Source organism: Rosa rugosa, chromosome 5, assembly GCF_958449725.1.
Source record: "Rosa rugosa chromosome 5, drRosRugo1.1, whole genome shotgun sequence".
In the NCBI taxonomy this organism is placed as follows: domain Eukaryota; kingdom Viridiplantae; phylum Streptophyta; class Magnoliopsida; order Rosales; family Rosaceae; genus Rosa; species Rosa rugosa.
Window position 1 is genome coordinate 45,382,040 of NC_084824.1, and position 59,509 is coordinate 45,441,548.

General features: G+C 40.5%; 5 protein-coding genes and 1 long non-coding RNA gene across 7 annotated transcripts; 1 reads left to right on the forward strand and 5 right to left on the reverse strand.

Annotated features, from left to right (window-relative positions):
* Positions 1–11,022: 11,022 nt before the first annotated feature.
* LOC133712870 (uncharacterized) lies at positions 11,023–12,945 on the reverse strand. Of its 2 annotated transcripts, XM_062138986.1 has the most exons (3): positions 12,838–12,945; positions 12,448–12,765; positions 11,023–12,371 (listed from the first exon to the last, which is right to left on the reverse strand). In XM_062138986.1, the coding sequence occupies exons 2-3, from the start codon at positions 12,661–12,663 to the stop codon at positions 11,568–11,570; spliced, it is 1,020 nt and encodes a 339-aa protein (XP_061994970.1). In that variant the 5' UTR covers positions 12,664–12,765; positions 12,838–12,945; the 3' UTR covers positions 11,023–11,567. The 2 variants fall into 2 exon arrangements, with proteins under 2 accessions (XP_061994970.1, XP_061994969.1); XM_062138985.1 differs by having other exon boundaries at positions 12,448–12,939.
* Positions 12,946–26,528: 13,583 nt separating this feature from the next.
* On the reverse strand, positions 26,529–29,866 carry LOC133707812 (pollen receptor-like kinase 2). Its single transcript, XM_062133294.1, has 3 exons — positions 28,946–29,866; positions 27,791–28,450; positions 26,529–27,467 (listed from the first exon to the last, which is right to left on the reverse strand). Exons 1-3 carry the CDS (start codon positions 29,658–29,660, stop codon positions 26,800–26,802), a joined length of 2,043 nt encoding a protein of 680 aa, XP_061989278.1. The 5' UTR covers positions 29,661–29,866; the 3' UTR covers positions 26,529–26,799.
* Positions 29,867–30,721: 855 nt separating this feature from the next.
* Positions 30,722–35,300, reverse strand: LOC133712530 (uncharacterized). Its single transcript, XM_062138628.1, has 8 exons — positions 35,102–35,300; positions 34,763–35,026; positions 34,409–34,554; positions 34,105–34,196; positions 33,599–33,936; positions 32,477–32,540; positions 31,371–31,433; positions 30,722–31,247 (listed from the first exon to the last, which is right to left on the reverse strand). Exons 1-8 carry the CDS (start codon positions 35,167–35,169, stop codon positions 31,056–31,058), a joined length of 1,227 nt encoding a protein of 408 aa, XP_061994612.1. The 5' UTR covers positions 35,170–35,300; the 3' UTR covers positions 30,722–31,055.
* A 1,266-nt stretch (positions 35,301–36,566) lies between these two features.
* On the forward strand, positions 36,567–43,182 carry LOC133710618 (26S proteasome regulatory subunit RPN13). Its single transcript, XM_062136731.1, has 14 exons — positions 36,567–36,726; positions 36,862–36,942; positions 38,083–38,175; positions 38,325–38,384; positions 38,787–38,825; positions 38,933–39,007; positions 39,096–39,162; positions 39,555–39,636; positions 40,079–40,197; positions 40,304–40,327; positions 41,224–41,318; positions 41,405–41,482; positions 41,603–41,657; positions 42,842–43,182. The coding sequence occupies exons 2-14, from the start codon at positions 36,904–36,906 to the stop codon at positions 42,967–42,969; spliced, it is 954 nt and encodes a 317-aa protein (XP_061992715.1). The 5' UTR covers positions 36,567–36,726; positions 36,862–36,903; the 3' UTR covers positions 42,970–43,182.
* An 869-nt stretch (positions 43,183–44,051) lies between these two features.
* LOC133707974 (uncharacterized) lies at positions 44,052–44,898 on the reverse strand. The gene is made up of 3 exons (XR_009845468.1): positions 44,612–44,898; positions 44,435–44,527; positions 44,052–44,346 (listed from the first exon to the last, which is right to left on the reverse strand). It is a non-coding gene; the product is annotated as an uncharacterized LOC133707974 (long non-coding RNA).
* A 4,108-nt stretch (positions 44,899–49,006) lies between these two features.
* On the reverse strand, positions 49,007–51,409 carry LOC133710332 (uncharacterized). Its single transcript, XM_062136376.1, has 3 exons — positions 50,786–51,409; positions 50,341–50,430; positions 49,007–49,509 (listed from the first exon to the last, which is right to left on the reverse strand). Exons 1-3 carry the CDS (start codon positions 51,269–51,271, stop codon positions 49,417–49,419), a joined length of 669 nt encoding a protein of 222 aa, XP_061992360.1. The 5' UTR covers positions 51,272–51,409; the 3' UTR covers positions 49,007–49,416.
* Positions 51,410–59,509: the final 8,100 nt, after the last annotated feature.

The window sequence follows — 59,509 nt, forward strand, 5'->3', positions numbered from 1 at the left end:
AATTCATTCTAGTAATTATGATTAAAGGGCATTCTTGGAATAGCAATGCTACCCATATATGCCAATTGGTGATGTGGATGGTTTTTTTTTTCCTTTTTTTCCCGGTTGTGAAAAAGTTTCATAAAACTGTTTTTTTTCTTTTCCTTTAAATAGCATTTGATTATTATATATTGACCCTTCCAGCAGTTACACCATGTACCTTACAACCCATAGAGTACCCTCCGTGTGAGGACTGAGCCTCCCAGCTAGTTCGAAATCCAAAGAAGGCCAGAAGCTCACTAAAGTGATATGGGAAAATGCTTTTTATTTGCAACATATATACACGCCATTAAAAGAAGAAAGTTAACTGCATATACCTAGATAAGCTATAGAGTCCAACAATGGTTACGCTCACATTCGAAGCCACTAGATAATAAGTTCGCAACTTATAGATAGGAGAATTAATGAAATATACTTTCAGTTTACCCTTTCTAAAGACTATTAAAATGCAACTGCTCCATTTCAATTTCATATATATATATATATATATATATATATATATATATATATATATATATATATATATATATATATATATATATATATTTTTTTTTTTTTTTGAAAATTGCTCATAGGCAATTATTCAATAATATGATGATGAGGAAGATTACGTAAGTCTTCAAAGAGAACATCATGGATAATCGTAGGAGTCTCCCCAATTCACAACTCATCTAAGCTATAACAACTTGCAAGATGGACTAAGCGATCAGCCACACCGTTTGCTTTACGTGCTACATGCCCTACTCGAATATCACTTATCGCACCCAAGTAAGACTTGCAGCTAGTCATCAAGTATCCGTCCTACATTTGATAGGTTCTCACATTCACTTGACAAAGCAGCAACCACCAAAGCATTGTCACTTTCCAAGTCAATAGAGGACAAACCTTCATGAATTGCAATAAGCAGACATGCACGACAAGCTTCTGCCTCAGCCAGTATAGCAAACGCCGCCGAAGGTAGATGTCGTGCAAGCTTCTGCCTCAATTTCATATATTTTTTTGATTGAATAAGAATTTCATTCATAAGCAAAGTTACAATAAAAAATAGGGGAAAAAAGTGATCTCATTAAAAGCCTTGCACAGGAGCAGCAAGTAAAGAGAGTACCACACCCTTGCATCAACTAGACATATCTTCCATTACAACTTTTTCCAACCGTGGAGGGCCAGCTTCTTTCAAAAATCTAGTATTTCTATCCTTCAGTGCTTCTTGAGCAAACACGTGAGCAGCTCGATTACTAGTACGAGGGATTTTCCTCCAACTGACAGCTTCAAAACTCGCCCTCAAACCTTTGATTTCATCAAAGATAGGGCCTTCCATGCTAAGATCAGTTTCATGGCTATTGAGAGCTAGAATAATATTACTAGCATCACTCTCCACTTCAACCCTTCTAAATCCTCCTTCATCAAAAAAACCCTTCTAATTATTCAAAAAAAAAAAAAAAAAAAAAAATCCTTCTAAACTGTTTGAGCCCAAAAGTAATTTTGGCAAGATCCTTTAGTGGATTCAGCACAGCGGGCCGATACCTGCGGCCCAAAAATAAGCCTATTCGGGTTTGAGTTACAGCTTCACCCATTCCGTGATCCATAAGGAAAACGAAACCTTATTGGAATCGGGTAGCGAGGATTGAATAGGAAACTTCAACCAATAATCCTTCTGTGGCAAGGAGCAGTCGAAACCCTAGGTATATATACCAGGTTTCAAGGACGAAACAAGGACCGCTCTCAAATCAATCAATCCTAGCGATTACAAAGCCTCCCCGGAGCAAACCTTCAACCTCGTTGAAACCCGGTGACCGCGCGCCAGTCCTAGTCTCTCCAAGAGCCGACTGTCAGCATCACCAGATCAACCCGGCGACCGTACTTTCAGTCCTAGTCTCTTCAAGAGCCGACTGCTAGCACAACCGCCACCGTTACTACCAGCGAAGCAAGGGTAACGCCCTCGCAAACCAGCGAAACTAAAGTCACGCTTTAGCACAAGCCCGTGCTTTCTCCCAAACTTCCCAGTGATTGCTCTGCTTAGTCTACAACACTAAGTATCGATTCGGTGACGCGAACAGATCACACCCAAAGTCCTTATCCGTAAGGCAAGAAGTCCTTTCTCGGAAGGCTAGAGAAGAACCTTGTGGCGAGGTTGGTGCTCTCCTCGTCCACAGACGCTTGAAAGAAGAAGTCAGGTCAAGGGACTACCCCGACGACTGCACCCCACGGTGCTGGCACGCCTGCGCACACGCTCAAAAGAGACAGTTTGCAAGCCAACTGGTTTTTGCTGCCAAACATTTTGGCACGCCCAGTGGGACCAACTAGTGTCTCTTCGTGAACGTTAGCCATTGGGAAGTCAAGCGAAAACCCTTACCAAAAGGGCTACGCTCACTGCTCAAAGCATAAGACCTCCAGTTACACACCGCATCCTCGTGCGGAGTGTCGTGGTCTTTCTGAAGAACAAGTTATTCAAAGATTCTCTCTCCATTCCAAATCCTCTGATATGTCAACTGAACAAGGAGAGAGTCACCAGACCGCTGCTGAGGGTCAAACTGTCACTGCTACTCAGGCCAATGAGCCTGTCACTACCACTATCTCCAACACAGTGGAGAGTGGAGGAACAGAGGCTTTCGTGGAGAAGCCTGTTCCAGAGGGAGCGACCACTGAGGTCGCGCTCGCGATCATCCTGGAGAACATTGAAAATCATAGCAGGTGGATAGCCGCTGATTTTGAAAGGGAGAAAGCGAGGACAGACAAGATCATACGTGAGATAAACGAGCGTCTTTCCCAACAGGCAGAGAAGACTGCGGAACGAGTCTCACAGACAGAGAATGCATTGAGGGCTCATGCTACAAGTATTGCAGAGGACCAGAATCGGCGCCATAAAGGATTAACAGAGCTTATTGCGAACCATACGAAGCAGGCGGCGTCTGATATGGCAGGTCTTCGTAAAGATGGAGAGATTCTCGCAACTTAGGTGGCCATGCAAAGAGCCGAGTTGAACCAAACTAGAGAAGTGTTGAATAAAACGTTAGGACACCCTAACGTTATCCTCGGTTCCCTTGGTCAACCGTCTGGTTCAGGCAAGTACGTGCCGCCGAATCAGCGAGAGAAGGTTAGCAGCAACACCGCTACACCTTCCACACCAGCTGCTGCTAGGCCACAGAAAAATAAAGAACAAGCACTGGTTATTGGCGGTAGCAAAGAAAAGGCTACTTCGTCAGGCGGGCAGACCGCCAGACAGAAGCAGCAGACATCAAAAGGTGGCGAAGCTTCGTCCGACCCCACCGTGTTCGTTCAATACGACAGCGACGGAGCGGAAAACATATATCAAGAGCTGCCAGGAAGTTATTACGGGATTGACCAAGCTGGTAATCCTGTCAAGATAACAGCTTTGGCGAAAGAGATGCCTATGCCAGCAGTGACTCTTCAACAGCCCGCTACAACTCGCGTTGTCCAGATAGGAGAAGGGGCAGCAACTATAAACCAGGCAATACCCGTACAGGCTGCTCGCCACACTATGGCAATACCTCTACCTCCTCCAGGCCCGGAATATGTAAGACGAGAGGAGGTAGAGGAGATGATCAGGCTGGCCAACCCTAGAGCCCAAATGGATGGGGTCTATGAGGGACCTTTCCCGCCACATATAATGCTCGCGCCATTTCCCAGGGGATATAAAAACATCATATTTTCTACTTTTTCAGGGGAAGACACCGAAAATGCAGTCACTCATCTGGCCAGGTTCAGAGTGCAATGCGGCCAGTACCAGAATGATGACATCCTCAAGTGCAGGATCTTTGGCACTTCTTTTTCGGGAGCGGCTTTCAGGTGGTTTTCCAAACTCCGACCAGGAACAATGGCGGATTGGCCCGCAATGGAAAAGCTCTTTCGAAAAACTTTTGGAGCCATTGAGCCTAAGGTTGATTTGGCTTCTCTCACCCAAATGGCTCAGCAGCTTACTGAATCCGCTGTTGCATACCTTCAACGCTTCCAGATTCAGAAGGCCAAACTGAACGTGATCCTGCCAGAGAAAGAGTTGATCAAGTTGGCGATCAAGGGTTTAGAGCCTCGACAGCGAAAGAAGCAGCATGGCAGCATGATCCAGTCAATGGGAGAACTCATCACAGAGGTGGGCAGCTTCGAGCATCTCCTCAGAGAAACCGATGCAAGGAAGAATGCCTCCAAGGGGACATATGTACCAGGAAAACATCGCACCGTAGCGGCCCTGAGCTACCAACCGGCTACTTATGACCCCTACTATCACCATCACAGTGAAGAGTTGAGTCAGGACGAGGATGAAGAGGAGGATAATGACATCGCTGCCTATGAACTGACAGGGAGAAAGAATCCAGCCTTGAAACAGTTGAAAATTTCCAAGGAACCTGTCAAGCTCAAATCAATGGCCTTCACCAAACCGGAATTCGCGGCATATACATATGATGCCAATAAGGCACATGAAATCCTAGATGAGATGATCACCGCGAAGATGGTAAAGACCGACTTTGGACCTTTTCCTCGTCCAGGCCAGCTAAAAGGGAAGAAGTACTGCAAATTTCACAACTTGTGGAATCATAATACAGCAGACTGTGTGAAACTCAAAGACCAGATTCAGGTATGGCTTAATAATGGTAGTTTGCAGGTAGAGGCTCCAGTGACAGCGGCAGCGCTGGTTGACCTGAACCCTTTTCCTGACACTGGGGTCAACATGGTCGACGTGAATTGGACTAAGCAGAGCCGGAGGAAACCAACCCTGGATTTGAATGAAAAGGGGAAAGGAGACCAACCTGACAAGGATGAGCCTCCTGCAAAGAGGAAGCTTGAGCCAGTAAGTCAAACCTCATCTGTGGTCTTGTGCTCGCGATGCAAGGCAGAGTGTGGTATTCAAGTGTCACACGAAGAAGTCGAGCAGACATTTCGTTTTGGTTCTCTCCCACCCGTCAAATGGGCATCGCCATCGCGAAACTATCAACCTTCCAGCCCAAGAGAAAAAGAGAAACTGGAATCACCACCATCCCCAAAGGATTCCAATCTCTTCCAGAAGTTGAAAGCGGCCGCGGTTGCTCAGAAATCAGAAGAGAAGGCTATGATCAAGCGCAAAGACATCCTGACCAAGCCCTACATACCTCCTGCTTCTGCCGCCACTATCAAAGAAGGTAAGTGGTACACAAGAGAAAAGGGGAAGGCTGTGGAAATAAGTTCTTCCAAGAAGAGAAAACTGCAGTGCAGATTTGGAGAAGCCAAACGCGCACTAGAGGCTCTGGACCAGGGCCTGATCAAACCTTCGCAGTTGGTCAAATCACCTGAGCAGTACCAGAAAGAGATGGAGATATTAGCTGCTAAGCCGTTAATAACTCCCCGCAGCTTCCAGAAGCAAGCGAGCTCAGCAAAAGGGGCATCTAAGCCCAGTGTTTTTTGCAGGATCACTGACGAGAGGAGACCTCCGCTAGCTCGAAAGGAGAGTTCACCGACTAGGCGACCACATTTCAGGCGCAAGTTGTTTCGCGACGACTCAGAGGCCAAATCCTCAGTTTTTGAGAGACTGGGGGGCAAGGACAAGATTACCGATACGCTACAGTGGAAACCTAAAAAGGTCCAGAGTGTCGTTGTTGCCCCTGAGGTGACTGCAACAAGCGACCCAATGTCCAACTCGCCTGAGCGAGCCACCGGGATACTGGGGCATGCGCAATGTGAGGTAAAAGGCCTTACAGAGGAATCATTGGTAGAGCGGCTGGCTAAGCAATTCAATACTGACATCCCTGTCAAAGAACCCAAGCTGAACCCGCAAGAGGACATGGATGAAACAGTTGTAACCGATACATCTTGCAACATGGTTTACGTACTCCCCGCGAGGTATGCACTACCAGTCGCCGCGCAGGACTGTGTCGAAACTGAGGAAAATAGTGCCCAACCTTTGCAGATTACATCAGCAATTACAGCACCTGTGGAGGAGGCTGTATTTCTTGAAACAGAAGATGCTGACAGCAAAGAATTCTTCATGAGCTTCACCAGGCCAACACCCGCTATGGTTCAACGCATGCGACCTTTGTACATCACAGCAGAGGTTAGCGGCACCAAAGTGAACAAGATCATGGTAGATACCGGAGCTGCGGTGAACGTCATTACTACCAGGACCATGCACTTGCTCGGGATAAAGAAAGAGAAGATCCAGTCTACGTCCCTTACGCTCAAGAACTTCGCAGGGACTGTGACGAAGACCTTGGGATTACTTTTCTTGCGCATCAAGGTTGGTCCTGCAGAGGGAGTTTATGCTTTCTTTGTAACTGACTGTTATGCAGCCTATAGCGCTATTCTGGGCAGGGATTGGATCCACCGGAGTTACTGTGTTCCATCAACTCTCCATCAGGAACTCATTATGTGGAACAGGGAGACAGATAAGGCTGAGGTGATCAAAGCTGACCCTCGTCCATTTCCAGTTTCCGCGAATTATGTAGATGACAGGTACTACTTGGAGCCTATTACTCCTTTGCAAGTCAATGGCATCGATAACAAGGGCCGCCCCACAGGGGTGACGGCCTCTGATTTGGCACAGTGGGGGCTCACGCTCGTAAAGGAAGGCTTGGACAGGCCTGGCCACGCTGTGCCCAAACCATTAAACGATTAATGGATTACGACCTTCCAGAGGAAGGGATAGAGGCCCTCCACTCGCTGTATGAAAGGTTATCTTCGTACTTAGTGGAGAAAGAGGCCTATGATCGAGTCGCAACTTTAGAAACCGTCAATGAAGAGTTCTCTGATCAGGAACAGGAAGAGGAGGTAGAGATTCAGCTCGTTCCGGCAGCGCTGGACGACACGCCCCCTAAGGTCAGAGACCCTACTGAAAAGGTCAATCTTGGAACAACAGAAGAGCCTATGGAAGTGGCTATCAGTGCTTACTTAGAGCCTAGCGAAAAACAGAGGCTTATTGAGTTGTTCCTGGAGTTCAAAGACTGCTTTGCAGAGAAATATGAAGATATGCCCGGCCTGTCACCGGATTTGGTTTTCCATCAGCTACCAACACTCCCTGACAAGAGGCCTGTGAAACAAGAACCGCGAAGAATGAATGCAGAAACCCAAGTCCTTGTCAAAGAGGAAGTTGAAAAAATGCATAAATCAGGCATTATCAGGGTGGCCAAATACAATCAGTGGCTTTCCAATATAGTGCCAGTTCGCAAGAAGAATGGCAAGATGAGGGTCTGCGTGGACTACAGAGACCTCAATCTTGCTACACCTAAAGATGTTTACCCCATGCCGGTAGCGGATATGTTGGTAGACGCCGTAGCTGGACATGAAATATTGTCCTTCATGGATGGCACCGCAGGATATCACCAAATTCCGGTCGCGGAGGAGGACAGACATAAAACCGCGTTCCGATGTCCTGGGTTCGCGGGCGTTTTCGAGTATGTGGTTATGCCTTTTGGGCTGAAGAATGCTGGAGCCACTTATCAGAGAGCTATGAACTTGATCTTCCACGATATCCTGGGAAAGATTTTAGAGGTTTACATCGACGACGTAGTGGTCAAATCGAAGAAGAAAGGGAACCACATCATAGATCTCAGGAAAGTTTTCGAACGCATGCGCCAACATAAGCTGAAGATGAATCCCGCCAAGTGCGTGTTCGGCATTCAAGCGGGAGATTTCCTGGGCTTCATTGTACATCAGAGGGGAATTGAGATCCCTGAGGATAAAGCGAGCGCAGTCATTAACGCGTCCCCTCCACGAACGAAGAAGGAGCTACAACGCCTGCTGGGTAAAATCAACTTCCTGCGACGTTTTATTTCTAACTCTGCAGGTAAGATCCAGCCCTTTTCTCCATTGCTGAAGTTGCAAGGACAGAATGAGTTTGTATGGGAATCTCAGCATCAAGAGGCTTTCGACAAAATCAAGGCCTATTTAGCGAGTCCACCAGTGCTGGTTCCCCCGCGAGCTGGATTTCCATTAAAGCTATATATTTCAGCGGCTGAAGCCTCTATCGGTAGCTTACTTGCCCAAGACGATGAAAAAGGTGTCGAGCATGCCATTTTTTACCTCAGTAGGACACTTACAGATTGCGAGACAAGGTACACTCCTATGGAAAAATTGTGTCTCACATTGTACTTCTCCGCTTGCAAGTTGCGACATTACATGTTATCCTTTACTACAAGCATCATCGCTCAAACCGACCTGGTTAAGTACATGTTGTCGCGCCCTATTCTAAGGGGCCGCATTGGCAAATGGGTATTAGCTCTATCCGAATTTTTGCTACAATATGTTCCACAGAAAGCGATGAAGGGACAAGCTATTGCAGATTTTTTGGCACATCACCCTATGTTGGATATTCCCCCAGTCAAGGAATTAGAGATAGCGATCACCACCGCAACTCGACCAGATTTGGCGCACATCCCAGAGTATGCAATATGGTATCAAGCCACTGTCTCACTGCAACCCTGGGTATTATTCTTCGATGGATCAAGAACGGAAACATTGGCAGGAGTAGGAATTGTTCTGGAAAACCCAGCGGGCGATCGTTTCTCCTATTCTTTCCAATTGGAGTTTAAATGCACTAATAACCAGGCAGAGTATGAGGCCCTTATTATTGGCCTGGAAGTCTTACTGGAATTGGGGGTAAGGGACGTTCAGATACGCGGTGACTCTCTGCTCGTGATAAATCAGCTCCAGGAGAAATACAGGTGTGTAAGCTGCTTGCTCGTGCCATATCTCACTCGCGCCATTGAGCTTCTGGATCAGTTTGATGACGCTGATTTGGAATACATACCCCGCGAGCGCAATTTCGCGGCCAATGAGCTTGCTCAATTGGCTACTGGCATTACATTGAAATATGGGGTTCGCGAGCGCATACTGAAAGTTGAGCGCCGCACGCTGCCTTCGTGGCTCGCGCGGCCTGACCCGCCCGACGATCCGGTCATCGCTGTCCTAGAACCTATTGACGTCGATTGGCGAATTCCGTTGATCGCCTATCTCAAGCATCCAGATCCTACAGCAGACAGGAAGGTTCGTTTTCTTGCCTTAAACTACTTCCTCAGGGGTGACGAGCTGCGACGACGAGGGGAAGACGGCATGGACTTCAGATGTGTCTATGGCAGCGAGGCAAAACGGCTAATGCGTGAGGCCCATACTGGAGTATGTGGCGCCCATCAAGCGGGTCCTAAGATGCGTTGGCTTATCAGGAGACATGGCTACTATTGGCCTGGCATTTTGAAGGACTGTATCACGTTCGCAAAGGGATGCCAAGATTGCCAGGCACATGGTCCAGTACAGCACATCCCCAACATTCCCATGCAGCCTATTATCAAGCCTTGGCCTGCGCGCGGTTGGGCATTGGACTTGATTGGGATGATTCACCCCCATTCCTCCCTCCAACACAAGTTCATCATCGTGGCCACGGATTTCTTCACTAAATGGGTCGAAGCTGAACCTTTGAAAGAGGCTTCTGGTGCCACCATTCGCCAATTCATTTTCCAACACATCGTCTGCAGGTTTGGTATCCCTGAAGTGCTTGTTTCCGACAGGGGGGCAGCGTTCATGGGCGGTGAGGTAGAGAAACTTGTCAATGAATTGGGCATCCAGTTCATCCACAGCACTCCATATTACGCTCAGTCCAACGGTCAAGCGGAAGCCAGTAACAAGATTATTATCACCCTTCTCAAGAAGATGCTTGTTGAGAACCCTCGCCAGTGGCACAGCACGCTGTATGAGACATTATGGGCTTATCGCACTTCCAAGAGGAATCCCACTGCTACAACACCCTACGCACTCATGTTTGGTCATGACGCAGTTTTACCCTTGGAACTCAACGTTCAATCCTTGCGAGTCCAAGATCAGCATCACTTGATAGGCGAAGACTATGTCCAAGCGATGTGGCAAGAGCATGAGGACCTCAGCGAGCAGCGCTTAACAGCTTTGGATAATTTGGTAATGGAAAAACAGCGTGTTGCTCGCGCCTATGACAAGAGGACGCGTGGCTGTAGTTACAAAGAAGGTGACCTTGTTTGGAAGGCTGTTCTTCCCTTTGGTGAGAAGTTGACAGGTCGCGGTAAATGGACCCCGCGATGGGAAGGACCCTTTGTTGTTCACCGCATTCTGGAGCGCGGGGCCTTTCACCTCAAAGATTTGGACGGTGACATCCATCGCAACCCCATCAACGGACGATTCCTGAAGAAATATTACCCTAGTGTTTGGGAGTTCGAATACCCTCCAGATTCCCCTTCTCAGACAGGGGGGCAAACATAGTCTTCGTCAGTTCCCAACATTCATTCCTACTCAGGCCTTTCTTGTGGCCTTCGCATACTGTCTTCCCTTCACCTACGAACACTAGGGGGGCAACATCCTATTCAGGCCTTCACAGAGGCTTTATATTGTAGCAATTTTATTGTAGCAATTTTATTTTATTGTAGCAATTTTATTTTCAAATTTCTTGACAAGATGTGTTAAGAATATATACATATGTAATGGCCTATGCATGAGGCCTTATTTTATAACAGTTTCTTTTGCAATAATACTTAGAAACTTTCATTCATAAAGTGGCTTTGAGACCAGAAGCAGTACAAATCGAAACTATTACATTCGCAGGTTACAAGGCCAAAAGTGGCCCACAAATCATAAGAGTTGCTGAAGTCTTGAATCTTGCGGCGACAAGGGGGCGGTGCTATGATCAAGAGTACTCTTCCTTTGCCTCTCTTCACCCACATGTCTTATCTGATCTGAGTCGCAGCTGCTCTCATTTGTACCGAAGGGAAGGAAATAATTCATTACCCTCCGGGATGGAGATGGTCTGCAGGAGAGCGCGACTCACAACCACATCTACCTCTAGGGGAAAAATATAAGTCAGACAGTCTGTCCCTAGAGGTAGGCTGCGAAAGAAGAACGCTCGGCCTCGAGTGGCCGCCCGCTCTTCTCCCGCCTGCTCCACGCGAGAAATCTGAGGAGAGGGGTCACTCAGAATCTGGTTCCGCCGCTTAGGAGCGCCGCGTTTTCTTCAGCCTAACTGAAACCGGAGATTCCTATCCGGATTTCCAGAGACCAAAGACATGCGGATGGACCTGAGATTAGGCCATAAGACCCACTCAGGTTTTGAGATTAAGCCATAAGACCTAAGGATTGGGGTTTGAGGCTGAGATCGTGAAGAGAAGATTTCAGGAACAGAAGGAAGAGAAGTAGGGTTAGCGAAACTATTATTAGGAAAGCCATATTCGCTTGAGTTTTTCTCTTCTCACAAGCACAGATATTTATAGAACCAGTTTCAGTGGTCTCAACCCTACGAGGGGCAGTTGAAGTACGTTCAACGCCATCAATAAGAGTATCGATGGAATTGAATGCAGAGATCTCGGAAATGAAGATGATTGAAAACGCGTGGGAAGCGGAGCGAGTTTCAAGGAGATAACCGCTTTGTTTCGAGAATATCTTTTCAAACAGTTTCAACAGCAATAAAGGTGGATTAAACGCTAAACTGCCAGAAAACCTGAACATGTATTTGGGCCAAGCAAGGTGGGCTAAATATTTTAGATATTAATAATAATATTGTTCATACAAATATGGGCCCAGTAATGGAATAACTAGGGGCCCAAAAGTCTCCGGCCTGCTCGGGTCAAGCGGAGAAAGAGCTCATCCAGTCGAAAGTTAGCATCCGCAGCAGCTTGAGCAGCTTGTTGGGCTGCCACACGGGCTTGGGCCAGTTCTTGGGACAGCGTCTCGAAGGCAGCGAGGGGTTGTTCCAATTGAGGCTCCGCGTGGGCAAGCATAGCAGTGACCTCGATCAAGCGGGCTTGAAAAGAAAGAATCTGGGATCTCAGGTGGTTTCTCTCAAGTGTCAGATCCCTGATAAGATCAGCCTGATCACCCAAGAAACCGCGGGCATTGTCAGTTTGATGAGTAAGAGCTTGGTAGTGTGTTTTAGTCTGTCTAGCCTGCGCGTTAGCAACTGCCCTCTCGTTAAGCCCTTGTGGGAGATCTTGCAGCAGTCCATCAACCTCTTGGAATTGTTCTTCAGTGACAGCGCCCTCACGAAGAAGCACCCTCAGATACTCCAAAACTCTCGCGGGTGCGCCAGGAATCAGTATATCGGGACCCAAGAGGCGACGGAGACTTTCTCTGGCTTCATCTACAACTCCAGGTGGGGTCACTTCGAGCACGCGAGCTAATCGTTCTAAAGTGGACGGAGTAGGTGGCTCAGCGGCAGGGGCCTCAGGGGGCTCCGCGACAGGGGTAGCTTCAGGCACTGGTTCATGAAGTTCTTCAGGTTCCCCAGCTTCAATGACTTGGGGGGCATGGGGAGCAGTTTCCTGGCCAACCACATTAGGAGCAGGTTCAGCAGGATCCTCGTTCGCTATTTTTTCTGCTGCTGCTTCCGCGTTTGGACCCTAAAAAAGATGCACTTTCAGAATAACCGAGCCAAAGGTAAAAGATGAACATTTTTTTTTTGATTGAGAGAGTTACCTCTTCAACTGCTGGTTCGCGGAAATCCACTATTGGCGCTAGAGCAGCTTCACCAAGGATTGGATCCAGGTCAGGCACCGTTGATGCCAAAAGGGGAATGGGTTCCTCACGGAAGGTAGGAAGGAGAGACATCCCGTCTTCAACCTCAGGCGGACCATCAACTATAACTGGTTCTGGAATTACAACCAACTGCATTTGTCCCGCCGCATTGATCATAGAGGGAGGGTCACCATTGGTCTCTTGGGCGTTTGTACCAGATACACCCTCGCCGGCAGCAGAGGATCCTTCCCCAACTGGCCTTGAAAGCCTGCGACGAACCTGAAGCAGAGAAACGTTATAAACCATACATAACAAGACAAGGCATCAATGTTTCCTGTAGAGAGGCATCACCAGTCGATCAGCGGCTGGTTCGTCCTCTGCCCATGGATCAGTTCTGAGCTCAGCGCGACTGCGTTTGCGTGCTAGAGCAGTGGCAATCTGTCAAGATTTAAACAAAGTTAATTAGACTTCGAGAAGGCTAGGCTGCTAAAATAAAGGTTCTAAAGAGAGAATCCTTACAGTCTGAGGATCATCATCGTCAGAGGAAGTGTCCTCTACTTCAGGCCTGATCAGTACTGCTTTTTGTTTAGCAGCTGGACCGGTGGCCTGGGAGACACCCACTGCGCGACTGTCAGAAGGTGGTGCGCGACCCTGCTATAAACTTCGAGTTAGGGAACAGAGTGGGAGGTAGATTTGATAAAGGAAACAGAGGAACATATCAAGGCAATTACCTCTGGAGTTTGCTCGCGAATAACAATTCCAGCTTGAACCAAGCGCGGGGCTCGCGCGGGTCGCGGAGCCGGTTCGGGTGGTGGAGGTCTTTCTTCATCCTCATGGAAGCGAGCAAGTGCTTCAGTGTCAGCATCATAAGGATACCTCAAGTCTCCGAAGATGGCCGCGAAGAGTTCGTCGTCCCTTTGCCTCCAGCAGTTAACAGAAACTTCTCCCCACCATTGATCATAATCTTCAGCGACCCCATCCACGGGGACAATATTATTAGCCCAGTCTGGGAGGTCGAGCAGTGCGAGCATGCTTTGCTCTGGCGGAGCCCCATCAGAGGGACCAATTCGTCGCCAAGAGGTATAGAAGTTCCAGGCATCATAGAGGGGAAAAGGCACCAGCTGAATAAGACCAAACTGGCGGGCAAAATGGTTGGGAGCATAGAGCTCATAACTGAGTTCATCAACAGCGAGCCTAATGTCTGAACAAGAGATCGCGCGGCGAAAAGCCAAGCGCGCGCGATCATTATAATTGGGAGCCCCAGGAAGAAATCCATTTTGAAGAGGAGCAGGGTATCTCCTACTGAGTATTAAATCACAGTATGGCATTTCGTGCAGGAGATACAGGTATGAGAAGCATTCAGAATAGGGGGGAGATGTGTACCTCGCATTGCGACAAAACCAATGACCAAGAAGGGCATTAGTCGGTGGTAGTAGTGGAATATCGTCGCGACGGAAGAATGAAAAATAAGTTTGAATCCAGAAATCAAGGATCCAAAAAGGGCCAGAAATGCTGGTCTCAAAGGGATGCATAGTGGCCTGATATAGAGTACGGTAGAGGGCACCCAACACTGGTTGTCCTAATCCTACGCGGCGGCCATTGTAGAAGGCTGTCGCTAGAAAAGTCCAAGCACCAGTGGGCTTACAGGAGGAAGTGCAGAATATGAATTTACAGAGCCAATACTCCAGAAAAGCAATGCCACCAGTCGCATTGCGCTCCTTGCGATAGAAAGTCAACCACCGCGGGTAAGAGCCGCTATGAGCACCGCGACCAGTTTGGTCCAAGGTTGATACGAAGGTGTCAGAATCGAATTGGCCATGCAGGTAGGGCTCGCCATCGATGGGCAATCCGGTAATGGTGAGGATGTCCAACAAGGTTATACTCATTTGACCAAATCGAAAATCAAAGGTATTGGTAGCAGTATGCCAGAAGCAAAGGAAGGCAGCGAGTGGTGAGCGATTCCCACCGCGAGGAAGGCGAAAGCATAAATCAATAGTGTGGGTAATACCTGCCTCATTCCAGCGAGCCAAATCTCGTGCTCTTACTTCATGATACCAGGAAAGCTCATCTTCGCTAATTTTGGATGGCCAGTGCCCTATTTTTGCTCTATGATTCTGCGCACCCCAACTGCTGAAATCCGCAGGGGTCCTCCGGATGACTTGATTGGGTCTACGAATGGGTAGGCTATAGAGAGTGAGAGCGTCCGCAGGAATGGAGTCTCGCGGGGTCGGACCCAGTCCGGCGTGATGATCTGAAAGCCTGAGAAGCAGAGGCCTCTGGACGGAGGTATAGATACGACAACGGCCACCGATGTTGGCTCCCCAAGTGCGAGCGACATTCTCAGTGAGCTCTCCTTCCTGATCGATAATCACCTTCTTTGGAGGAGCCATTTCTGGGTTTCTGTAAAGCGGGTATGGAGCGAGAGATTTCTGGGTTTAGGAGACTGGAAGGGTTTCTGATGCGACAGGTCTCTATTTGGCTGCGGTATTTAAATAAAAGATTTTGTGAGGGAAACGATGCGACGAAAAGACGTTTTGCCAAGCGAATAGACGCTACCTTCATTAATGACATCGTTTCAATCACCGGACATGTCGTTTTAGCCCCCTTCTATCAGTTACATCTTAGTGGGCCTGGGGGGCAATGTTTGAGCCCAAAAGTAATTTTGGCAAGATCCTTTAGTGGATTCAGCACAGCGGGCCGATACCTGCGGCCCAAAACTAAGCCTATTCGGGTTTGGGTTACAGCTTCACCCATTCCGTGATCCATAAGGAAAACGAAACCTTATTGGAATCGGGTAGCGAGGATTGAATAGGAAACTTCAACCAATAATCCTTCTGTGGCAAGGAGCAGTCGAAACCCTAGGTATATATACCAGGTTTCAAGGACGAAACAAGGACCGCTCTCAAATCAATCAATCCTAGCGCTTACAAAGCCTCCCCGGAGCAAACCTTCAACCTCGTTGAAACCCGGTGACCGCGCGCCAGTCCTAGTCTCTCCAAGAGCCGACTGTCAGCATCACCAGATCAACCCGGCGACCGTACTTTCAATCCTAGTCTCTTTAAGAGCCGACTGCTAGCACAACCGCCACCGTTACTACCAGCGAAGCAAGGGTAACGCCCTCGCAAACCAGCGAAACTAAAGTCACGCTTTAGCACAAGCCCGTGCTTTCTCCCAAACTTCCCAGTGATTGCTCTGCTTAGTCTACAACACTAAGTATCGATTCGGTGACGCGAACAGATCACACCCAAAGTCCTTATCCGTAAGGCAAGAAGTCATTTCTCGGAAGGCTAGAGAAGAACCTTGTGGCGAGGTTGGTGCTCTCCTCGTCCACAGACGCTTGAAAGAAGAAGTCAGGTCAAGGGACTACCCCGACGACTGCACCCCACGGTGCTGGCACGCCTGCGCACACGCTCAAAAGAGACAGTTTGCAAGCCAACTGGTTTTTGCTGCCAAACATAAACCTTTTCAAAAAAAAAAAAAATCCCTTCTAAATCCTTCATTTAAACAAAATTTCAACCCATGTAACATCGCTAAAGCCTTTGTTGCATGTGTTGACAAATGTGAAAGCATTTAATTTAATTTTCCTTCTGCAATGAATCATTTTTTTTTTTTTGAAAGAATAGATAATTTCATTATTTATTCATGGCCAGAAGACATGTACATTAATTGTTGTCTTGTACCAGAGTCTGTTAAGGCACAAGCCACCAGACAAATTGACAGGTAACCCTGATTGCAAACAAAATTAGCTCACTTATTCTAGACAAGCGACAAACAAGAGAAAATTGTAACTTAGTGAAAGATACATGACTCAAAACAACTGAACAACAAGTACGTTTGCCTAGAGACTTCAATTGGTGTACGAAAATACTAGTAAATTGCAAAGAGTCTCCCACAAATGTAAGATCTTGTTTGGCTCCAATTTTGTTGCAGCTGGTCAACAGTCTCTTTTCTTGCGCGGGCGTGCCAGCACCGTCGGGTGCGGTCGTCAGGGGTGTCCCTTGACCTGACTTCTGTCGAGCGATTGTAGACGAGGAGAGCACCAACCTCGTCGTGGGGATTCTTTGTGCCTCGTGGCGAGGACTTTTGCTGAGCTTCTTGAAAATCACAATCGATACTCGATGTTGTAGATCGAGCAGAGCGAGAACCCCGGGAAGTGTTGAGAACTTGCTAAAGCGTGACTTTAGCTTGGCTGGGTTGCTAGGGCGTTACCCTTGCTTGGCTGGTTCTGTAACCGTTGTGGTCGCGGCACTACCGTCGGCTCCCGAGGAGACTAGGACCGAAGCACGTTGACAGAGAGTTTGGTGGCACTGAAAGTCGGCTTCTGAGAAGACGTACTAGGACTAGGAGTGTGATCACCGGTAAGAGAAAGAGAAGTAAAGGAGTTGCTCTTAGAGAGGTTGCTCTAGAGAGAACTTAGATCATCTTAGAGATGTTGTTGTTGAATGTGAATGTGTGTTTTAGAATAGGAGGAGAAGGTGTTTATATAGGGAAGAAAAAGAAGAGTGAAATGATGAGTGGAAGAAAAATAATGAAAGTGGAGTATGAAAGTGATTTGTAAAATATGGAAAAGATAGAGAAATGATGAAATGAAAGCAAGGCATGAAGGTGCAAAAACATGGAAGTGATGATGATCTATTAAAGAGATTGTAGTAGAAAAATATATCCAAGGAAAAAAAGAAAAGCATCTAGCTTTCTTCATGTGGGTAGGAAACATGAACATGTGAATATTGAGCTGGTTTTAGGTCAGTTTCTGCCCCTTTATTCCTTCAATTATTTCTCCAACAAGCCTTCATAATGAGCCTTCGACTTCTTCATAAAAAATGTTCCACTATGAGTGTAGATCATCCTGACAAATTTTCAGAGCTTTATTCCATGCGGTTGGGCTGGAAATGCTGCTGGACCTCTTACAGGTCCAGTTTTCCAGTTTTGCTTCTGTAGAAAATTGGACTGATTGTTTGAAGGCCTTCCACTCAAATCTAGCTCTGGCACTCTTCATAATAAATGATCCTTGGGGTTTCTAGAATTAATCTGGAAAGTTTTAGCTCATTTAGATTTCATTTGGTTAGTCTGCCGCCCCTCCTTCCTTGTTTAGCTCGGTTTCTCCTAGCCGAAGTAGGAAAATGTGGTAAAGTTGACTTTTCATGCTTCCATGCTTCCATAATAGGCTTGCTTTAGCCTCTAAATATATATTTCGAACTTGTCGACAATATATAGCTTGAGCCACTGACATTGGCTCAATTTCTCCAAGACGTGCCTTGTCAGGCCAAAATGCTCATTTTGGGTCCAAACAGATCTAACAGGTCACGAGATATGGTTTGATGAAAACAAGCCCAAGCCACCAGTCCACTATCTTGAGCCTGCACTTGGGTAACCCACCACATTCGAACTAAGGCCCAAATGACCCAAACCCGATCTTCTCCTCCTTGCCCTTGAATATGACCGGAGACTACTCTCCCGGTGGCGGAACACCACCAAGATCGACATAACAAAGGTTCAGATCGTTAATACATGGGTCCCAAACCCAGATCTTCCATAGGTCTCGTGAGTACCCCATGCCACCACACTGATGTGGACACCCAGACTCAGTGCTTGACCACTACCGGCACCGCCGTCCGTCTGCATCCATAGCAGCCACAATATTTCCACCAAAGCAAGATTCTGGTTCCTTTCTACAACAACGCTGCTACCATTCCTGTGCCTCCATCGAAAATCTTCCAATCCCTATAAGAAGGGAGACGCCACTCGAACCTGATCTCGGGTCTCCTTACCCATCCAAGGAGACGTCCCCGTCGGAAACTGAGCCATTCCAAACAGCATGCAATCCACCCCTCCCTGAAACGAGGAAAGAGCAGATCAACAGCCTGACGCAAACATCAAGTAAGTGGAGGCGGCAAAGACGTCCCTGGAAGCCGACCAAGGGGGCGGCGCTAGGGTTTGTTGAGGAAAGGCTCTCGACTCTCATTGTCCACTAAGACCTTCCCTCTCCTTCTGCAATGAATCATCATTTGGCTAAATTGGAGTTTAACAAAATAAAAAAATAAATAATAAAAACAACTGAAACTGGTAAATTTTTTAGTTGATCCGAGTCCCATTTTGAACATAATGAAATAGTAACTCTCTTATAGGTTTTAGGCCCCGTGAAATTTTCAACGTCATTTTTGGATTAAATAATTTTTTTTCGCAATCAAATGTAAGGTCGTTAAGGACTTTGGGAAATGACTTGCGTTGGGACCTTATTGGAGCCAAAAACAACTTAGGGTTAGGGTCTGTAATCTACTTCGGACACCCAACAAACAAGTATGCTAGTTAACCTAGCCTAACAAATAAGTTCACCATTGACCCCAGCATCTAACTTGACCCAATGAGGTTCTTGTAGCTCTGATAACATCTTTGCATAATCTTGAAATCTATGTGTGCTCGTATTTATGATTTTCTTATTTTACTTTATTTCTTATCGGTGAGTGGAATTTAAGACGTCATGTCCTCTACAAATAATATTTCATCTACTTGGATCGACGATCCAAAAGAATTTTAGTAACAATGTTACAAATTTTCAACGTCACGTTTGGGCTAAATAAATTTTTTTTTTTTGCGATCAAATGCAGGGTCGTTAAGGACATCGGGAAATGGCTTGGGTTTAGACCTTATTGGGGCCAAAAATAACTTACGGTTAGGGTCAGTAATCTACTTCAGACACCAAACAAACAAGTATGCTAGTGAACTTAGCCCAACAAATTAGTTCACCATTGACCCGAGAATCTACCTTGACCCGATGAGGTTCTTGTAGCTCTAATAACATCTTTGCATAATCTTGAAATCTATGTGTGCTCGTACTTATGATTTTCTTATTTTACTTTATTCCTTATCGATGGGTGGAATTCAAGACGTCATGTCCTCTACAAATAATATTTCATCTACTTGGACCGACGATCCAAAAGAATTTTAGTAACAATGTTACTAAACGGATTTTTATTCGCTTATTCGACATTTTCTTATCAACTGCTCCTCCGTCTTGCAAAAGTACTCTTTTATTTACTCAAATACTCAATAGATTGTTCTAACTCTAGCAATTTTGATTAAACTTACTCTGCCATTTTTCCGTCTAAATACAAGTTTGGAAAACCCAATTCTTATTCGATCTTGTCAACATTTTAATTTAAAATTTCTCTAATTATTTTTCTATTATACTTTTCTCTCATTATTTAAATTTTAAATTTCTATTTTCTAGCCACATGACTTAGCAAATTTCAAACTCTTTTCACTGCCCAAAATAAGTCTTTTACTCTAAATACACAACAGGATCCGGCTTCTCTAAAATTATTTTTGGTGAAATTATGTGAAGTTCTTAAAATCTGGATCATTAACATAATCTAATGATTTAAATGTCGCCACTTAAATTTATTTTAATGAGGTCCTAGAACGTCAGTCTTCTTCCTTCTTTTCTTTTGTGGCCTGGTTTGTTTCTGGGTTTTGGTTTTTCTTCAAAATTGATGGCCACTCTTGCTGTTAAATTCTTCTCTTCACGTAGACCAGAAAACCCATTTGCTCTCATGTAGAGTTCATCTCCAAATTCACTTCTAATGTATTTTCTAAGGGGTTGTTGACCCATAATTGATCTCGTCCTTTAATCCAAGTTCCATGCTCTTAATATATGGCGCATGTGGGGAATTTGGGATAAGTGAGAATGTTTTTATCGAATCTGCGATGTGACCCAAATATGTTTCATGAGGAGAAGAACAAACCCTAGCCTCTTGATCTGATTCGAATTCAATATCTTGATTTATCTTTTTCATCGCTATCACGCATCATACTTATTTAGATGTTTTTGTACAATTTGGCCATGGGTACTATAACGTAAAGGTAAGAACAAATTGAGAGGGGGAGCATGAAGATTGATCGATGTTGAATTTGAGATTGTGCTGAAAACAGGAAAATTAGAAATAAACTGGACAAAGAAAACTAAGGAGCCTTGGACCAAAAAAAGAAAACTAAGAGCCAATTGACCAAACATAGTTTCAGTTTCTAAATGACAAAAAAAAGTCCGCTGATGTGGCACATTTAAACCATTAGATTATATTAATGTTCCAGATTTAACTTCACCAAAAATAACTTTAGAGGAGCCAGAATCTACACGTCCCTTTAAAGATGAAATTTCATAAACATCCGTCTTCAACCTGAACGCCTACTTGCTATCATCGTGGGAACTGCAAAAAACCTATTCGAGAGTTCCGCAAAAAAAATAAAGGGAAAAGAGTTTGGCAGTTAACACTTTGGTTTTGTTGCTTGTCTAATGGCGCCTCTACGCTGGTGTTGGCCTCCGGCCCCGTCGGTGTGGCTTTGGTGCAGCCGGACGGGCTGGTTTGTTTCCCTAGTCGATGTTTACGTAGGCTAGTGCAGAAGGTGGATGCGTTCTTTTTTCTCTCAGATTGGAGTCTCGTACGGGCTGTGTTTTTGTGATCTGGTTCTCCGACAGAGTGCAGATGGATCGGGTTGCTCGGGATATTCAACGGAGTTCTTCGAGATTCGATTTTTCTCTGGTCTTTGGCTAAAGATCGCTTCTCTCTCTGTTTCTGTTGATCTGGTTTGGGTTGCTCGGAGGCTGGGCTTGGGGTTCGAAGGGATATGGATTTTCTGACTTTGGCCGGTGGAGGTCAGGGTGGTGTTTAGATCAGTAGATTGCTGCTGCAGTGGTGGAATGGCGCTGCATATGCTCTAGATTGCTTTGCTAGAATGGTGGTGTCAAAGACAGATGGTTGATGTCCTTTTGGCACTTGCTCAAGTTTCCGGTGATCGCTGTTCACTGTTAGTTGTCGGCTCTTGCGAGAAGTGAGGTGGTTCGTGGCGACTTTTTTTTTTCAGTTTTTTTATTAGGGTTTTATTTTGGTTTTTAGGTATAACAAGGTTTAATTAGTTCATACTCTTTTTCAGCAAGGGTTGTTTGGTTTGGTCTAGTGGTTCTACCATTGCTATGGTGTCATATCTAGGGACTAATTATTTTTAATTTCGATGTTTTTTTGTTGTCAATGTAATTGAGAGACGCCCTTACATGTATACTGGCAGTTTTGGTATATGGTGTGAGAAGAGGACTGTATCCTATTGAAGTTGGTTGTAGGGATATATCGAGACTTTTGGGGTAGGTTATTAAGTTGCAGTTGAGCGCCAATCGGCTCATGGTATCTATAATCGATGGTTATTTGGGGTATGTGTAAGTCATTTTTTCTAGTTGGAGTAGTTGAGATTTACTGTGTCATCCCCTTTATGTACTCTTTCGGATTAATGAATTTCTTTTTTTCTAAAAAAAAAAAAGAACAAAAACCTGGACGCCTACTGCTCCTCCGCCTTTTCATGAGAAAGCGACCCCTCAGGGCGTCTTTCTGGCAAAGACTCTTTTCAGGCTGTTTTGAAGCAGAATCCTCCCGCGTCACTTCAAAATGAGTCTCGGGCGCGCCCAAAAAGGCTTTTGAAAACACTGGGTGACTTATATCTTTCCTTTCAGCAGAAGAGGAGGCCCGAGAAATTCCACTGCGGATTGACCTCAATTAATCATGGCATTATATTGGCATGGGGCCAGGTCTTCAGAGATAGGCTATGCATAACACGGCTTACTGATTCTCAACAAACATATGATGAATTTTGATGGGATCGGGTCTCTGACGACTAAAATGAGAGTCTCTATTCTTGTCGACATTATTAATTTATTATCACATCTTGTAGCTCTGATAACATGTTTGCATAATCTTGAAATCTATGTGTGCTCGTATTTATGATTTTCTTATTTTACTTTATTTCTTATCGATGGGTGGAATTCAAGACGTCATGTCCTCTACAAATAATATTTCATCTACTTGGACTGACGATCCAAAAGAATTTTAGTAACAATGTTACTAAACGGATTTTTATTCGCCTTATTCGACGTTTTCTTATCAACTACTCCTCCGTCTTGCAAAAGTACTCTCTTATTTACTCAATAGATTGTTCTAACTCTAGCAATTTCGATTAAACTTACTCTGCCATTTTTCCGTCTAAATACAAGTTTGGAAAACCCAATTCTTATTCGATCTTGTCCACATTTTGATTTAATGGCTTATCACAATTTCGTCCCATTAGTTTCTGTAATGTTGTTTATAAGGCCCTTTCTTGGTGAAATCCTGCATCAAAAAGGTAACAAGGGTTTTGAGCCCCTCGTAGCGTTAGCTATAGCTATTTTGGCAAAGAAGCCATCGAGCTGAGAGAGATCCTCTCTGCTCTTCCAACTAGATCTTCGGCGGGATCAAATGCTTTCCCAGTAGAGGTTGCTTGCAATATCGGCTAACTCAAATGAAAATTTCTCTTATTATTTTTCTATTATACTTTTCTCTCATTATTTAAATTTTAAATTTCTATTTTCTTGCCACATGATGACTTAGCTAATTTCAAACTCTTTTCACTGCCTAAAATAAGTCTTTTACTCTAAATGCACAACAGGATTGGCTTCTCTAAAGTTATTTTTGGTGAACTTATAAAGTTCTTAAAATCTAGGTCATTAACATAATCTTAAATCATAAATGTCGCCACTTAAATTTATTTTAATGAGGTCCTAGAACGTCAGTCTTCTTCCTTCTTTTCTTTTGTGGCCTGGTTTTTTTCTGGGTTTTGGTTTTTCTTCAAAATTGATGGCCACTCTTGCTGTTAAATTCTTCTCTTCACGTAGACCAACAAACACATTTTCTCTCATGTAGAGTTCATCTCCAAATTTACTTCTAATGTATTTTCTAAGGGGTTGTTGACCCATAATTGATCTCGTCCTTTAATCCAAGTTTCATGCTCTTAATATATGGCGCATGTGGGGAATTTGGGATAAGTGAGAATGTTTTTATCGAATCTGCGATGTGACCCAAATATGTTTCATGAGGAGAAGAACAAACCCTAGCCTCTTGATCTGATTCGAATTCAATATCTTGATTTAACTTTTTCATCGCTATCACGCATCATACTTATTTAGATGTTTTTGTACAATTTGGCCATGGGTACTATAACGTAAAGGTAAGAATAAATTGAGAGGGGGAGCATGAAGATTGATCGATGTTGAATTTGAGATTGTGCTGAAAACAGGAAAATTAGAAATAAACTAGACAAAGAAAACTAAAGGAGCCAATTGACCAAACATAGTTTCAGTTTCTAAATGACAAAAAAAAATCCGCTGATGTGGCACATTTAAACTATTAGATTATGTTAATGATTCAAATTTAACTTCACCAAAAATAACTTTAGAGGAGCCGGAACCTACACGTCCCTTTAAAGATGAAATTTCATAAAGCATCCGTCTTCAACCTGGACTCCTACTGGCTGTCATCGTGGGAACTGCAAAAAACCTATTCAGGAGTTCAGCAAAAAAAAAAAGGGTCTTTCTAAATGTACCCAGCAAAATTCTAAGTGTACCCAGCTAATTATTTATATCCAATAATATCTAATTAAATGCAGATAAATTTTCCAAAATACCCTCATCTACACAAAACAAACCCAGCAACTTCTTATTCCCTTTCTCTTTTATTTTGGGTTTCAAGATTCATGTTCCGGTAGGAATTGCTTCAGTTTGAGACATATTTGATGAGTTTTTTGTTCAATTAATCATCTAAGCAAAATAAAAGAACAAATTATTATTAGAGGGAAGAGAAAATTTTTTCAACTTGAGAAAGGTGAGAATCATCTTCAAACTGAATGAGAAATCATCTCAATGGAATTGATTTGTTGTCTCTACCACCAAGATCAAGAAGTAATATTCATTGAATAATGGATTCCACAAGAAGAAACTAATTAACTTCTCTCCCTATAAATCAATCCTTAGACGTTGCTGCTGGGTATAGAAAGAAAAACCCAATATTTGCTGGGTGTTTAGCGATGGGGCAATGATGGAAAAATTAATTGAGTTTATTATATATTTTTAATTTAAAAATAATTGCCGGGTATACTTAGATTTTTGCCGGGTACATTTAGAAACACCAAAAAAAAAAGGGAAAAGAGTTTGGCAGTTAACACTTTGGTTTTGTTGCTTGTCTGGTGGAGCCTCTACGCCGGCGTTGGCCTCCAGCCCCGTAGGTGTGGCTTTGGTGCAGCCGGATGGGCTGGTTTGTTTCCCTAGGCGATGTTTATGTAGGCTAGTGCAGAAGGTGGCTGCGTTCTTTTTTCTCTCGGATTGGAGTCTCGTATGGGCTGTGTTTTTGTGATCTGGTTCTCTGACAGAGTGCAGATAGATCGGGTTGCTCAGGATATTCAACGGAGTTCTTCGAGATTCGGTTTTTCTCTGGTCATTGGCTGAAGATCGCTTTTCTCTCTGTTTCTGTTGATCTGGTTTGGGTTGCTCGGAGGCTGGGTTTGGGGTTCGAAGGGATATGGATTTTTCTGACTATGACCGGTGGAGGGTCAGGGTGGTGTTTGGATCAGTGGATTGCTGCTGCGGTGGTGGAATGGCGCTGCATATGCTCTCGATGGGTTTGCTAGAATGGTGGTGTGAAAGACAGATGGTTGATGTCCTTTTTGCACTTGCTCGAGTTTCCGGTGATCGCTGTTCACTGTTAGTTGTAGGCTCTTGCGTTGCGAGAAGTGAGGTGGTTCGTGGCGACCTTTTTTTTTTTTTTTTTTTTTCTTTTCAGTTTTTTTGTTTTTGTTTTTAGGTGTTGTTTAGGTATAATTAGTTCATACTCTTTTTTAATTTTGATATTTTCTTGTTGTCAATGTAATGGAGAGACGCTCTTACACGTATATTGACAGTTTTGGTATATATATGGTGTGAGAAGAGGATTGTATCTTTTTTAGGTTGGCTGTAAGGATATATCGAGACTTCTAGGATAGGTTATTAGGATATATCTCATGGTATCTATAATCGATGGTTATTTGGGGTATGTGTAAGTCCTTTTTTCTAGTTGGAGTAGTTGAGATTTACTGTGTCATCCCCCTTTGTGTATTCTTTTGGATTAATGAATTTCTTTTTTTTCTCAAAAAAAAAAAAAAAAAGAACAAAAACCTTGACGCCTACTGCGCCTCCGCCTTTTCATGAGAAAGCGACCCCTCAGAGACTCCAACAGCTTCCCCATATTTGAATTTTCTCTATTTTAGGGAAAAATGAGCCTCTTTTACTCCAACAGATTCCCTATAACTATCTCCATTTTAGGGATAGTGAGGAAAGAGAAAACCAGATTCGCTAAATTTACAGCAATCTCTAAAATTTTAAGAAAGAATTATGAAGATTTTAGAGATTGCTGTAAAATAGAGAATCTGTTAGAGTTGGAGTAAAAAAAAAGGTTAAAACTTTGACTTTTGCTTCCATATAATACAAAAATTATATGGAAGCTGTTGAAGTTGCTCTCAGGCCTGACGCATTCGTCTTTCTGGCAAAGACTCTTTTCAGGTCGTTTTGAGGCAGAATCATCCCGCATCACTTCAAAATGAGTCTCGGGCGCGCCCAGAAAGGCTTTTGAAAACACTGGGTGACTTATATCTTTCCTTTCAGCAGAAGAGGAGGCCCGAGAAATTCCACTGTTGATTGACCTCAATTAATCATGGCATTACACTGGCATGGGGCCAGGTCTTCAGAGACGGGCTATGCATAACACGGCTTACTGATTCTCAACAAACATATGATGAATTTTGATGAAATATAGAGATAGAGATCGAGTCTTGGACGACTAAAATGAGGGTCTCTATCCTTATCGACATTATTATCACATCTTGGTGTGACATGAGGTGAAGAACATCATGAGATGAGACTTGAAAATTGAAATAAGGCTCGTGTTTCATTTGCTTATAGTCTATAAAAAACTTGGGTGCATGTTTTGTGAATTTACATTACTGTTAGTTGCTTATATGTTAAGAATAAACTCACTGTAACCATAAGCTGAAAATTTTTGAAGGACATAATTCGAATATGAACTTTAGAAAAACAATTTGAACCTCTTTGCATAGATCTGAGCCTATGCGGGAACAAAATTAATTTGAGCATATATAATGAGCAAAAGAACATACTGCATTTATCCTTACTTTGAACTTGGCAATTTAGACGTGTCGTAATAAATTTTGGAATTTTTGGCATAATGCATGGTTAGTAGAATTAATCAATTACGTTATGAAATCATACTTAAGGCATATTTGTCCAGAAGCCTAGCTTACTTCATAAAGCCAAATCTTATAGACAAACATTTGCATGTCATCTGCTCATCATGCCTAGGGTTTTAGGGGCGTCACAGATCAATACAAAGAATTAAGTTTTCAGTCACTTAATCAAAACCTATTGATCTTGGAGAGTCTAATAAAGAGAGACAGAAGAGTAGATCATCACCTTCACACCATCTTCGTGGTGTCACCTTCACTAGCGCAAGAAGACATGAGATCCTCATTCAGACCGCCACCACTACCACTACCACCACCACCATTTTCCTGTTCTTTCAACTCTTCAATCCTCTCCACAGCCTCTTTCATATCCCACCTCTTCTCCACATCCCCTTCGCAACAATCCAACCCAATGTTCAAGAGCTTCAGCATCTCCCCCTCGCAGTTCTTGTTTGCACCCATTTCCCTATCGAACACCTGCGTGAACCACTCCTCTCTAGGCACCGAGTTCACCCAGCTCGCCAGATCCTCCTCGCTTCCCTTACCATGTTGCAAAAAGTTGGTTGGCAACTTCCCTGTTAGGATTTCCAAGATGAGCACACCGAGGCTCCATACATCGGTCTTCTTTGTGATCCGCTTGGTTGCAACGTACTCAGGGGACTTGTACGCCACCATTAGGGTCTGAGCATGCTCTTGGTTAACTACAGGAATTAGGCCATAGTCGGTGATGAGGGGTTCGAAGGATTTGCTGAGAAGAACGTTCGAGGATTTCAGGTGGCCGTGGGGTGTGATTACGCTCGGCAGCTCACTGTAGAGGTATTTTAAGCCTTGGGCTACACCTTTGACAATCTTCAAACGCGTTGGCCAGTCAAGGCTTGGTTGACCTAAGCTTTGGTGTCCTGAGAAAGTGCAACAGATCGAGCCAGCATAATTAGGCGATTAATACTACATCTAAGTTCCTTTTGCATGAATAACGTACCTCAATACCCTATACATTAATATATCAAATTAGACTATCTGTACGAGCAATATTGCTATAGGTACTCACATTTTAATTTTTTTAGCTCGCTTCAAAATGTGATTCACAATATGACTGTTGTTAATGTACGTACTTAATTAACTGGGGAACTAATCAGAATATAATACACTAGAGAATATGATCGAGCAATTAATGCACATAATGCAAGTTGTATATGATATATATGTATGAAGATGAACTTACCATGAAGACGAACAGCCAAGCTGCCATTCGGAACATGGTCGGTAATCAAGAGCTTCTCTTCTTTCTTATAGTAATAAGCCACAAGTGGAAGCAAATTAGGGTGTCCCAGTCTCCCTATTCTCCTCATATGCTCTTGGAACTCCTCTCTTCCCACATTGTTCATCTGCTTATACCTCTTCACAACCATCACCGGTCCAGTCAGCAGCGCGGCCTTGTAAGAAGACCCAAAGCTGCCGCTGCCCAACACCTCGGCGGAGGCTTTTAGCAAGTCTTGCATATCAAACCTTTCCCTGTCGTCTCGGACAAACGAGAGCTTCAAGCTATCAGCCTTCTTTCCACTGCTTCCTCCTCCTCCTCCCGTTCCTTTACTCGAGTGCTCTGAGGTTTGGCTAACCTGGTCTGGTTCTTTTGGAACTGGTGATACCGATCTGTTATGGACTGATGGTGCCGGTGGAGCCTCTATATTTGATGATAAGTATTCGGATCTTTTGTTGCGACGTCTGACGATGATGAAGAAAATTGCCGCACCGATGGATATGACTGCTATCACAATCATAATCACAATTAGGGCGGTGCTCACACCCGTGGGCTTCTCTGTATTAACGTGTGAGGAGGGAGCTGAGCATGCATGTAATGGAGCTCCACATAGATCTTTATTCCCTGCTCGTTCAGGCAGTTAAATCATACTGTTAGTACGTAATTGCCTACTGCTTTAGTTGGTCTTTATATAACTTTAATTGTTTCAAATGCACTTGAGTATGGCTTAAGGGAGACTTAATTTGATGGTTTTCCTATCAAGAGAGCTTTTGAGCTTAATGCAGATTTCCCAAACTTTAAAAGAAATGGAATCATCTTCCTATAATTGGTGTAATGATACTGTGTTTTACATAAGAGATGATCGTCGTAGTTTTGGATCTAAGCACAACCTCAGCTGAGAATCGATCCAGAAACTAATATTCGGCATGTTTAAATGTTTTAAGCTGCAGTGATCTTTCTTCTTTTCATCATTTCTTCATGTCACATTCATCTGAGTTTGACTCTAGCATTTATAGAACCAAATAGTAAAAATAAGAAAAATGCATGGAAGACCTGTTATAGAGAATTAAGTACTAACAGATGTTAGAGAGAGAGAGAGAGAGAGAACGCATGGCTCACCAGCAAAGAAGTCTGCACTCAACTTTCTCAAGCTGTCTGGGATCTCACCCTCCAAGTCGTTTTTGGACGCATTAAAGACAGTCCATCGAACTTGTGGAAAATCTGGTATTTTGCCTGAAAATTTGTTCCCTTGAAGGGTCAGCTCCACCAGCTTATCCAAGGTTGTCAACGACTTGGGAATCTGACCCGTAAATTGGTTATTTGCCAAATGAAGCTTCTTCAATTGCTTCATTCCCTGGAACAAGTCGGAGGGAATGTCCCCCGAGAATTTATTTTCAGACATATACAACGTTTTCAACGCACTAAGTTTCCTCCAGTCCGGCAACGAACCCTCAAAATTATTTTGCATCATGCTTATGGTTCTCAAGTCTGGAAGCTGCGTGAGTGCTGTGACATTAATGTGGCCGCTTAACCCCATCTTTTCAAGCTGCAAGCCCCAAATCTTCCCCTCGCCACAAAGAACGCCATCCCAATTCGCCTTTCTGCCATCGCACGGAGGCGTGGTCTTCACCCAATTACTCAGCGCATTACCACTAATCTTGAGTGAGTCCTTGAACTTGAGGAGGGTGTCTGTGGGGTCTGATGGGGGTGCAGCTGAGGAGGCAACGTTAATATGAAACAGAAGGAGAAGAATCAAAGAACATTGAGGAAACAATGTCCAATGCACGCTGCGCCGCATGCGCATGCTGCAGCGGGACATCTTGCTACGTTTCATATTAATGGCCGGTGTACGTAAATATGTGTAGGTTTCAGGTTGTACACGCACTAATAGGGGCAGCGTGTGCGCCCTTTAAGAAGGGGCTCCGCTGCAAAATGGAGTCCGGGGTGCGGGTGAAGAAGAAGGCTAGCTCTGAAGGTTTGTTGATAGTGGTGGAATTTGTGATGGCATTGAGAGAGAGAGAAAGAGAAAGAGTGAGTGAGGGAAGAGAGAGAGAGGGAAGGAAGAGAGAGAAGGCGCTAAGAATAGAAGTTGGAAAGGCTGTTTACATGGGTCAAAATGGAGGGGAAAGGAAATCAGGGGTGGCAAAGGTTGACAAAGTCAACCAACTTCCTTTTTAATTTTCAGGTTAGAGAGTAATCCGGACCACCTTTAACAAAATTTAAGCATTGTCTTGCACCTAGCCTATTTTAAGTTGGTGGTGTTTCAGAACTCTCGGTTTCAATAAATGGTTAGCAATGCCAAAGCTTCATTGTGTTTCACTTATCTACACAAGTATTGTCTTTTGGGGTGTACTGCAATTCTGCAATCAGAACCCTTTTTATCCTAATGTGCTATAACTATGATACTTTAGTCAATCTGACGCCCAAAACCAGAAAGTTGATAGTGAAAAGAAAACAACCGTAAAACATCAAAAGTATTTCAGTATTTCTTTACCACATTGGCAAGTCGACTTGTTCCATGGATTATTATGAGCAAAGCCTAAATGCATCACCTCTCTGCATTACTCTGGACTTAATCTGAATTAGCAGAAGGTGATTCATGAGCCGTAACTTGAATTGATCGTCATTGTGCACAAGTGCATAACCACTTGTTCAAACATGCCTTGCCGGTCATCTTTTTTTTTTTTTTTTTTTAGTAGTGTTGTTTCATTTCTTATTGAAAGAGGAACTGTTTTGAGCTCCCCATCTCGCAAGTACGTACCTTGCTCAAAAGCTCAAAAATAGCAGGAGGTGACTCAATTACCCATCTTTTTCTCATCAATTATTGTTATCACTCATCACATTTAATAAACAACCCAATGAGGCATTAACATAACATGACTAGAACAAGAAAAGGATAATAAACAATCAGCCAATTCAATATATTTCTTGGTTAAAAGACAACCGACCTGGTTACCCAGACAGCATCAAAGAACTAAAATGGACTAGCTCTCACAAGTCAAAGCCAAATTTCAACATCTGTCAAAATTTCTCTACCAAGTGGTTACATGTGACAATTGAACAAGAACAAGAAGTGTTAACAAATGTAACGCGTACAACAAGATACATAATGAATGTGAAATTTTAAGTCCACTGGATGACTTGCATTTCCGTCAAAATCATGGAGTGCCTACTTTGTGAAATTCATCTAAATGTAGGAAGCTGCATCTATGTCGATTTCCTAGTCGATTTACTCCTTCGAGATGAGGCAATCTAGTGGATCGAATTCTTCATAACCAACATCAACAAGGCATAAACCATCGGGTGGAGCTGGGGGAGCAGTAGCACGTCTGCATGTTGCATCCATCAGTTTTAGCAATGCGTCCTCATCTGCACCTGCAGCGGCTTCCCTAATTGAGGTTGCCACAAGAACCCGAACCATCTGCAGAAAAGGGTAAACCTCAATTTTATTTTCTCTTTGGTTAAATCTGATATAGGTTCAAGGGAAGCCGAAGGAGTTCAGGTTTGATCATTTTGCAAAAAAAAAATTAAACAAAATTATTACCCTGCGTAAGAATCGGTTGGCAACCAGTTCGATACACATGACCCTTCTCCCTTTTTCATGCTCCTACAAAGACCAGTGTGAATACATGACACATATATGTAGGTAGACTTTCTGTCAGATCACTACAATCAGAACACAAATGTAATACTTGAAGCTGGAACTGATGTAATTATTTGAAGCATGTTAAATCGGTTGGAGTTAGGGATTCAAACTAAAAACAACCAAGGCATTCCCGAGCATTTAAATAAAGCTTGACATGGTTCCATATCATTTTTCATGTGTAATTAGGTACCAACTGAAATATGAATAAAAGTAAAGAGAATCATGTACATTCTGCTTTATTACATATGTCCTAACTATAAATTTCTTCATAGGCAAGTACATGTACTTAAATGAATCCTACAAACTGATGTACAGAACCATAAGAAGACAAATATGGACACAAGCATTTACACCTTAAAGGTGGAAGACACTTCTGATTGCGAGCAATACGTGGCAACAATTCATTCAAAGCCAATCCAAATTTAAGCTACCTGAAAAGTCTGGGGGCTACAAAGTGCCAGACACCTCAGTAATAATGAGCATTTTCTAAGACTCCTTTTCCTCTAATCTATGACGTAATCAAAGACCTACAAGATCCACAACCCACAATTTACTACCTGAAGGTTGAGGCAAGGCCTTCATAATTGAAATTTCTTCAATTATAGACAAATATCCTGACAGTAGTCGTTACAACCTGGTATTTTCCAGAACTTCAGAAGGGTTAGCTGCAAACTTAGGCTCCAATTGCCCAAGTGAATGCAAGCTTAGAGTTCCTTTTGGTCAAACCGAGAAAGTATGTATTTTCTATTTTTCTTAACTTCCCCCTTTTGGTATATGCTGTTCCTATTTCTGTCAGAGAACATAACTTCTTTAAGTTATGTCACCATTTTAAGTCGTATCTGCTAATATGCATGCAAACCTATATGGGTGCAAAAACTAAACAATGGAGTTCCATTCTCCAACCTGAAAAGAAGTGAACCTAAGAGATGTTTATTTGATGGGGAAATATAAAGAGAGGAGACAGAGAAAAGTTCTGCTAGACTAGTAACATAGCAAATACATACCGAACACGGTAATCTGTACTCTCTTGCTCGAGCATGGAAGACAAAACACTCTGTTGGTGGACCCCTGAAATAGATAAACAGCTACAGTTAGCAGATGGAATAACAAGGTCCTCTTGATAAGTTAAGTCAATACTAAGGGGATCTTTGAGTAGCAAAAAGCTATATCCTTGAGTACGAAATTAAAAATACGATTTAACAGAACCCAGACAGTGCAATAACATTTGAACCTTTTTTATCAGTAATTTTACTTGAACCAGTTGAATCGGAATTATTAGAGAAGATATAACTGGACCTCATTATGTGCATATATAAGTAATATTCACTGGTCATAAAAGTAAGCACCGTTTTCCTTAATATTGGAAAAAAAATACAAGAGGATAAAAACCAGATGTGCATGACAAAAAGAGTTTCATGCTACTATATCCTGTTTCCCTGTGTATTGATATTCTTCCAAATTTCCCTTTGTATTTAATGGAGAAGAAAGGCATTCTAAACTCAGATCAAGTTTAATCCTGACAAAACAAAAAAAAAAAAAAAAAAGAACTTGCTTCCTTTTTTCATGCTAGAAATTTGCTTTATTTTTTGTGCTAGAATATCAGGATCAGTCAATGAAGTACACATTATGCACACACTGAAGAAGTGCATTGACCCATGGACATGTATATTATAAGAACTACTTCTCCGGACTCCATTGCATGAAAAGGTGAGGGGAACAAGTAAAATGGTTGTTAGAGAAAATCACTCTCCTAGATTGATTTCCTCTCCACAATCAAATCTGATTGTGTAACCTCTCCACAATCAAAACTGATTGTGTAACTGTAGATTAGTTTTGAATATTTGTATTTATAGCATTGAATTATGTTGGTAACAGTAGAGCAGATCTTAGCTATATAATGGTACAATTGTAAACATACAGATCAATGAAAATCATATTTAACAATGGTCGTGACCAAACCAATGAAAGACAATGCACATACCAAGGGTTACTAAATGATATAAATTGGAGGCACAGAAAGAACAAGCAACAATGATGCTAATTTGAGTTGCAAGGGAAGACAAAGCTATAATGTGAAAAATGATGAGCCTCTAAATACTGATGAGAAAGTGAATAATAATTCTTACTCATTTCTGGATGCTTTGGTGTCGCGTGCAAATAGCTTATATGATAATAACTTTCCTTCTAGTTTCTGTAAAAGTTTGTTCACCCTGCTTACGCTGAACATCCGTGGCTTCTTCTCAGTTTCAAACTCTACGTCATCAGTGATGATTAAGTTTCCAACATTTTCCTCATTGCATTTATCAGATACCACTTCATGCTGATTATCTTTAATCTTAAATTTTTGAGTATTCTCTCCAGTCTCATTGCTTTGTTCTCCGTCCTCCTCATCATCATTAAATGGAAACATATACAAATAACGCCTCCATTTGGCAGAAAAATTTGGATGGAATACACGTGACACCTATAGTAAGATAGACTAGCTGTCAGCAAAAGTAAAAGGAATAGCCAAAGATAAAAGCAGATAGGTATCCAGATTCACCAAGCTAAAAGAATTTAAGCAAGAAATATATGATTAGTGGATTTAATATTTACAGCGCACAATTTCTAGAAAATCAGAGCAAAACAACACCTCAGTAACAGATACTGTCCTGAGTTTTCCTGGTGCTGCACTATTTATAGAATCTGCAATATCTTGAGATTGCACATCCTTTCTCCAAGTATCTAAAAAGTCAAAAAGGAGCAACATTAGAAGAACTCCAAACTCCAAAATGCATTCAGTGGGAAACTCAATTGACCCTAAAACAAGATTCTCCATATAACAACAAGGTAGCCATTGATCGATACTCTTTGAAATTTAAATAGTGAAAACTTTACTCTGAACATTGTAAGGTAAACAAGCAAAGAAAAAGAGTGTGCACGATATTGTAACATACAGAAAGAACAAACTTGATTAAGGGCTGTCACTCCTTTATCGGTCCGTCCCGCGACAGTAGCAGCCCCTTCCAATGGCAACCCTCTGTCTTTCAGCATCTGGGCTTTCCTCTCATCAACAAATTTCCCAAGAGATTGTTCAACAACACTGTTCAAAATGCCACAACAATGTAAGAGCAAAACACCAAGTGCTTCAATTACAGTCACAAAAACCACAAACAAACACAGCTAACTCAACTTGGGTAACTCTCAAATGCACATAAAAACATGAAAAATTTACCAAACAACCACAGCAAACTCAACTTGGGTAACTCTCAAATGCACATAAAAACATGAAAATTTACCAAAGCTAGCACCTTTGGACAGTGTAGAGGTCCGGCTGCTTTTGCCACCCATCAAAGGAACCCCCATGATACGAAACCACAATCTTGAACGTCAGTCTTGCCCACCTCCCACCCCTATTTTGAGAATTTACACACTCTACACTATTGTAAATTCTGTTTTTACTCAAACAAGAAGTACCCAACAACGCAGACAAGGGCTTCTGACCCTTTACCACATCGGAATAAAAGTCGATGACTTGTTGCCAAGGCCTGGCTGACATGAACTGGAAGCTTTCCCTGCAAAAAAGTCCATGTTTAATAAATAATTACAGGGGGAAAATCTTCTGAGGGAGAAAAGGGAAAGGTAAATACTTGGTAGTCCAGCGCGCAAATGCACAGGGATCGGTGTGGTTGTATTGGACAAAGACCTTGCTCTCCATCTCAGCTTGTGAATTCTTATTCTGAAAGTTTGCGAATTTGCTGAGTTTGCTTTGTGGTCTTCACGGCGTTCCCACTTTTGTTTGAAAACTTGCAGCGTCTTTAGTGGTGTTGGTATGTTAATTACAATTTGGTCATTGGCCGAGAGCTAAATTACAGTGTAATCCTTGGATTTTGGTCGTATTCGATTTTGGAAAATGTTCGAGATACAAACCTCGATTTTTCGAAAAACTGTTTGTGGGGTGCAAAATATTAATGGGGATTTTCGCTCAATACAAGTCAAAGAGGCAGTGTTTGAATTTGTCAAGAAAAGGATACGCTGTCACTATAATTACTTGGTATAGTGAACATTTGAGGTAAACAATCGCATTCACTCTCACTTACTATATCTCAAGCACAAATTGACTTAAACATTAGAGAGTTTTTTTTAGGGTACCTCTTCCAATTTCATTTATCATCGCAAGTAGATCATATTATAAATCAATTTCCAAAAGCGAGATGTAGTAAGTGAGTGAGGAGATATTCTTCAAAAAAATTTTAGCACCAACTCTGTTTTGCAAAATGAAAACGAGAAATTAGGTATCGCATTTTTAAGATTAAAAAATGCGTGTGGTTGCTTAATCAGACAACTATTTTTTTTTTTTTTTTAATAAATACAATATATATGCATCTGGTACACACACACACACAAAACACAATAATGCGATGAGGTTTTTCATCTAATTGTTGAGGCCGTCAAAGGAGTATAGTTGAGCTAATTAGGTTTCTAGAAAGCAGACTTTGCCTAGACTTAAAGGAAACAACCTTGGCATCCGCCTTTAGCAGGGATATTAAAATTGAATGTCGATGGAGCTTTCTTGATGTCAGCCACTTATGGTAGTGTATGAGGTGCCATACATAATGAAAAGGGTAAGTTCATTGCTGAATTTGCTTACCATAAAAGGTATGTTACTTCAGCATTTCATGTAGAACTTCTTGCAATTGAACATGGTCTAGAGCTGTTACAAGCTATGAAAGTAGGAATGCATTTGTTCAAAATGCCTGTCTTTTAGCTGTAAAGGCTATATGTGAGGATGGTGAAAGCTCAACAACCTTAGGTAATTTAATGGAGGATATTAAAACTCTTCTCCCATGAATTACTTTCGATTGGAATTCAACATCCACTCGAGTAACTCACAGGTTTGCTAGTTATGGGTTTGACTCTAATGATGAGGAAGAATGGTTCTCAAACGCTCCGGAGTTTATTCTGTATGTCCTCATTTACGATTGTAAATAATAATAATTTCTTCCTCTCTTCCAAAAAAAAACAAAAAAACAAAAGCTTGTTGGTTTTGGGCCGGATGTTATGAAATTGATGGGTGGTACATCCGTAAATATTATGAAAGCAATGCCCTGAGTTGAGAAGCCCAACTTCTTCTTCTCTCTCTTCTCTGGTCCGCCCAGTGCCCAACCCACCACCACCGCCTCGTCTCAGACAAGCTCACACCCCTCTCTCTCTTTCTCTCTGAAACTTTCATCACCATCAAAAACTCAGAACGCCTTTTACCTCCACTCTACAGGTACTTAATCACTATGATTATCAATCTCTCTCTGTTTCTTTCACTCTAGGGTTTTGGGGTTATTCCAATACGCCACTCAAAGCTTTCCTATTTCATCAATCTCTTCTAATCTTTTCTCTACAATAAATTCTGTAGCTTTGTGCCGTTGAAGGTCGCAAACTGAGATAAATTGAAGCCATGGGTTCGTCTTCAACCGACGCTTTTCCACAAATGCAGGTATCATATTCATCCGGCCACCTAAATTGTATCTGTAATTGCATGTAAATTTGGGGTTAGAGTGATATGGTTATGTTAGGTTTAACTAATTGTTTGATTGTTAAAGAGAAGAAGATTTTGAATTGAATTTTATCTAGTCGGTTTCAGAAGAGACTTAGGTAAGATGAAGATAGAATGTTGCAAGTGTTGGGGGGGGGGGGGTTTCGGGGCTGAGCATTTTGGCTGTGGAGACTTGTTTTTCGGGTTACGATTCTGTTTCGGGGTGCCCTGAAGTTGGGTGAGAGAGTAGAAAGTGGGATAGTCGTAGTTGGGATGAAATGGTATTGAGAAGTTGTTTTGGGAAGGAGATGGATTGGAACTTTTCTTGATGGTGTGTGGGAAGAGTAACATCGCGAATACTGTTTTGGCCTTTGTAGACACTTTTTGTTTTCGTATAGATAGGACTTTAGGTTTGTTTGTGTTTTCGGATGAGATAAAAGACAACGTGGATGAGCAATTTTGTAGGGAAATATCCATTGAGCAGGTGAAGTTTCTGTGAATTTAACGATTAGAGGGAGCTTATGAATTGCTAGTTTGAAGTGTTTCGAATCTATTCATATCATTACACTTATCAAATTTTCTGTTCATATCATAATGGTACACTGAAAAATAAAGAATGTTTTTGTCCCAGAAAAAATAAAAATCATAAAGGTTGTAGTTTTTACTGTCTTCCTTACTTATTGTATGCTACGAAGGTAAGTAAATGAGGTGGAAAAGCTGTCCTTATGTTTTTAGGAATTCGTTTCTCACACTGACAATATTGTAATGCTTGGATCCTCTTTCTAATTGACTTTGTGGTTTTATATAATTAATACTTAAAATAGTATTGGTCTGGTGTCTTGTAACCCCCTGCCCAAATGAAAGGAGCTAGTATACAACCTCCCAGTACCACACACAACTTTAATCTTAATCTTCGCTACTTCCGCTTTGCCGTTACATTGTTGTTATTAAACCATTAAATTTTAGCTAGTAAGAGCAAAGCGCCGCATACATTCATACATGTGCATGTGTGTGTGTCTTTCAAATGTTTATGTATTCTTTTTTTTGTTTTCCCTTCTTTTTAGATGATTCTTGCTTTGTTAAACTAATATCTACTGGCAGGAAATTATGCTGGAGTTTCGAGCTGGTAAAATGACTTTTGAGGGGAAAAGGGTTATTCCTGATACTCGTAAAGGACTTGTTCGCATAGCAAGGGTATGGTATAAGACAAAGTTTTAGATAATTTTTTTCCCCTAATTCTCGCATATAGAATACAATCTAATTTTCTATCTAATATTTTGTTTAAGGTTTTAAACTCATTTTTGGCACAACCAATTAGAGTGAAATCTATCTTTTTGTATCAGGGTGAGGAGGGTTTGGTGCATTTCCAGTGGCTTGATCGGAATCAAAATGTAGTTGAAGATGTATCCTGATTCCTTTTTATTTATTTATTTTTTTCTCTTCAAACTGTTCATCCGATTTTCTAGCCGGTCTTCGGTGCAGGAACTGTGGATTTCATGTTTGATTGATTGAAGCATGCTCCTTGCTTTGAAAACTTCAAACTTTTCATTTTTTGTTATTATTTTTTTGTTGTTGTTGTTCTTATTTCTTTGGCTGTCTTTGTATTTATCCTTGTGCTTCGTCTTAGTATCCCTTTTCTATTTGTGCAACCTATCTTATTCTCTTGACTGGTTCCTGTTCCATTCGTGTTTTTTTTTTATAACTTTATCTTCATATTTTCTTTAATATATATATATATATATAATATACATACACACACGCATATAGTAGTGTGTCTTAAATATCCTTAACAAAAGGTACTACAGGATCAGATTGTTTTTCCTGATGAGGCAGTTTTTGAAAAGGTATACTTCACCTGATCTTAGAATTTTTGAGTTTAATGATCTAAATTGGCCTCCCCTTCCCCCTAGTGTAAGGTTCAATATCATCACTTCACTTCTGGTTCACTTAGGTTAATCAAGCATCAGGAAGGGTGTACATACTGAAGTTCAACACAGATGATAGGAAGTTTTTCTTTTGGATGCAGGTCAGGTTAATTGTGTATCCATTTTCCTTATTTTGTTTTTATTTAACATGTTAGTAGTTCTAAGATTTAGATTCTTTCATTTATCCAGGAGCCGAAAGCTGAAGATGACACACAGTTATGTACCTCCGTTAATTACTACATCAATCGACCGATAGGTATGTCAAATTTATTATTGTGGGTTAGCTTAGCTCTTCTATAAAGTATGTGTAGTGTCTTTCCTTAAAGTTTCCAGTAACTGCAGGTCTAAAATTTTTAGACTTTATCCCAAACCTAGACTTGAATTATTTTTAACTCTGAGCATTTAATACTATGATATTAATTGATTGATATTGACATCATATCATGTCCCATAAGAGCATTTACATTTCGAAAAATCCCATGTCAACCTGGATCTTATTAGGAAAGTCTTATAAAATAAATTTAAAAAGCACACAGAGTTAAATTTTTGATTGAACTGTTTAGTGTTGTTTAAATTTTGAGAGGATAGTATGTGTTCTGCTATATTTCTGCATCAAGTTTGATGTTTGGGTTATATTACTGATTTCAGAAGAGATACTTGAAGAAGAAGGCCCTGATGGCTCAGTTCCTCTCACAGCTGGTGATATGTTTGAAGATGATATTTCATCAAGGTATTATAACAGTGAAACCTGCAACCTTTGTGTTTGATTCAAGGGAGGGTAACAAGGGTGGGGGTTGGACTCAGAACTCTGCAACAAATAATGAAACAACATTGCTGATTATAAAGTGGAATGGCAAATAAGTTTTGGGGTGCTTTTAGTTGGATTCTGTTTGATTGTCAATATGGCGTACTACCTCTATTAACTCATGACCTTGTTCACTGCTTTTAAGCTTTAAATTCTAATTTTGCAGGCAGGCCTATAAAGTCTATGATATATGAGTTTAGCTATTCTAAAATTCAATTGATCTGTTGTCCTAAAAGGACCTATGATATTATAATTAATCTGTTGCATGCAATACCTTTATTATTTATTTACAAATGAGATTTTCCTTTCTATATATTCTTGACATTTGCTGTATATTGGTCTGATATGATTTGCTTACGTCTTTCAGAGCTGGAATCTTGGTGGAACCAAACTTGGGTGCGGAAGCAAGTAGCGATGTAACCTCTTCATCTGGCCCAGTGAAGCTGGAAGATCTTCAAAGAATCTTGAGTAACATCGATCGTGCAGGTCTACTTAGTTATCTCCTTAAAGTATACGTTTTATATTAGTTTTTTCTTTTTCTTTCATGGAGTTGCTCTATGCTCTTACACTTCATCTCATGATACTGTTGCAGATAGTGCTGGGGATCCAGATGGAGGTAATAATTTGACTATTCATGTTCTTTCCAACAGATACAAATGCAATGCAATACTTCTGAACTTTTATGATCAATTTGTGTATGCTGCTTTTCATTTAGGAATTTTCTTACAGCCATTATTTTTATCATCTCAATTCCCAACTATCTATTGTTTTGTATAGTTGTACTCCAAAATTCCTTGTTAGTTTGTATTAAAAAATGTGGCAAATTCATGGAGCATTGGATATGTTGTGCAATGTGAAATCATTATTTCATACACCCCATGGTCAAGTGCTTTGATCCTCCATTACTAGATTAGTTAGGACATGTACTCATAAATACTAGCATCAATGCTGTTGTAGTCTTATGAAAGTGGTACTAGGTAGGAAGGAAAAGATAAATGCTAACCCCGAAACATTATTTTAGCTTATGCAAGTTATTATTGTTATTAGCGATGCCCAGGTCCATGGTTTGCTGACTTTGCTTTCATGTGGTCTGGAATTCGTAACCCCTAGCTGTTTAGCTATATGCCAGATTTTTCCGTCTTCTAAGATTGTAGGGTTCAAAGATATGTTACGTCTCAATTTCACACTGCTACTTTATTGTTCAAAGGTGCAAATTGGTCGTAACCACATCATTTGTAACCGATAAAATTGACCGCAGAATGGTAGTACATTAGATTCTAATTGCAGAATTTAACCGGTAAAATTGACCATTCTAAAGGCAGGATGATAATGCAAATTTGAGCCATTCTTAGAGGTGTAGATCAATTTAAATTGTCAGTTGTTTGTTGCAACTTCTTAGCTGAGATCTGTCAAGCCTCTCGATGAGTTTAAAATTTCTATCAAATTTGCATAATGGCCCATAATACAGTTGCATCTTAATTGTTTTTTCTTTTCTTTTTTCTTCGGGCCCAGGCATAAATTTGGAGGATATATTGACACCTGATTTGATTCTGCCATTGATTGAGACATTGCCACTGCAACAGAGTTTAGGATCTTACTTGCCTGAGGTATGCAGCATTCTGGTGTTTGAATTTTCAGTATTTCATGCTTTAGTTTGCTTTTGCTCCATCATTTGATTTTGTTGAGGTTGTAGGGTCAATGGTCTCCGGAGGATATATTGGAGTTGCTGCAGAGTCCACCATTCCGCCAACAAATGGATTCATTCAATTATGTAAGAACCTGAAACCACATTTTTTGGAATCTCAATGATGATTGGTGGCACTGTTAATTGCCTTTTATAATTATCATCATTATTCTGAACTTGCCTTGATCTTTCCCCAATTATCTGTAGGTACTTCGAACAGGACAGATAGATTTGACTCAGTTTGGTATTGACCCAAGTAAATGTAAGAACCTTTGCATAAGAATCTTGTAGCTTGCTATTATATTAAAGTTACTATGGTATTGTGTTATTGCTCAGTGGTCGATTTTATGCTTCACATTTAATAAACAGTATTCAGTTAAATTCAATTTAGACTGACATAATAGCTTGCCAAAACAACACAGTAGCACGCGAGCAAGTTTATTTGAATTTTGAAATGGTTCACGTTTTTAGTTCCAAATTAAAGTCCACTTGTAACTTCTGTGTTTTATTAGAAATGGATAAACTTTTTATTTATAAAAGAAAAGTCGATTCTGCCATCATTATAATAAGAGGGAAGGTAATTTTTATGTCATACTCGTATCACATTTTCACTTTTCACTTTTCACATTATTAAGTTGAATTTCCTCTCTGCATACCACAATCCATTGCCCAACGTTGTGCTCATCTGTTTATTATTGGTAATGATACAGACTTTTTCCTAACATTGATCAAAACCATACCACATACGAATGTAACAGCACTGAATACCAAGTCAACTCCCAGTACAATACCACCCCATTTTCACTGTCATTGTACAAAGTCATCACTCATAACTGCACTAGACTTAAGTTTTTGGTTCCAGATTTTATTCTAGTACCGTCTAGGATGTGGGTTTTGAATTATGGTCGTCTTCCCCCCCCCCCCCCCCCCCCCCCCTTCTTTTCCAGTTACTGTTTTCGATTATGGTTGCTAGTGAAAGGTGAAGGTGATTTCTGAAGGCAACAGTCATAGGTTTTGGCTGATTGGTGTGGACATTTCGGATCTAGGGTATAGTGGGTGTGCAACTGATGATTAGGTTGGAATGGTGGTTTACTTTTTGTGGTTGCAATTTGTGTAAGGACTAAAAAGTAGTTGGTTAGGGTTGGATTGAGACAGTGGATCAGGTGAGGAATGTGGCTGTCAGAGTGCAAGTTTGGTTTTCTGGAGGCTTTGCTTTTTGCAGTATAGGAAGTGATGAGCCATATTGGCAGGTCGCTAATTTGGTTTTACTAGTGTTGGTAGCATTGGTATTACAGGGAGGTGCTTATGGAGATTGGAGCTTTAGCTGATACTATGTTGCAGTCTTTAGAATTTTTGAACTAATGATTTGAGAACTGCTCAACATGTTTGAGATTAATCTATCTGCTATAATGTGGTTTTCTCTACTAATCTCAGCTTCTCTTGCAGATAAGTTCACAGTATTGTCTTTTCTTGAGGCACTCGAGGATTCAGTTTCAAAAACATCCGAGGAATCAATGCAAGACGACAAGGATTTAAGATCTGAATCTTGTAATCCCATGGATGAATCCCAGTAGTTCAGGCACATTTTGAACGTTTCTGTTCATTTGGCCTTCTCGTTCTGTAGGACTTATATCTGGTCTCCCTGTAACTTTTGTATACATGGCTCGTTCAAGAAAGGAAAAGAAGCAACAAGAAAGGATAATTTTTTTTTTTCTTTTAATTAGATTTCCTTGTGTTTCATAGAGAGATCAATAAACATCATATTCAAAAGGTTTATTTTCTATTTACATTTTGAATTCAGAAGTAGGTTGGAACACATATGGACAAGTTCCAATTTGCAACTCTTAACCATCTCCGAAGATTACATGTCTCCTCCTTTGGCATGTTGTGGCCTAAATAATGGCCTTTGTTCAAACTTAAACGAGTAACGCATACAGTAGTAGTCTTGGGCAAGAGTTTTCCATCACGATAAATGAAGGCATGGTCCCTGATTTAGGCGAAACCTAGTTGAAGCACATTATACGGGAAATTAAAGAAGTCGAATTCATGTTAGCAACAGTAATAGACTAATAGATAAATCGGTTTTTGAATTCAATGAAGGTGCTTTGCCAAAAAAAAAAAAAAAAATTCAATGAAGGTGACTCCTATCAAATGCATTGGTCACCACTTCAAGTCAAATACAATTGCATACAATTGAAGGGTGCATGTATCAGGGAGTGTGTGTTCCAAAGAAGCGAGACTATGCAAAGGAAATCAAATCACAGTTCTAAATAAAGGGAAGCTTTGTTAGAGCTGAGATCAGCTCTAAACTGCGAATTCTTTTTTTTTTTTTTTTTTCAGAACAAAGAATCATTCATTCGCGACTAACCAGTTACTGAAAATCTATGAGCTAAGTTCAAAGAGGATCAAGGTCATAAACTCAAATCTAACTGAATCTGATAGGACTCAGGTCCTAAGCTCAAATCTATCATTTGCAATACGCTCAGTTCAAAGAGGATCAAAGTCACAGCCAAGCACATAATTAAGCATCTGTTAGTTGCAAGTAAAATGTACAAGGATTGTCTATGATTATATGAAATTTTTCATCGGTAGGTTATGATTAACCATAGCCACAAACATGAATCATCTATACAACTACAGAAAGAGAACAAACTCATTAACAAAATTCGTTACAATTGGTTTGAAATAAAGTAGTTCTCATTGATCTATTGATCTCTGAATTACAAATTACATATATATGGAACCTCAGTAGCAAGAATACTGGTAAATCACTAATCCAATTTCTACGTCATATTCTTTATCCCTCTTTCTCTTCAAAGATCAATGGTATCCTTCAAGTAACAAGAGATGCACAGGCAATGGCAGTTAATCCAGAGCCTGAACCACACTATCATGTGCTGATGTTTCATCACCGTTTTGCAAAAATCTTGCCATTGATCAGCACATTGACACTGATCACGAAAAAATGATACCAAATCAGATCCAAAACAGATATCACATTGGAGGAACATGAAGAAAGACAGAGAGACAAATACCAACATGTAAAGAGGCTTTTAGGTTTTGAAACTGCAATCAGCCTTGTCGGCCTCGTCAGCTCAAGTTCTCTGGATCCCTTCACTTGTTGTGAAGATCCTGAAAGAGACATTAATCAATGATACACAAAAGAAACATATTATAGTTTGATCAAAGTAGTTAACTCAGAGACAAAGAGTGTACCTCTGGTAAATCATTGATTCGATGAGTGGTTTAGAGCCACAGTCAGTCTCTGGAGACCTATAGTCATCTTCTTTCATATCATCATGGCCCCAGGACTCACGTCTTTCACCATTTTTCTTAATCAGAACCTAAAGCTATACGTGATTAGAGAACCGGGTATGAACGCCTTTTATAGCACAAGATGAGAGTTCTACAAAGACTGCTTTGATAGAAAACAACGCCTCCTTCTCAAAACCATTGAAACCAATGGTTTTGAACTTTTGAGGAAACAGTGGCCTTCTGGTTTGAATGAGCTCACGTTTTCCAGCTTCTTCAAGTTATTTATTCGTTTAGCATTATCTGCAAAACAGAATTGTAAATGTAATAAAGTAAAGGTTAAAGATAGCAAGTTATTTGATGGTAATAGGTCAGCCCTTTCATTAATATTCAGCAAGCAGTACAAAAACGAAACACCCCTATGGGGTCGACAGAAAGAATCGTTCCTTAGAACCTCCTGAAACCCTATTCTAGAAGAATAAAACCCCAACAAATCCCTAGTACACCCACCTTTTAGGAAGTCCACGCACCTTTATTCTTACAAAAACCCAGAAACCTCGAAGCAGACATAAAATGGTTTCAACTAAGGCTCCGGTTTTTGCAACCCATACCAAAATCAAATTAAACTAGCCCTAGAAGGTGACGTGTCACCTTCCAGCTCTCCCTCCATAACCGGGAGCTCCTTCACAACCTCATCTGCCCCCATCTGCATAGGCCCTACCTCCTCCACAGTGGCAGTATCCAACGCTTCCCTTGAGGAATCAGAATTCAAAATTTTCCCTCTACGCTTATACTTACGTATCTTCTTCACTGCTTGTTCATCTGCATGCTTAATCTTATTTTTGCTTCCCTTAGGACGTCCCCCTTTCTTCTTCTTTGGTGAGACCAGAAGCTTACCATTCTTGTGTTGGACAATCAAAGAGACACTCTCCCCAACCTCCAGCTTCGACTCGGGGAAAGTTAAGTACTTCTTCCCAAGGCGATCCAAATAAAATGCAGCCTTTCTCTTTCTCCCCACCGGGACCAATTGCATGGATGAAAACTCCATTCTTGAACCCTCGGTACCTGTCGCAGATAACCTAGGGATCAAAGTCCCGGACTCCGAGGCGATCTCCTGCGGAACAACCAGCATTGGAGCCCTCAGCTTCAAGTTCTCCATGGTGTGGATCACTGGTTCCAAAACCCTAGGTATACCAGACAACATGGAAGGCATGAACTCGACAGTTGTCGACGGTGCATGGTCGCCCGTCCCACCAGCTACCACCAAGACACCTTGTCCAACAGACCCCGACCCAACCTCCAGATCGGCAGTGCTCAAACACAGAGACTTGTCCTTCAAGAAAAAACCAGTCTCTGTCCCCGAGTTCAACGATAACCCGGCCATGGCTACTGCCGTACATCCAGTTTGGAGTTCCTCCTTCTCTCGGATTAAGAGCTTGTCACAACCAGTGGCATCATGAACAAAAAGCCCACAGTCCCGGCAAAAACCCTTAACCTTCTCGAAGATGAAGGTTAACTCCGGTCTCACCACCGGTGAGAACTCAAACACCTTCCAGACCCGGACCCGACGCCGAACATCAAACACCACCTTGATGCGCTGTTCTTCTTCTTTCCTCTTCAAAGCGTTGTGATCCACTCGAACCATCATCCCCAAAGAGGCACCCACCATGGCCAGCGCCGTCTTGTTCCTCAGAGCAAAAGGAAGCCCCTTCACAGCTACCCAGGCCTCCAACAGATTTAGAGGCACCTCCTCCACCGGACTGAGGCCATCGTATTCTCCCACCACCAGCATAGTATTCCGATAAAACCAAGGGCCTCCACGCAAGATCCGGTTGCGCACACCTTCATTCTCAAATTGGAACACAAAGCGCTCCCCTGCATCCTGAATGGTCAGCCCTGATCGGATATTCCAGATCGTGGAAATAGTACCCTTGAAGCCGGGCAGCCTTGCTTTCGGCACCAACAAACGGCCCACCATGTACCAGTTCCCATCCTGAAACGCTGCAGCCCCTGCAGTCCCCAACGCCACGAGGCTCGAATCCATCTGGAGCCCTGCCTCCTCAGCCTCAAAACGGATGTCAGCCATCGAACAAAGATGAGATCTAAAGGAGAGAAGTGAGATTTGGAAATTTTATCAGTGAAGAAGCCTACACCGAGAAGCCCTAGCAGAGACGGCTAGGTCTGAAAAAGATAGCAAGTTATTTATTCTTTACTATAATAATATGATATTAAAAATTTGTATTTCCAACAATAATACTGACGATGAGCTGATTTTACTGATGAAGACATTTTTTTTTCTCTCTTATAATTGCATAAGAAAGTAAGAATTACGCATATATACTAAGATGACTGCAGTGATATACAGAAATTTGCTGGATATCAACGGAAGTGTCATTAACAGACGACACAGTCTGCTAATGTGAGTGATAGGTTCATAATTTCATATATTTTTATACCCTTAAATGGAGGATTCTAGGCTTAGTTATTTTATTTTTGAGTAATTTACTTTTTGTGTTTTGTAGGTTAAGTTGGAGAAAAGAAGGATTTGGACCCTAAAGTCGAACATGGGATTGAAAGCGTGCTTGCTATCCTAAGCTTCCAGAATTGCCTCTGCTGAGCAGCAAATTTGAGGATTAAATTGTACCTTCTCACAAGGAGTTAGCAGACGGGACATATATCATTGGAAAGATGCGTATGTTAGCTTTCTAAGGAGTGTTATGGAAGTGCATTCGCATTCTTTCAAGAGCAAGTTATGATAATTTAAGTGAACCTAATTTGGGAAGGCAGATTCTGACGAGTTTTGCATATCTTTTCGGAAATCCAACTTGTGAGGCCCAAGCCGGTTGATCTTAGCACTTCGATGGAAACAAGATAGAATGTGGATGACATACAATTAGGAGTTTCCTTCTTATACCAAAAAAATCTTGAAAATTTCTCTCCAATTAAAGTGCAATCCTATTCCAAGCTGGATAAAGAGACTTAATTAAGAGCCAAGAAAGCTATGTTGGGTAGGACTTTCTCTCAAATAAAACATGAGATACAGAAGAAGGGGCTTGAAAAGCATATTAGAGATGCAATAAGAGCAAGACGAGTCACTTCCATCATCATTCCTCATTCACTATGTTTTTCTTATTTATTTTTATCAATTCATTTTGCTAAATTCCTAATCTAGGGCTGAGATGAAGCCCTTAGTATGAATATTCTATTTGTTTAGTTGGTTTGCTATTGAATTTCTAGATTGCAATGTTAAAATCTTAGTTACCGTTTCAATATAACTTTTATTCAAAGTCTTTGCTCGGGTCCAATAAGACTTGGGTATCTTTTACTAATTATTTGGTTGGGGAACATGAGGCTTGATCAAAGAGTAGATGTTTTCTAAGGTGCCAAAAAATAATTCAATCTTGTGATTAAAGAGTTGTGAATTAAGAATACAAGTGCTTGATCATAGTTGATATTCTTGTTTGCATGATTTCCTAGTTCTTTTGTGCTAAATGGAGTTGAACATGTTTCCTGCTTGAACTTGATCATTAAGTGAAGCAAACTATAGTTCGGCTACTTGAGTTCTATACGAGATCAATAAGTTAGAATTCATAAGTCAGAAGAACTTTGACATATGTCCGAGATCAATAAGTCTTATGTACGGGAATCTTTAGCATGAGATCGATGGAATTCAATGGTTTTTAGCTAGCAATAGAGTAGAAGTACAAGGTGGTGGATTGAAAGTCTTAGCATTCAATTCTCATAGTTTTCAACCTTCTGAAAAACCCTTCTCTTAACTCTTTTGTATCTATTCTTAGCAATTTAGTTATAGTTTCAATCATCACAATCTTCCCAAGTATTTATTTATTTCTTTGTTCAATAATTGGTTATTTGAGTTAGAATCAATTCGAAATTCAATCTTTGTTGGAAAGACCTCGTGCTTGCACTAAATATACTACAATCAATCGTGCGCTTGTGAGTAATCATCTAAAACACAACAGTGAGAAGCACCAATATTTGGACAGTACAAAGGGAATGTCAAAGAAAACCCGAATTACGTGTGTCTTGCCCAAACAGGATTACTTGCATGTTCTAGCTGTAATATGGTAGAATATTCTAGATTTCCAAATCAATGTTTGATTAAGATTCCCTGTACTGCAAGTCTGCAAGATATTGAAGATATAATCATCTATATAAAGAGTTCTCTATTATTAATGAAAATATCCAAATATTCTCCTAAATTCTCTTGTTCTTAAACAATTTTTGTCTTTTGGGTATTGTATGATATGTCGCCCTATCCACTAATTAATTTTGCTGAGTATGTTTTCCTTTATTATGTACCTTGAAAAGAAACAATAATATCAAAGGCATCCATCGGGGTTAATCTGAACTTAGGTATCCACTTACAAAGAAGTAATTAAATACGTTAACAAGGTTTAGGAGAAACATTGTCTATACACATGCATGGTAGTTCCTAGCCATTTGTTTGTCAACAGAACAAAAATTAACCGATACAATCATTTGGAAGCACGGGACACCTAGTAGTAATAGTTTAGTAGTGCTCTAGATAAAAGCTTTGTAGTGGGACACACTCATAGCAAGATACCTTTGTAATACAAGGGCTTTATGTATTAAAACCCTAGCAAAGATAAAATGATAATAACACCCTAAAAATAAATCTCATTACCAACATGGATTAACAACGATCCTTATTCTCTCCACGCTTTAATTCAAACCAAGATGCATCATGCGTATCGATCGAACTACGATGAAACTGGTTTGTAGATCAATCACATGATACTGCAAGAAGTAACATCAGAAGCCATATTTCCTACTGCACGTGCAACACTCGCTCCAGATTTGATTGCTTCAAGTACTGCCCTCTGCAGAAATAATTATGAACAAATTCAATTAATAAAGAACAATTACCCGATTAGCTATTACAGTGTACGTATCAGATGGTGAGCATATTAACCCAGTTACCGAGTTAGTAACGAAAAAATGTATAATTTAAAATATAATCAAATCAAGTACCTGGACCTTCAAAACCATATTAATAAGGTGTTTTCGTCTATTTTCCATTATTCATCAATGCAGGGGTAAATCAAACTTTCACTCAAATTTACTATTAAAATGACTGTCATAAGCTCATCTAACGTGGACAAACACATGTCACTCAAACTTTACCTTCAATTATTGTCTCCTTATAAATAATACCAATATCCAACATTCCAACATCATATTTTCTTAAATAATTTTTATTATTTGGAAAACACCCAAAGTGGGAATCTCTCAACTCTCTTTTGGGATTGACTGAAAGAGAAATTGAGCAGAAAGTGATGGGAGTGGTCTTAATTATAAGCCCTTCGGGTCTTCTTTGAGGCAAAAAGTCATTTATGCCCCTTTGCATCGAGTCCCATCATTGATGTGTTACTAAAATTAATGGAGGAATAATAACGAAAAATAGATGAAAGCACCTTATTGATGTAATTTTGAAAGTTCAGGTACCTTTTTAATAACTCTGAAAGTCTACGTATCATTATGTTCAGTCCAAAAAAGTCCAGATATCACATGCGATAACCTTACTTTCATAGAAAAATGTAATTAGTATATATAAAGAAATTTTGTATAGCTCTCTTTTAACGTGGTTGTTGACAACAAGAACTGAAATGTGGATCGATGAAATCGACTGCTTGTTAAGAGAACAAACTCACCCTCTTTGATCCAGATCGATTAACTGGCACTCCCTTTGATCCAGTTCGACTGACTTGATTGGACTGAGAATCAGACCCAGGAGAGCATGGCTACACATTCAAATAACTTCACCGTTATGATTACTCAAATATGTAGTATTATAAATGAGGAATCATATTCTTTCCCAAAAGAAAAACGGAGCGGATTACTATTACACCTAGCTCGTAGGTATAAAAATGAAGATGGTCAGGTAACGTTTCCAATTGATATATATGCAAAAGTATAGGATCATGATTGAATCAATAATATGGATGGAGTCTATAGTCTAATTTGTTATGTTATCAAACTAGTATTTAAAAGAGAGTCTTCGATCATATACCCTATCTTAGAGGAAATTTCCTATCAAAACTTTCGGTAGTTTTGATAGGAAATTTCCTAAGATCAGAGATGACTTATGATTGTTACCTCAGATGTGGATTCACAACAAGCAGCCTTGGAACGAAGTAACACATGGTTATCGACAAAGTTTTTGTGTTCATGATCAAAGTCTGCATTGTGGTAGCAAGAGGTGCAGAGATCGAAAGTTCCATTTTTGTTATGGTGGAAGCAGTCGACGCAAGTGAAATAGAGTCCCTTGAGAAAAGGTGCGGCCTTACATCCATTGCCCGCACAATAAATCAGCACCCTACCGCTCTCTACAAGATAGTAAAGAATGATGTACTCCTTGAAATCCAACTTGCGGTCTCCGTTGTTGTCCAGCTCCTTGAAGCTTCTCTCCATGATCACAGGGTTGTTGTGGAAAGAGCTTCCCATACTCTTCTTGAATTCCTCGATGCTTATTGTGCCATCACCACTTGAATCAATTTCTTTGAATTTTGTAGATGCCAGCTTCTGTAGATCCTTTGGCAAGTTATTGTAGTAAGCTAAAGCAGCCTTACGTATTTCTTCCATGTTTATGATCTCCCTTTCTCTGTATCTCTAGCTCTCGATTATGTGAGTTGTAGGCTTAGCTTCTGTACTGATATGAAGATGGAAGCCTTTTATTGGGGATAAATACGCAGCGGTGCAAAAAGTAGGATGGTATCAAATGCATCTGTTAAACGCGCCTTGTAGCGTTTAAAAGACAACTGCAAGTAGGCTAATATTTTCAAATTTTTTGGAGAACGATAGACGTATAGACTAATTAATTAAAAAAGGATATGACCAAATTCACTGATAAGTTAGTATTCCAGAATATAATTACTACACCCCATAACACCTTATGTCAAGCTATTTTGTTTGGCTCAAGTTACATGCAAGCTAATCTTAAGACTACTACTCCTAAAGTTTCAAAATATTTTTATATTAAATGGCAACCTTTTAACACTGAACAGGTTAAATTGAATTTCGATGGATCTGTGAGAATTGGAAATGCTACTATTGGTTATGTTATTCGGAATTCAGATGGTAACCCTTTATTTGTTGCTAATAAAAAGTTAGGCAATACTAATGCTCTCATTGCTGAAGCAATTGTTTTAAGGGGTGGTTTACATACTGCTTTCCTCATCATTATTCAAACATTTCTGTTGAAGGTTATTCCAAGTTGCTCATCGATTGCATTCATGGAAGATGTGAATTAAGTACCTTAGCGAATTAAACTTCTAGTCCAAGATATCAGGACTCTGGCTCAACAATTCAACTTCATCATATTCAGGCATGTTTACCGGGAAGCGAACTATGTCGCAAATCTCCTAGCTTCATTAGCACTTAATTCTCAAAATAATTTTGTATGCTTTTCTGTTTACCCCTTGCTATGTCCTCAGTGTTCCACTTAGATCAGCTAAGAGGGGGTGTTACTAGAGGTTTTATGTTTTAGTTTTCTGTTTTTGTCTTACTGTCATCGAAAAAAAAAATTTACTAATATTATCTTCGATCTGCAGCAGGTTCTAGGTTCTTATTTTACTCATGTTTATCGTCGAACTAATTCTATGGCTCATAAATTACATAAATTAGCTAATCATGCTCTTTTATTATTATTATTATTATTATTATTATTATTTTTTTTTTTTTTTTTTTTTTTTGTTTCTCTAGATGCTAGCTGGAGGTCTGTTCCCCCCTATTTTATTATAGATGTAATTGAAAAGGAGTACTATGCTAATTAATAAAGAATTGTTAGTTTATTCAAAAAAAAAAAAAACCAAAAGAATAAAAGTGTAATAAAAGACTCCTGTTATAAAGTAGGAAGAAGATGAAGAGAGAATAGTAAGGAGGAAGTAGAAGTGTTCTCATTCAGTCTCATTAGCCTCCTTTATATAGAGGTAGGGTTTATATCAAAGTACATAACTAATGAGTATTTACCTAGACATCTACATAGATAATAATATTTACAATACTCCCCCTTGGATGTCCACCAATAAATGATGGTATTGGACATGCTTATTGTTGCCTCGTTAAAAACCTTGCCAGGTAACAAAAACCTAGTGGGACAAAAATAACTCTGGTCGAAGGACAAAAAGAGCACAACGTGCATATGTCCTAGGTAGCATACTTCCGGATGCTCCCCCTAATTGTTGCAAGCCTCGATTATGTATGTGATAAGCTACATGGACCATGTATAGTGGTTTGATGTGTCTATCACTGAAGTGAGACCATGTATGCTTTGCATATAGGGGCTCATCACAAAATTTCATACCTGCAAAGTTAAAGCAATACTAAAAAAGCTAGACAATTTTCAATAAGCCTTACCTCATATGATAAGGTTAGAAAACAATCTCACATGCTCAAAATCATACACAAAGTTATAGCTAAACAATATAAAGAAATTGAAACATTTAACTTTGTATAGTTTAAAACATTGAAAAATCATCATGGCATACCTAGTCATACACATCAATATCTTTGTGTATTGATATGTCTCATATGAGCTTTTCAAGAACTCTAAGTAATTCATAACTTTGCGAAAGTTAGAATATGTTGCAACATTATAATTATAATTCGAATTCGATAGTAGTCTCGTCATAGTACTCATTAAGGAAATTTAGATCTCGTTGACTAGAACGAAATGAGTACATATGAGCTAGCATTCCATGAGTGAGCTTCAGGCTCTTTCAACCTTTCATAACTTGAATCATTCATGTATTTGAATCCCTTGAGGATTTGATAAGCAATACGCTTATTATGACACTTTGCTTTTGAGATTTTGCTTTTAGCAATGTGTCTTTAAAATCTTCATAATATACGATGACAACGTGCCATAAATCTATCGTCAATATAATAGCTATATGTAACACTGTATTTATAGAAAATTGTCATTCGTATAAGGGAAGATGTTCACAATCTCATGTCTCTATAAATAGACATTGGGTCATATTGATTTATCTTCACTTTAGTAAATACCCTTTTGTAACTTGTAGGGTTAAAGGTCTAAGTATTTGATCACGTTTCAAATATTCAATTTCATTGGAATTGCCTCTTTCCAATTTGGCCAATAATATACTCTGTCGACATTCATAATGAAACGTGGCATAGCATCAGTACAGCCCTTAATGATTTTTGGTAGCTACCAAATGTAAATTATCATCGATGATCAACAATCATATATCTCACACATTCTTATATGCATGCATCAGCTATAATAAGCTTATTAATATTGGGTACTCATGCCACTTCTGGGCCATACATTGTCGCTTCTAGGACAATCATCTCTCATAGATGAATCACGTAGAGAATGTGGATCATTTTACTTATAATCTCATGTAGAGCATTATAGGGCTTGTATAATCTCCCCTTTTCGAAAGCTTAAAACTTTAGACCTAGTGGATACATTCCACACAAATTCACGTCGGTATTCAAATGACAGTAGTTTTTCATTCTCCTAACGGTGGGAAGACTATCTTATTATAATCATGAACAAAAGATGCACTCAAATATCTATCACTTTCTTTGGAGTGAAGATCTTCATTGGTTGGTGGCGAACCGAAACCAACTTTTAGGTTAAAAACATTTAATTCATGAGCAGTAACCATATTGATGTATTATTGTATCACTAATACATCATTCCCTAATAGCGTACTTACAACCTTTGTATGTACGTGTAGCCATATTAGGTGCTCTAACATTGTTTTATGACATTCTCTTCAGGACAACCATGTCATTTGGATACATGTATACCACAAATCAAATGGGGTCTAGATTGTTTGTGATAGTATGGTTTGTGTTAGGGACTTTAACCGACGCATATGCCTTTGCATTTAGCATATGATTTTGTCACTATCTTTTATCAAATCACTAGCTTAGATATTCTTCAAAATCAAAATGAGATAGTGGATAAATATCTCACACCAATTCTTGTTGTTCTTCAGGAACAATCTTTCTCCCCCTCATGGCAGATGGACAGTCTCATTAAAGTGCCAACTCGCAAATATGCGGTAAATAAACAATTTGATTGTGAGTAAGGTTAGTAGTCATCAAAACTTGTAAGTGATTCCATGCAACATGGTAGACAAAGATGACGTAACCGGTCAAGCCAAAATAGTGTATTTGGTTCAATGAACTTCTGGTTCATAACACTGTATGCCTCAATTTATTGTAGAAATTTGACACAGTATATATGAGATGACAAAAAGTTTTCTCCAACAATATAGTAGGCACTTAATGCAACAATATTTCAAATTTGGTAACATGATAATAGCTCATTTGGAGCCATAAATCAAGATCGACAACTCATGATATGAGTGTTACCTTAGCTTGAGTAAACATCAATTATGAAATATTGACAATTGGAATGGACCAAATTCATTTTGAACTGCTGGCCAGAATGATATACTCAAAATTTCGAGTTAAAGACTACAATCCATAAGAACAAGTAACTTTATCATGTGGAGAACCTCAAGTTCTATGTCACATATAAATGTGTAGTCATAAAGAGGAGGGACTTCAGGCCCTCATATAATTGGAGATCCAAGAAACTTGAGGTTTCAATTTTTTCAATTTATAACAACCTCTTAAGGAACATCAGGTTCCTAGATAATCAGAATAAGAAACATTTAGTTTCAATGGGAACTCAAGAGGTTACAATAAATATGAGGAGTAACACAATAGTGCTTTCAACTTTGCTTATTATAAGCAAAAGACATCAGGCATGTGAGATGAATCTCAATGTTCTTATTAGTCAATGCAATTTAATTTGACCAGTGCCCTTTCGAAAGGGGCTTGATAATCATCTACCATATTGTGTACCATAGGCGACACACACCCAATTTACAATTTCCTCACATATGTGGATGTTAGGATAGTATTTACATTGACTCCTGATTTTTCTCTTGCCATGATCCACTTCTGGTGGCATTTCATGGTATAGCCATGTCAATCAGCTTTCTTATCAATGAGATACATGAGAGGTAACATCTCTAGTAATATTGAAGGCACAGGATGCAAAGAGACAATAATATGTGCTCTTCTGGAGCCATCAATCAGATATGTAAGATCTGAGATGTTGTTATATTAGCCTCATAAGAATAAGTCTTAATAATGTTTTCTGAACACCATGGATAAAATTGCATTGCCTGAAAGTCACTCAAAACATAAGTTTGAAGATGACACAAATTAATCAAATTTGTAAGAATTGAACAGTAGATCTCATAGGATATACACGAAGTTTTTGGTCCGTGTTATACAGTTAAAACACGACGTTCAATTATTATATTGTTGTTTGATGTAGATTAGCATCAAATGCATTTTGAACTTCTGGTTCAAAAAATGTACACTCGAAATTTGGAGGTTCGAGATATCAGACTGCTGGTCTGTATATGTTAATGTCTAAGATTTGGGCGGTAGTCCAAATCTTGGTTAATGCTAGTCCGGTGGGCGGACTGCTACTTGTGATGTTTTTAGAGCTTCTGCTACCTGTCAAGTAAAATACAAAGCGGCGTCAGAGGGAGACCGCGTTGGGTGGTCTTCTCTTCTCCGATGCCTAAGTTAGTCAATGTATTTATGTTGACAGAATAACAGTAAGTAAGTCGTAAATGCGTAATTAATGAGGAGAGAGGAAATGACCTTTTATAGGTGGGAGAGAGGCTGACCTCTTCCATGTTTTCGATGTGGACTGATATGCTTCAGTTCCCAGCTTCTGGAGCTTCTAATGCTATCTTGACACGACGCGTGGTGGTGTGTCGGTGGTGATCTGGGGGCAAGGTTCTAAAAATCTGCCTAGGCGTTGGGCGGCTCCACCCCGTTCCGATTTTGGCCTAGTCGAGCAAGCTAGGCACTGGGCAGAAAATCGGCCGCCTAGGCGGTGTTGGGCGGGTGCTGGGCAGTCGGCGCCTAAGCGTTTAGGCGCTTTTGTTTTTTTTGTTTTTTTTGTTTTTTTTCATATCTCTTAAGACATGAAACGAAATCGACGAAGATTAGAAGATAGGGTTCTGGTAAGTCGAATTTCTGACTCACAATCTCACAAGTTCAGTCGAAGGCTCGAACTCTTCACTCTTATTTGCTGTCTGGGTTCACGCTCGGTGATTCTTCAAGATCAATTTCTGGATGAAGGGCCGTGTTGGGGCAGCAGCAGCGGTGGTGGTGGTGGTCCGAATGAAGCCGGATTGCCAGAATACTGGCTTCTTAATCAGATGTGGTGGTTTCCGGCGATTAACCCATTGAGAGAGAGAGAGAGAGAGAGTGCTCTGTGCGTGTGATGAGAGAGTAGAGATAATTGAAACCAAAGAGCAATTTTGAAGAGAAATGTTGAAGATAAAGACTGGAGATGAAGTAGAATGATCAGTGATTGATGAAAATATTGAAGATAAAGGTTGAAGAAGACTCATAGTGATGCGTGCCCATCAGACCTCTCTCCCTCAACGTTTCGTCTACAATATCTATATTAACAATATTAATTGCTAAATGATAATAATAATTAAGTATGGTTGTTATTATCTCAGAAACATATTTTTTCCAACTTTTAATTAATTGTAGGACATAATAATCGAAAATATTATTGTAGGACTTTAATAATAATTATTAATTATTAATTTTATGTGATAAAAATAGTTAAAAATTAAAAAATAAAAACCGCCTAGTCCCTGCCTAGGCCCCTAGGCGCTAGTCCCCGGGTCACCGCCCGACTAGCGCCTAGCGTTTTTTAGAACCTTGTCTGGGGGTGAGCCGGAGCTCAGGCAGTAGCCTGCTTGGCTATGTTTCCGTAGGTCACATCATTGGCAGTAGTTGGCACCGCTGGCGGTAGCATGAGCGTGGCTCATTATAGCTAATTATGCTTGCAAATGCTCATGTAAGTACAGTATAAAAAAAATTACTTTAATGAAAATAAGAAAATTAATATAATACGAGCAAATAAATAAAATTATGCGATAAAATGAACTGGGAACTTCTGGTTCCATAAATGAAGGAAATACACAGAACTTCTGGTTTGGTTAACTTCACAATATATGATAATCTTGTATCTCATCTCACAAAAGACAATAGGAGAACCAAGTCCTCTGATCTAAATGCTAGTCAGAAGCTTCTGGCTTCGATTGATTATCCAACTTTGAACTCCAGGTTCTAAAGGTGGTTTGAATTCCAAATTCAAAAATAGTCATAAGGAGGAAGGAACCCCAACATCAAAAGATAATTGGAGGAACTTCAGGCCCTCTTATAATTGGGGATTAAGAAACATTTGAGTTCATATACTTGATTATATAGCTCTGAGGATCTTCTGGCCCTCGTAATTGCATAAGTTCTGAAGAGCTTCATGTCACAATTTTCCAATTTACATTTCATGACCCTTGAGAAACTTCAGGCCCCCATATCACTAGGAATCACAACATGTGGGTTCGATCATTGTTTAACTCTGAGGAACTTCTGGCCCTCGTTAATTGTATCGGCTCTAAGAAAATTCATGTCGCAATTTTGAGTATATAACCCTTGAGGAACTCCAGGCCCTCATGTAATCGGATCAAGAAACTTCTAGTCTCGATCGATTTGGTCCACAACTAGATAGATGTGAGTTTATTATATATATCAACTTCTCAAACAAATGAATCGAAATCCAAATAATAGATCAATAAAAATATACCTGAATTTCAAAAGAATTACAAGTGGTAATTATCTCAATTTATGCTTGCGATAAACATATATTTGCTACTGTGCATATCTCAATTTTTCTTCACCTGTATATGCAAAAGATATGTATAGCTGATAATGAACAATCAGTAATGGGTGTAATTAAACGACCCAGAATAGAAGATAATGTTTAATCATAACATAAGATTAAGAAGCAACAGAATCTTTAACAAACCGATAGGATAAAGAAGCAACATAATAGTCAAAGTAAGTAAATGGAGACCACCTGTTCCGTCACAAGTCCCAAACCAAGACCACCATGAATATTTAACAAACCGATCAAGCCCAATTAATATTGGTAAATTTGAAAAATGAGCATCGATATGAAAACAGATTCAATAAAGAAATGATGCAAGTGGTATGTATCATGTCAAGAACAAAATTTGGAGATTAACTTCCACATCGCACAATGAATATTAACTTCCACATCGCACAATGAATGAAGATATTAAACTCATAGATCAAAGTTAAGGTCAAAAGCAACAAGCAGGCTGCACCAAAAACTTTAAGATAATCATGGAGTCTAAAAAATAGAGCAAGCGTGCTGATAACGTGTTATAAAGTAGGAAGAAGATGAAGAAAGAATAGTAAGGAGGAAGTAGAAATGTTCTCATTTAGTCTCATTAGCCTCCTTTATATAAAGATAGAGTTTACATCAAAGTACATAACTAATAAGTATTTACGTGAACATCCACATAGATAATAATATTTACAACAACTCCAACATTTTTTTTTTCTTTTGGCAATTGGAAACAAAGAAGAAAATATCAAACCGAAATAAAGGAGCAGCTCCTCCGTAGTGGGGAGGAGGGGGAATGCCATCATACAGTAGGATATTAAAGGGAAGCAGGCTGTTTGACCCAACTAGCCGGGTCCAACACCAGTTAACAGTTGGTGAAGGCTGCGCAAAAAAACATTATTAGAAAATAGGCTACTAGCCACCTATTAGACACACTTTTGTAACAATATCATCTGACAGAGCAAATGAGATCCTTTGTTATTTTCTGTTTCATTTATTTAACAGACATACATAACAGGTGAAATTGGTTCATCATAACTTAATATATACCAATATCAATATGTATCTAAGAAAAGATAAAG

Coding starts and splice junctions, on each gene's coding strand:
- LOC133712870 (XM_062138985.1), bottom strand. CDS start 12,792: ATGGTTTATAACGTTTCTCTGCTTCAGGTTCGTCGCAGGCTTTCAAGG. Junction 12,372..12,447: donor GCGAACCAGCAGTTGAAGAG/GTAACTCTCTCA, acceptor CATCTTTTTTAG/GGTCCAAACGCGGAAGCAGC.
- LOC133707812 (XM_062133294.1), bottom strand. CDS start 29,660: ATGAAACGTAGCAAGATGTCCCGCTGCAGCATGCGCATGCGGCGCAGC. Junction 28,451..28,945: donor GAGTGCAGACTTCTTTGCTG/GTGAGCCATGCG, acceptor CTGAACGAGCAG/GGAATAAAGATCTATGTGGA. Junction 27,468..27,790: donor CTTGGCTGTTCGTCTTCATG/GTAAGTTCATCT, acceptor GCACTTTCTCAG/GACACCAAAGCTTAGGTCAA.
- LOC133712530 (XM_062138628.1), bottom strand. CDS start 35,169: ATGGAGAGCAAGGTCTTTGTCCAATACAACCACACCGATCCCTGTGCA. Junction 34,555..34,762: donor GACCTCTACACTGTCCAAAG/GTGCTAGCTTTG, acceptor CATTTTGAACAG/TGTTGTTGAACAATCTCTTG. Junction 32,541..33,598: donor ACCAAAGCATCCAGAAATGA/GTAAGAATTATT, acceptor TATCTATTTCAG/GGGTCCACCAACAGAGTGTT.
- LOC133710618 (XM_062136731.1), top strand. CDS start 36,904: ATGGGTTCGTCTTCAACCGACGCTTTTCCACAAATGCAG. Junction 38,826..38,932: donor ATGAGGCAGTTTTTGAAAAG/GTATACTTCACC, acceptor TGGTTCACTTAG/GTTAATCAAGCATCAGGAAG. Junction 39,637..40,078: donor GAAGATGATATTTCATCAAG/GTATTATAACAG, acceptor TACGTCTTTCAG/AGCTGGAATCTTGGTGGAAC.
- LOC133710332 (XM_062136376.1), bottom strand. CDS start 51,271: ATGGAAGAAATACGTAAGGCTGCTTTAGCTTACTACAATAACTTGCCA. Junction 50,431..50,785: donor GTTGTGAATCCACATCTGAG/GTAACAATCATA, acceptor TTGAATGTGTAG/CCATGCTCTCCTGGGTCTGA. Junction 49,510..50,340: donor ATCGATCTGGATCAAAGAGG/GTGAGTTTGTTC, acceptor TTATTTCTGCAG/AGGGCAGTACTTGAAGCAAT.